The following is a 72,089-nucleotide window of genomic DNA, read 5'->3' on the forward strand; positions in this document are numbered from 1 at the left end:
GAAAACTTTCAAAAAAAACCTTTCTAGAAGGTGTAACTCTTTCACAACTCCTAACCAACACATCTATGGGCATATGGAAGAACTCAATCCATATTTTAGGTTAGCCTTACATACCTTGCTTGAAGACTTTGAAGGAACTTGATGTTAGGTCTTCAATGGAAGGCTTGAATTCTTGAAGCTCTTGAAGGCACCCTTTGTTGGAGATGGATTTGGGGAAGAAGAAGAAGAAGAGAGGGAAAATTTCTAGGGCTTTTTAGAGAGAGAGAGAAGCTGAAAATAATGGTCCTAAATGCTCAAGGATGGTGTATATATAATTTGGAAAAAGTCCAAGTTGCCGCTCTTCCAAAAATCTGAAAATTTGGGCAAAAGTCTTGCTGGCGCTATAGTGGCGCGTCGCGCCACTGCAGCGCCAAGCCAAAATAGGCTTAAAACCCTGCACATCTAATAGTGGTGCATCTCACCAAGCCCCAAACTATTGAGGCTATTTTATGGTGCTATAGTGGCGTGGGGCGCCACTGGAGCGCCAAGCCTAAATTTCGCCCAGGCCAGAATATTCCTGCAGTACTAGTCCATAGTAAAATGACCATAACTTCTGACTCCGAACTCCAAAAATTACAATCTTGGTGGCGTTGGAAAGAAGACTCAAAAACCTTTAATTTGGTAGGTTGTGGTCCATGCAGTTCTTTATATCCTAGGATACATGGTCGTTTGAAGTTGATCCTTATACTAACTCGTCCGAAAACTTTGTCGATTGGAGTTCTTTGGACTCGACTTGGTGTTAGAGATCCCTTATGACCCCTAAACACATCTAACACACTTAAAATATTTAGGAATTAATCCTAACTCATGTGTAGAATTACAAGTCCTCCGGTCTGAGTCTACCCACATGTGAAGAAATGTTCGAGTCTTTGCGAAAAAATTTCCGGGGTGTCACACTTATTCGTGTGTACTATTCAACAATGGGAGCAAGGAAAAAAGAATCATCCGTCTAGATAAATAAGATGGTTGTAATGTTGCCTACCTATATTGAGGACAATGGGTTTCTTGAAAAAAAAGATCACACTGATTGGTCTCTTCTTGATGACTACAAGGACAAGTCAACGGGCATGCCTCTAGGACCACAAATTCAATTTAATATTGAATATGTTGAAGACATCTCTCAACAAAGAAGTGACAGCTTGTAAGTACTTCATTACTTTCTTTTTATTTGTATGTATCATTCTCTTTATTTGATTGATCTGAACTGATTTTCAAATATTTATTTAACTGGTTAACTACAAAATAAGTTGTTTATCTGATGTTCATATGTTTTTAGGCTAGTTCATCAGAATGAACTCTTTTTTTCAGTTGACGCATGCCATCGTAATTTAAATATTTTTATGTTGTTTGTTTTTTTGTTTCGATAAAATTGTACTTTTTTATATATATGTATCAATGTGTATCATGTTTGTTTAGTAATGTTATATATGTTCCAACTATTGGAGGGATTGTGGTGTCTCTGTAACTGCGTTTATCGAGTATCTTAGTGATGAAATTCCAATCCCATCTCATGGAATTCCAGCTAATTATCTTCGAGCAAGATATGCTACACTATTATGGAATTATGGTTGCGAAAAAGTCAAAGGAGGATATGTCAGTGAAAATGATGACCCATCAAAGTCCAAGACTGATTATGTACCGCCTAGCAAGGAAAAGTTGGTTGATTTAGAGTAGTTCTTTATAAACTATCCAAATCTAGCTAGTATCTTTTGTGTTTATGACATTATTTTTTGCTAGAGTAGTCGTGTATCAACTACTGAAACTTTACTATTAGTTTTTTGATTCTAAGGCAATTGTATAGTTGTTTTCTTTACAATATTTTTGTTAGCATGTATATATTTCTAATGTATTTATTATCTTGTGTACCATATTTTACATTTTTTAAAAAGTTTGAAAATAAAATCTACTTAAGTAGATTGTACCAGATTCAACAGCTTAAGAATGATACATTACTTTAAAATATCTACATTAATATTAATCTGATACATTATATAGAGTTTGTTGAATCAGATTTAAATAAAGTAATACGATTTAGATGTACTAGTCATGATACATTATATATAAATAAAAAATATGAAAATACATAATAAAAATTAAAACTAATGCACTGGTTTGAATTTGATACATTTGATTAAGACTCATAATAACATAATAATTATATTCATATTGATATATTATATTTAAATCGCAAGCAACCTTTTAAATCTAGGCGGCAACACAGTTTCATCTAAAACATCTTCAGGAACTAATCAATCTTTCTTATCTGGCAATGGAACCATTGGAACTTCATATATGTTTGCCAACGCTGTTGGTTTGTAGTAATCAGCACAATAGAGATGCATGTATGTAACACTCTTGCTCTTTAAAATGGCAATCGCATGTGCACATGGTATCTCGTCAAATTGAAATCTCCTACAATTACATATTTTTCTCTCAAGACACACAATATATCTTCTTCCACATTCATAAACTAAAAAAATAAATTCAGACGATGGAACAACCTACATATATTCTAAAAGTTAGTGATTTGTTATACAAAATATATTGTTTTTAAAGATTTTGAATAACACTTATCAAACTTAACACTGATACATCATTTGAGATGGATATGATATTTATAATATGACACATACCTTCATCCTTGAAGATTTAGATGCGTTTACCATTAGAATCTCTTCAAATCTTATGCCTAATGTTTCTTTTGTATATGAGGCTATTTCTGTAACACCTCCTCAAAATTTTTCCCTAAGATTCGGACCATTCTTGTACACGTGTAAGGTCGAACTCGGTTATTGTAAAGCAATTTCATGAGTAAGGTGAGTCTTTGAGAAATTGAGCAGCGTTAGAGGTGATGTGGGGTCACGAAGGACCCCTAGGACCAAGCTGAGTCCAAAGAATCCGTCGTGGCTAAGCTTTAGGACGACTTCAAAAAAGGGACCGACTTCTAACGACCCTATCTTTTGAAAGACGGCAATTTGGGTGGCCCACGACCTATCAAATTAAAGGTCATCGAGTCTTCTTTCCAATGCCACCAAGAATGTAATTTTTGGGGTTCAGAGTCGAAAGATATGACGATCCGAAGATGAACTAGCGCAGCAGGAATTTCAGGCCTGGGGTTCAACTACTAGGAATCTGGGCTTGGCGCCGCAGTGACGCGACGCGCCACTATCGCGCTAGAAACATGCCTCAGTAGTTTGGTCTCTGGCGCAGCGCGCCACTACGAGGTGTGCAGGTTTTAGGCGTAATCGGCCTGGCGCTGCAATGGCGCGACGCGCCACTATCACGCCAGGTGTATTTTTAGCCTATTTTCAGAACTTTTGAGAAGGGGCAATTTGGGAATTGTCCCAAGTTATATATGTATCATCCTTGGCCAATTTGGGGACATATTTTCAGCCCCCACTCTCTCTCTAGAAAAGCCCTAGGAGTCCCTCTCTCTCTCTCTATCTCTCTCTCTCTCTTCTTCTTCGTCTCCATTTCCAACAAGAAGAGTTCCAAGACCTTCAAGGTTTGAGTTCTCCATTGAAGACCCAACCACAAGGTTTTCTTCAAGTCTTCACTAAGGTATGTAAGGCTATCTAAAACATGGGTTGAGTCCACTCATGTGCCCTACTCTTGCTTTGAGGTTAGATGTTCATGAAAATAGAGTTTCTTGGTATAGTTTATATTTGTATGAACTTTGTCCCCTATTTATTTGACCCTATATGTGTGGATGTTGTTGAGTCAAGGAGTTCCCAAAATGAGCCTATATGTGAATATGAGTTGATGAAGATGAGTTGTTAAATATGATTTATTGATCTTCTTAACTATGTGGATTATGATAAAAGAGGTTATTTTCCTAAGAAGTGTTGCCTATTTTTAGAGTGTGATTTAAAGTCTTGAGTTGTGAGGAGTCTCAAGGATTTCTCAAATAGATAGAGTAAATGATTGGTTATGTCTATATGTTGCTATAATTGTGCATTTAAATTTCTTTTGAAGAGATAATTGAGATTGATCGGATAGTACGATTGGAAGAGATTCGATTGTGATAGAGTTTATGAGTTGACAAAGTTGTAATTAGACTTGTCGATATGAGTTGATTAAGTTGATTAGATGGAATTTTATGAGCATTGAGTCTTGGGAGGAGTATCGAGCACCGAATTGGGCAAGAGTATAGTCCATACTCGAACTCAATACCTGTGTTGCCAAACGTAGGGGGGATTGAACCGTTAAAGTTGGATGCTTCCCCGAGAGTTTTGTCCTGATATTATAGGACTTGGTTGGATTGGATCCATGATTGATTGACTCGTTCATGCCCTAGAAAAGTATGAACGGACGCGGCAACAACGTCGGCTTGTTGTACTGTCACTGGCTCATAAGTGATGGTTGTCGGTTAAGAGAAACTCCAGATAGGTCTTGATAGTACTCTGAGTCAGACTGAGTTGAATGATATGTGATTGGTCCCGTCTAAATCATATTCTTGTTTAGACTTAGGACATTTAAGTGAGTTGTCATGTATATATATATATATATATATGTGTGAGTTGAGATTCTGAGTTGACTGATTCTTCCTTGATGTTCATTGCATTCGGCCATTTTACATACTCGTACATTCCATGTACTGATGCCATTTGGCCTGCATCATTTCATGATGCAGAGACAGGTACTAGAGATCATCGACAGGCGCTCCGTTGAAGATCCACATACACTCCCAGCTAGTTGATGAGTCCTCCTAGTTTCCGGAGGATGTTGAATCTTATTGTATAGTTTTGTTGTAGCTTCCTTTACTTTGATTTCTTGGTAGCCATGGGCTTGTCATTGGCACCTTTTAGACTTTGATAGAGGCTTCATATACTGGAGTGTGGGGAGGTTGAATAGTTATTGTGAGGAGTTTTATTATATTTATTTTGTCGAGTTAAACATGTATGGCCTTCGGCCCCCATATTGTGAATAGTATTTCATTAATTGAGTTCCGCTAGGAGAATGTGATAGAACGAATGTGTGACTGGACTAGGTGGTTCGCTCGGAGGTCAGAAATGGCCTTCGGGTGCCGGTTACGTCTAGGATACTCTCCCGGGGCGTGACAAATATGGTATCAGAGCACAGAGTTCAAGTGTCCTAGGGAGTCTATGAAGCCGTATCTAGTAGAGTTTTGCTTATGGGTGTGTTGTGCACCACACTTATAAGCAAGAGGCTATAGGATATTAGGAATTGTTTCCCCTCTTTCACTCTTGGAATTCGTGCGATGGAGTTAAACTCTATAAAACTTTCCTTCTAATTCGTGCCTTTATACGTTGCAGATAATGCCTCCAAAACGTACTGCTAGCCAGAGGAATGCCGATAATGCAGAGATGCCCCAGTCTGAGGTATGTCCGGTAAGGGCTAGAGGCCGACCTGCGAGGTATGTGAAGGTGCCCCAAGTGCCTGCTACTCCGCCTGTACCCACGTCAGAGGCAGAATTTAGAGGGGCGATTGCAATGCTCACTCAACTAATTACTCCCCGAAATGGTAACCAGAGTTCGCCGACTCTTAGCTCTAGTTCCCAAGAGCCGTCTGCTGCCGCCAGAATTCGAGACTTTCTGAGAATGAATCCGCCGGCATTCACGGGTTCTAAGGTTGATGAAGATCCCCAAAATTTTATTGAGGGGATGTGGAAAATTCTGAAAGCTATACATGCTACGGAAATTAAGGGGGTTGAGTTGGTGTCTTATCAACTCAAGGATGTGGAAAATATCTGGTATAACCAATGGGAGCAAGGTAGGGGTGAGGATGCTAAACCTGCTAGGTGGGATGAATTTGAGGGAGCCTTTCTTGACCACTTCTTTCCCCGAGAATTGAGGGAAGCAAATGTGGAGAAGTTTGTAAATTTGAAACAAGAAGGCATGACAGTTAAGGAGTATGGCCTGAAGTTCATCCAGCTGTCTAGGTATGCTCCAGAAATGATCCCAGATATGAGGTCAAAGATGAGGAAGTTCGTTTCTGGATTAGGGAGGCATGTGAAGAAGGAGTGCAAAGCAGCATTACTGATCTCGGATATGGATATTTCCAGATTAATGGTGTATGCTCAACATTTAGAGGAGGAGAAAAGAAAGGACAAAGAAGAGAACTTGAGCAAGAAGGCAAAATCAGCGGGCCATGAGAATGAACAGAGGCAAAACAAGGGCAACAAGTCCTTCTTCCAGAAGAGGTCTCCCAATTATGCCTCATCTACCGCAAGTACACCTATGCCACAGAATAGGTATGACCGACAAGGACAGAGTCGCCAGAATTTCAGCCCCCAGGGTTCTCAATCCCAGGCCAGTGTAAGTCAAGGTTCGAGGGGGAAGCCACCATGCGGCAAGTGTGGTAGGCTCCACTTGGGAGAATGCAGAGCAGGAAGGGTTGGTTGTTATAAATGCGGCCGAATAAACCATTTTCAGAAGGAGTGTCCGGCATGGGGAAACAGAGCCCAGTTCTCTACCACCGTACCGCCAGCTAAGGGTAATCAAAGGGGCACTATTTCAGGTACGAGTGGAGGTACAAACCGCCTGTATGCCATGGGTAGTCGCCAAGATCAAGAGAACTCTCCAAACGTAGTGACGGGTATGATTCGAGTCTCTTCTCTTGATTGTTATGTTTTGATGGATCCAGGTGCCACACTATCTTTTGTAACTCTTTACGTGGCTAGTAAGTTCAATAAAATCCCTGAATGTCTTAGTGATCCTTTCTATGTAGCTACCTCTATTGGTGATTCTGTCATAGCTGAGAAAGTCTATAGAGATTGCACTGTGTCAATTCATCACAGAGATACCTTGGCTGACTTGGTTGAGTTAGACATGGTTGATTTTGATGTGATCCTTGGCATGGACTGGCTTTATATCTATTATGCCTCCATTGATTGTAGAACTCAGGTTGTCAAATTTAAATTCTCAAACGAAGCTGTCATAGAGTGAAGGGGTAGTCCTGTTATGCCTAAGGGTAAGTTTATTTCATACCTTAGGGCCAGGAAGCTAATCTCAAAAGGGTGTGTTTATCACATTGTCCGAGTGAAAGATGACAGTATTGAGTCTCCATCCCTTGAGTCAGTTTCGATTGTCAATGAGTTTCCGGATGTCTTTCTTGAAGATCTGCCTGAAGTCTCTCCTGATAGGGAGATTGACTTTAGGATCGATATTCTTCCTGATACCCAGCCTATCTCAATTCCTCCATATAGAATGGCCCCAGCTGAGTTGAGAGAGTTTAAGGAGCAGTTGAAGAACTTATTAGATAAGAGATTTATTAGGCTGAGTGTCTCACCATGGGGAGCTCCGATCCTATTTGTTCGAAAGAAAGATGGGTCCCTTAGAATGTGTATTGACTACAGGCAGCTGAATAAGGTCACCTTAAAGAACAAATACCCTCTCCCCAAAATAGATGATTTATTTGATCAACTGCAGGGTGCCACGTGTTTCTCAAAGATAGACTTGAGATCCAGTTAGCACCAGTTGAAGGTGAGAGAATGTGATATTCCGAAGACTGCTTTCCGAACTCGTTATGGCCACTTTGAATTTTTGGTCATGTCCTTTGGATTGACAAATGCCCCCGCGGCTTTTATGGATCTCATGAATCGAGTGTTTAAACCATATCTTGATATATTTGTGATTGTATTCATAGATGATATTCTGGTCTACTCCGAGAATGAAAAGGAGTACGCCTATCATCTTAGAGTTATTTTACAAACTTTGAGGGACCAGGTATTGTATGCAAAGTTCTCTAAATGTGAATTTTGGCTTGCATCAGTGGCCTTCTTAGGCCACATTGTATCTGGAGATGGCATTCAGGTTGACGTTCAAAAGGTTGAAGGGGTGAAGAATTGGCCCAGACCCACATCCCCGACGGAGATAAGAAGCTTCTTGGGTTTGGCTGGCTATTATCGAAGGTTTGTAGAGGGATTCTCATCCATATCATCACCATTGACTAAGCTGACTCAAAAGAAGGCTAAGTTCCAATGGTCCAATGCTTTTGAGGAGAGTTTCCAGAAATTGAAGGCCAAGCTAACCACTGCTCCTGTTCTAGCATTGCTCGATGGAACAGAGGGCTTTGTGGTCTACTGTGATGCATCCAGAATTAGCTTGGGTTGTGTGTTGATGCAAAGGGGGAAGGTGATAGCCTATGCTTTGAGACAGCTTAAGGTTCATGAGCGAAATTACCCAACTCATGACCTTGAGTTGGCAGCTGTGGTGTTTGCTCTTAAAATCTAGCGCCACTACTTGTATGGAATGCATGTTGACGTATTCACCGATCACAAAAGCTTACAATATGTCTTCAGCCAGAAGGAACTCAACCTGAGGCAAAGGAGATGGCTTGAGCTACTCAAGGACTACGACATGAGCATCCTCTACCATCCAGGTAAAGCTAATATTGTTGCTGATGCTCTTAGCAGGTTGTCCATGGGTAGCACTGCCCATGTGGAAAAGGGAAGGAGGGAATTGGCGAAGGAGGTACATCGATTAGCCCGATTGGGAGTTTGACTCGAAGAGAACAATGAAGGTGGAGTAAACGTTCGAGATGGGGCTATGTCCTCACTTATAGCAGAGGTAAAGGAGAAACAAGATCAGGATCCCATCCTCCTCCGATTGAAGGAAGTTGTTCACAAACAAGGAGTGATGGTTTTCACCAAAGGGGGAGATGGTGTGTTGAGGTACCGAAGTAGATTGTGTGTACCTGATGTCAATGATGTTCGAGAGAGGATTATGGCCGAAACGCATAGTTCCAGATACTCTATTCATCCAGGCTCCACAAAAATGTACCATGACTTGAGAGAAATCTATTGGTGGAGTGGAATAAAGAGGGATATTGCGGAATTTGTTTCCAAGTGCCCGAATTGCCAATAGGTGAAGGTTGAGAATCAAAGGCCATGTGGTTTAGCCCAAAACATAGGAATTCCAGAATGGAAGTGGGAGATGATCAACATGGACTTTATTACAGGCTTGCCGAAGTCCCAAAAGCAACATGATTCCATTTGGGTGATTGTGGATAGAATGACAAAATCAGCTCACTTCTTGGCGGTTAAGACTACTGACACCGCAGAAGATTATGCAAAGTTGTATATATAGGAGATCGTCGGATTGTATGGGGTCCTTTTGTCTATCATCTCAGACAGAGGAGCTCAATTCACTTCCCAATTTTGGAAATCCTTTCAGAAGGGATTAGGTTCGAGGGTGAACTTGAGTACAGCCTTCCATCCCCAGACAGATGGTGCACAGAGCGCACCATCCAGACATTGGAAGATATGTTGAGGGCATGTGTGCTCGACTTCAATGGAAATTGGGATGATCACTTACCTCTCATAGAGTTTGCATACAACAATAGCTATCATGCAAGCATTCAAATGGCTCCTTATGAAGCTTTGTATGGAAGGAGGTATAGATCTCCCATTGGGTGGTTTGAAGTTGGTGAAGCCAAGTTGATTGGGCTTGACCTTGTTCACCAAGCCATGGAGAAGGTGAGAGTTATCCAAGATAGGCTAAAGACAGCCCAAAGCCGCAAAAAATCTTACACCGATGTGAGAGGGAGAGACTTGGAGTTTGAGGTGGGTGATTGGGTGTACTTGAAAGTATCACCCATGAAGGGTGTCATGATATTTGGAAGGAAAGGGAAGCTCAGTCCTCGATATATTGGTCCTTCATATTTTGAGGCGGATTGGGAGTGTTGCTTATGAGTTGGAGTTTCCCTCGGAGTTAGCTTTTATTTATCCGGTATTTCACGTTTCGATGTTGAAGAAGTGCTTGGGTGATCCCTCGTTGGTAGTCCCTTTTAATAGCGTTGGAATTAAGGATAGCTTGTCTTATGAAGAGGTCCCGGTCTAAATTTTTGATCACCAAATTCGCAAATTGAGGAACAAAGAAGTCGCCTCAGTCAAAGTCCTATGGAGGAACCAATTTGTTGAGGAAGCCACAAGGGAAGCGGGGGGAGCCATGAAATCTAAATATCCACATCTATTCGTGCCTACCGAGGAGAATGTTGAAGGTAATGACCATTTCCTTGACTTGAATTCATTTGTGCATTTTGAGTTTTGATTGATATTTGTTTGAGAATGTGATTGGTGGAATGACTGAAATTTTGACTGTGATTTGTACCCCGAATCCATTCTTGGTTGCTCGACATTCGAGGACGAATGATCCCAAGGGGGAGATAATGTAACACCCCCTCAAAAAATTTCCCTAAGATTCGGACCTTTCTTGTACACGTGTAAGGTCAAACTCGGTTATTGTGAAGCAATTTCATGAGTAAGGTGAGTCTTTGAGAAATTGAGCAGCGTTAGAGGTGATGTGGGTCACGAAGGACCCCTAGGACCAAGCTGAGTCCAAAGGATCCGTCGTGGCTAAGCTTTAGGACGAGTTCAAAAAAGGGATCGACTTCTAACGACCCTATCTTTTGAAAGACGACAATTTGGGTGGACCACAACCTATCAAATTAAAGGTCGTCGAGTCTTCTTTCCAACGCCACCAAGAATGTAATTTTTGGGGTTCAGAGTCAAAAGATATGACGATCCAAAGATGAACTAGCGCAACAGGAATTTCAGGCCTGGGGTTCAACTACTAGGAATCTGGGCTTGGTGCCGCAGTGGTGCGACGCGCCACTATCGCGCCAGAAACATGCCTCAATAGTTTGGTCTCTGGTGTGGTGCGCCACTACGAGGTGTGCAGGTTTTAGGCGTAATCGGCCTGGCGCTGCAATGGCGCGTCGCGCCACTATCGCGCCAGGTGCATTTTTAGCCTATTTTCAGAACTTTTGAGAAGGGGCAATTTGGGAATTGTCCCAAGTTATATATGTATCATCCTTGGCCAATTTGAGGACATATTTTCAGCCCCCACTCTCTCTCTAGAAAATCCCTAGGAGTCCCTCTCTCTCTCTCTCTCTCTCTCTCTCTCTCTCTCTTCTTCTTCTTCTTCTTCTTCTTCTCCATTTCCAACAAGAAGAGTTCCAAGAGCTTCAAGGTTTGAGTTCTCCATTGAAGACCCAACCACAAGGTTTTCTTCAAGTCTTCACTAAGGTATGTAAGGCTATCTAAAACATGGGTTGAGTCCACCCATGTGCCCTACTCTTGCTTTGAGGTTAGATGTTCATGAAAATAGAGTTTCTTGGTATAGTTTATATTTGTATGAACTTTGTCCCCTATTTATTTGACCCTATATATGTTGATGTTGTTGAGCCAAAGAGTTCCCAAAATGAGCCTATATGTGAATATGAGTTGATGAAGATGAGTTGTTAAATATGTTTTATTGATCTTCTTAACTATGTAGATTATGATAGAAGAGGTTATTTTCCTAAGAAGTGTTGCCTATTTTTAGAGTGTGATTTAAAGTCTTGAGTTGTGAGGAGTCTCAAGGATTTCTCAAATAGATAGAGTAAATGATTGGTTATGTCTATATGTTGCTATAATTATGCATTTAAATTTCTTTTGAAGAGATGATTGAGATTGATCAGATAGTACGATTGGAAGAGATTCGATTGTGATAGAGTTTATGAGTTGACAAGGTTGTAATTAGACTTGTCGATATGAGTTGATTGAGTTGATTGGATAGAGTTTTATGAGCATTGAGTCTTAGAAGGAGTATCGAGCACCGAATTAGGCAAGAGTATAGTCCATACTCGAACCCAATACCTGTGTTGCCAAACGTAGGGGGGATTGAACCGTTAAAGTCGGATGCTTCCCCGAGAGTTTTGTCCTGATATTATAGGACTTGGTTGGATTGGATCCATGATTGATTGACTCGTTCATGCCCTGGAAAAGTATGAACGGACGCGGCAACAACGTCGGCTTGTTGTACTGTCACTGGCTCATAAGTGATGGTTGTCGGTTAAGAGAAACTCCCAGATAGGTCTTGATAGTACTCTGAGTCAGACTGAGTTGAATGATATGTGATTGGTCCCGTCTAAATCATATTCTTGTTTAGACTTAGGACATTTAAGTGAGTTGTCATGTATATATATATATATATATATATATATATATATATATATGAGTTGAGATTCTGAGTTGACTGATTCTTCCTTGATGTTCATTGCATTCGGCCATTTTACATACTCGTACATTCCATGTACTGACGCCATTTGGCCTGCATCATTTCATGATGCAGAGACAGGTACTAGAGATCATCGATCGGCGCTCCGTTGAAGATCCACATACACTCCCAGCTAGTTGGTGAGTCCTCCTAGTTTCCAGAGGATGTTGAATCTTATTGTATAGTTTTGTTGTAGCTTCCTTTACTTTGATTTATTGGTAGCCATGGGCTTGTCATTGGCACCTTTTAGACTTTGATAGAGGCTTTATAGACTGGAGTGTGGGGAGGTTGAATAGTTATTGTGAGGAGTTTTATTATATTTATTTTATCGAGTCAAACATGTATGGCCTTCGGCCCCCATATTATGAATAGTATTTCATTAATTGAGTTCCGCTAGGAGAATGTGATAGAACGAATGTGTGACTGGACTAGGTGGTTCGCTCGGAGGTCAGAAATGGCCTTTGGGTGCCGAGTACGTCTAGGGTACCCTCCCGGAGCGTGACAATTTCTCTATTTTTAGAGTTTCAAGAACTAAATAGAATTCGAGCCTCTTCCAAAAAATTTAAAATAGGTAGTCGTCGCGCCTCAATAAGACAACCATTGATACATTCCACTATATTAGAAGTCATCATTTTACCTCTGTTGACTGTTGCATGAACTCTTGACCACTTTTCATACCCAAGCAGTAGTGCCAAGTTACTTTTTAATCCTGTGATCAACTTTGGCCATCAATTTGTCAAAATCTTCCTTTCTATAAGCCTTTGCCATTGAGTAGAATAAATCACTTAGTGTGGCTTTGCTCCTCTTGAAATTTGTACAAACATTTTTTCAAAGATGCCATATACATGCATAATGAGGAATCTTTGGAAACACAATGCTTACGCTCTTCATTATACTTTCATTTCTATCCGATACAACAAATATTTTTTCACGCTCACCAAATGCACTTTTAAATTGTTGAAAGAACCATGTCCATAAACAATCATTTTCAGTGTCCACTATCCTATAAGCTAATGGCAATATACATCCTAATCACAAAACAGTACATAACAAGGTAACACATTATTATTCCATCATAAACTGTTATTTTTAGATTCGTATTAAATAAAACAAAAACCACATAGCTGCACCATCGAGTTTGCTTGCCGATACAAATGTACCTTTGTAAGCTACACTAAGATGTGCTCCATGAACAACAACCATCGGTCTGCAGAACTCAAATCCCCTCAACAATGGTCTTAAGGCTATGAACAGATACATAAATTTATTTTTTTCTGACTTGTGCATTTTTATATATGAGTTCGGATACACAGAATTTAGCATATATATGTATCGGGGCAGAATTCTATACCCATCGACAGGTTTGCCCCTTATCATCTTCAATGCGCATTCCTTAGCACACCACGCTTGATGGTAAGAAATATCAATTCCGTAGACTTCTCTAACATCATCAATTATATCATTTGGGGTGTGAAATCTTTTATGATTGACCAATTTGGGAGCTGTCACACAATTGAGAAATTCAACCGCAGGCTGGACCTTGGTTAGTATCATATCTCCCAATGGACAAGTATGTTCACCATTAAAGTACTTCACCTTGAATATATCTAACTTTTTCCTACAAGATGCCTTCATACACCACCCACATTCTTCAGTAAAGCAAACCAATACATAGTTGTACTACGTGTACCAGATACATTATCAATTAACAAAGTATCACATATATATATATTAAGTAAATTTGTCAAAATAAGCATACAACAACTATAACCTATTTTACTAATAATACGTTTAAATTTCGTAGTAATATAGTTTGTATCCAATAACAACTAATACACAATTAAACCAAATGTATCACAAACGCCACATTAAACCAAATGTATCACAAACCTGTGACTACTAATTCGCACAAATGCCACATTAAACCAAATGTATCACAAACAAAATAACATGAACCTTATATAACATGAATTTAATATCAATTATTTTCATACCAATAAAACACTAAACTTTGACCTTGATAAATTTCAATGTCAGTTTACTAAATAGAGTAAAATAACAATGTTTCAATGATTATGTATCTAAAGAAATCAAAATCTCAAATATCCAATAAATTACAAATATTTTTCAGACCTTTTTTTGTCAGACCTTTTGACCCTGAAATTGAAATTATGCTGAACTTCGTATTTTGTCATTACGGAGACAAATGTTGCTTTATCCTTATGCAATTGTTTCTCTTTCACCTCAACATTGTTTGTATTTGTAAAGTAATTTGTTATTTCTAATTCAGGTGTATAGTTGGAATCACCAATTCTTGATTCAACCACAGCAAGAGCACGAGTATCCCTATCCGAACCTTCAACACAAACACTTTCACCTGACGAAGTATCAAAGCTTCGTATCTCTCCAGACAATTTATCGGTTATATCAATGCAAAGTGGATACATTGAAAATTTAACAATGCCTTTTTTCAGTTCAAAGTACCATCTTACTCCCATACCATTCCTGATTGTTAATGGAGATGAATTACCTTCTACTAAGTATCTGATTTTCATATTTCTCCTCCCCTCGTCGATATCCAATTCAGCTGCAATGGCGAATTTGAGATTCATAAAAGAAATATTCTAACCAACAACTATTTCATCACTCTTATATTATTCATATTTCATCTTGTTTTTCCACATTCCTGAATGTCTTAACAATATCGATATATTCATCACGTAGATTAAACTCAATTTCAGAATTTTTTTGATTTGAAGTGTATAGCAGAGAAATGAGAGAACAACAATTTGAATTTTGAAAATTTTCTGCAATACATACGGTTTACATCTTAAAACAAAACAGATTAGCGTGATTAATGGGTAATTAAAATCCTAAATACGTTTCTTTCCTTAAAAAACGTAACTGAAAAGTAAGACTTAATATATTATACATATGTATCCGGAAGCTTAAAAAAAGAATTTTTGTAATTATTAAAAAGGTAGGGATAAGATGCAACTCTATTATCACACATTCACGCTATGTGATTCCTTTAATTTTTACTTTAAAAAATGCATTCATGAATAAACTAAGATGGACATCCACTTTATTGAATACATTATATCCGACATACTTGGATATATGCAATTAATCTACCAACATCTTTATTTTAATTGTTTAAAATTTTGCCATTGATCTCTCCATTTTGATTGAATAATTTAGCTACATAAGAAAGGACAAATTCTTTCAACTATTATTTTGTGGTCTCTTATTTAGTTTGTATCTAAATAAAAAAATTCATCGAGTAAACAACATCGGTTTCAGTCAAGATTTTGATGATCACTCAATAATGACGAGTGATTTCACTCCTCGAAATAGCAATATAATTAAATTATTTATTTTTTAAAATTAGTTATATGCGTTAAATATTAACAGAATTAAACAAGAAAACAATCAAATCATAATGAAATTAGAGAAAAAGATACAAGATTTTAAGAAATTTGTGTATATTTATTTTTCGGGTACACTTCATGTTAACAATTAAATGAATTAAAATATGACATGGAGGACTGTTAGTTTTTTAACGATAGAAATGATCCATTTTGTTAATGAAAAGGGCATATTTGAAACTACTTGCAGATAGAGGATGGAGCTATTCACTTTCCATTGTTGAAGGGGAACTATGATCCTTTTTTCTTTTTTAAATCTATAAGAGTTAATATAAGTTATTAAAATATTTCATGTGTTTGCAATTTATCATGTTAGATCTTGTTGTAGAAAACAGTATTTACTGCAATCACTCTTCTCTATAACAATGATCATCTATAACAATATTTTATTATCACACTTAAGTTTTTGTTCTAATTGATTTTCATATTATATTATACTCTCTATAATAATATTTTGTTATAACAATCAAAAATGTTTTGGACAACAACATTGTCATAAAGAAATTCAACTGTATTATAAAAAGTTATTTAGTTTAATCTCAAAATATTTCTACGGTTAAATAGTAAGCACACTCTTCCTAATTTTTTTTTAAAAAAATAAATAGTTTGTTGTTTTTTTCCATAAGTTTCAATAAAAAAAAGCAAAAATAAAATCACAAGGTTCACTTGTGAAATATTTTTCAGCACCTAAATTTCAAAAATACTAATATAATAGAAAAGAACTGTCTTTTCTATATACTTTTTCCGATTCTGTTGCTACCTTTTTTTAATAACCTCGTTCTCGAATCGCCCTGAAATGAGAGGAAGAAAAAACACAACACAAGAAAAGAAAGATAAAGAAATTTTAGGAGATTTTTTAGACCTTGCACATCATCTCTTTCATTAAAGAGTTGCAATTAAATGAGTGTTATTTTGAAAAAAATATTTATCATATTTAAAAATGCTAATTATAGTAAAGTAAATGTATTGAAAATAAATAGGGTAATTATTGGACCTCTTAAAATACACATAAATAAATTCAAATAAAAAGGGACAAAAAGCAAAAAAGTTGAGGTAAAAGATAAATAAAAATTATGAATGTCACTACATCGATATCAATGTCCATATATTTATCTATATTTGTATTAGCTTTAAAGTATGAATTTCTATAGAAATATTGATTGAATTTTTATCTTCTATTAAAAAAATTCTATAATAAATAAAATCTTATTTACTATTTTTTTTAAATTATTATTTAATTATCTTTAATTGAATGACTGAAGAACTCATTGTTAAGAATTTATATCGCAATATAAGTGTCATGCTTCGAGAGGGTACCCTAGACGTGATCGGCACTCCAGAACCATTTCTCGCTCCAAAGCGAACCACATAGCCTGATCACACATCCGTTCATTCATTCAATCAGTGGAAGACTTAAAATAAAGAGAATGTTTGGTGGACAAATCCCAAATCAACAATCTAACTCAAGAAAGAAAGGTCATGGGCCAACAAGTAAAACTTCAATCTTTATCATTAAAATAGTTTTGACAAGAATAATTCGAGAAGATAAAATATTCAATCGACCCACCACTATCTAGTCTATGAAGCCTCTATCACTACTATCTAATTAGTGCCAATGACATGCTCATGGCTACCTCAAATAAAAAAATGAAAAGGGCTCACTCGACGCGAGAATAACATAAGTTGTGTCCTCCGAATGTAGGGGAGGACTCACCAATACGCTGAGTATGAATAGATCCTCAATGGTGCTCCTATTGACAATCTCTTAAACCTGTCGCTGCATTATGAAACGATGCAGGTCCAAATAGACGTCAGTACATGGAATGTACGAGTATTTAATATGGCAGAATGAAACATACCTCAAGAAAGAATGTCTGTTCGAATATCTCAATTCAGAAAGATAAAAGAGACTCGATCAAAGTGTCATAAATATAAAGTAAGGATACAGTTTTAGACGAAGACCAATCATATACCATACAACCCATTCCAATCATGTATAATACAGTTCAATCAAATCATTTACAATTCGATCTCATCCAATCATATACCGCTCTATTCAACCCAATCCAATCGTACATTATCCGATCACATATCATTTAATCCCAATCCATCACATATCACCTACTCCAATCCAATCATACACAATCCAATCATATATCATCCAATCCAATTCAATTATATACTATCAACTCAAGAAACAACTCAACAATCAAGTCAAAGGACTCAACTCAATAAATATGCAACTTAGAACTTAGTAATGTTATACAATCCAACTCATTCATCAAACAATCTCAATCGAACCAATCATATCATGCACAAACCACTCAATTTGGGAGTTTCTCTAACCAACAATAATCCCACCACCTATATATAGGTGATGCACAACGAGTCACGTCGTTGCTACATCCGTTCATATTTTCCAGGGTATGAACGACTCAAACCAATCATGGATCCGTCAATCAATCAAGTCCTATCATTTCAGGACAATGAAATAGGGAAACATCCAACACGGTACAATCCCTTCCTACGTTGGCGGCGTAGTTTATGAGATTCGAGTATGGACTATACTCTTACCCAATTCGGTGCTCAATACTCCTCCCAAGACTCAATACGCACTTATCTATCAAGTGAGTAAAATATTAAAAATACGCATTTAGTCTCTTAGGACTTAATTTCAAATCAACTCATTTAGTCTGTGACACCCCGGAATTTTTTTCGCAAAGACTCGAATATTTCTTCACGTGAGTGTAGACTCGGACCGGAGGACTTGAAATTGTTCACATGAGTTAGGATGAGTTCCTAAGTAATTGAAGAGCGTTAGAGGTGATGTGGGGTCATGAAGGACCCCTAGGACAAAGTCAAGCCAAAGGATTCGTCGTGGCTAAGTTTGAGGAGGAGTTCGCATGAGGGCTTGGCTTCTAACGAACCTATCTTTTGAAATATGACGATCTGGGTGGCCCACGACCTACCAAATTAAAGGACATCGAGTCTTCTTTCCAACGCCACTAAGAATGTATTTTTTGGAGTTCAGAGTCAAAAGATATGACGATCCTAAGATGAACTAGCACAGTAGAGATTTTCAGGCCTGGGTTGCAATTGCTGGAAAACTGGGCTTGGCGCCGCAGTGGCGCGATGCGCCACTATCGCGCCAGAAACATGCCTTAGTAGTTTGGACTTTGGCGCGGTGCGCCACTAAAAGGTGTGCAGGGTTTTTCAAGCCAATTTCCAGAACCCAGAAAATATTGCCTTGGCGCTGTAAGGGCGCGACGCGCCACTATCGCGCCAAGAATGTGCCTCAGTAGTTTGGTCCTTGGCGTGGGACGCCACTACGAGGTGTGTAGGTTTTTAGGCATAATCAGCCTGGCGTTGCAAGGGCGTGATGCGCCACTATCGCGCCAGGTGCATTTTTAGCCTATTTTCAAAACTTTTGAGGAGGGGTAATTTGGGAACTTACCCAAATTATATATGTATCACCCTAGACTATTTTTAGATCATATTTTCAGCCCCCACTCTCTCTCTAAAAGCCCTAGGAGCTTCTCCCTCTCTCTCTTCTTTTTCTTCTCCATTTCCAACAAGAAGGGTTCAAGAGCTTCAAGAATTCAAGCCTTCCATTGAAGACTTAACATCAAGGTTTCTTCAAAGTCTTCAAACAAGGTATGTAAAGCTAACCTAAAATATGGATTTAGTTCTTCCATATGCCCATATATGTGTTGAATAGGAGTTGTGAAAGAGTTGAACCTTCTAAGAAGGTTTTCTTGAAAGTTTTCCTAAACTATAGAATGTTTTTAGATACTATTGGTTGATTGATGTTTTTAATAATTTGAGTTACTAAATAGTTATCTTTCATATTATTGATTATAAATGTATCTTTGTACATAGATGTTGACGATATTATTGAGTTGAGTTTTGTTGAGAGTATGGATTCATATTTCATTCATATGAACCCAAGATGAGATTTCTTTAGTCATAATTTGTCTTGAGTTGAGGTGGATGGTTTTGTGTATATATGTATTGATCGGAAGGAAAAGGATGAATTGGATAGTTAAGAATGTCCCTTTTTTTTTATAATTTGAACATAGGACTAAAATAAAGATTTGCGGAGTAGATGTTTGATAATGATGTGATGATAATAGTTGACAATGATGTGATGATAATATTTGATGGTGATGTGAATGACGATGTTTTGATGATGGTGTGAGTGATGATGTGAATAACGATTATTTAATATGTGTAGAATGATTGATGAAGAGGTATGTTGATGAGGATGTTGTGTGATGAAGTGGATTGGAGTCTAATGTGATTTTGTGGTATATGCTGTGCATAATTTGAGTTGGTCGGATGTCTTAGGAAGATTTTGAAAATAAATAATCTTTTGAGAATGAGCTTTAAATAAATTATTTATGAACTTTTTTTGCATAAACTATTTATACACTAATTTGAGTCTAAAGAATTATTAGTTTCATCTTTGATTTAGAAAGGAGTTCAAGTATGAGTTGAGTATGAGGAGCCTTTAAATGAGTTGAGTATTTTTACATTAAAGTATCTATTTTGAGTTTGAGTTGAGGAGTTGAAATTATATTTTAATGTACATAATATTTTCCGCATTCATTGAGTTGAGATTGTATAAATTTTTAAAGAGAAAAGTTTGATGATTTGAGATGAGTCGATTTGAAAGAAGGTCTAATGAGACTCATCATTATGAGTTAATTAAGTTGAAATAAGAACATAGTTGATGAGGTGGCAATGTTCCACATGAAACTAGTCGTGAGGGCTTGTTTGAGATGATTGGAGGAGTTTTATGAGCATGGAGTCATGGGAGGAGTATCGAACACCGAGGCGGGTGAGAGTACAGTCTGTCACGACCTAGCCCCGTAGGCCGAGACTAGTGTCCGAATTGGAAACTCGTATACACACCTATTACCTATAGTCAATCGGCAGTTAAATATGATATAGGATTTATATGGACAGCACGTCGTCTCAAACTGTCACTTATATATATACCAAAATCACCTGTTTCTTGAAGCGACTTAATTGTCAAAAATAAGATAACATAATACGTAAGCCGACAAGGCTTTCACTCCGAATGTAAACGTTCAAAAACATAAGCCATACTAGTACACCAGACAACATCTACATACAACCCACTCATGTGTCTACAGACCTCTAAGAGGATTAACAATAGCATATGACGGGACAGGGCCCTGTCGTACCCCTAAATACACAAATATATATATTATAAGGATTAGTACCAAAAGTTTAGGCTCTGAGACAATGGAGCACTTCAAACCCGTTGAGTAGAATCCTAAGCTAGCGGCTCTCCAAAATGAGTATCTGTACCTACGGGCACGAAACGTAGCCCCCTGAAGAAGGGGGTCAGTATGAAATATGTACCGAGTATATAAAGCATAAATATCGTAAAGGAGATCACATCTGAAATAAAGATTCAGGAGTCAAGTATCATAATCAATAAATCACTGTACCTGTGTCTTATAAAATGAAGACATGCATATCATCATCATATATCGTACCTGGCCCGTTATGGGACTCGGTGTCACAATTATATTAATATATCGTCATATGTATATATATACCATACCCGGCCCTCTAGAAAGGGACTCGGTGAATAGAGTAGTGTACACTGATACCGTACCCGGCCCATTATGGGACTCGGTGCCATAATCATATCGTCATATCATCATAATATCATATTATCATATCACGTACCCGACCCTCTAGTAAGGGACTCAGTGAATAATGTAGTGGAATCCATACATGATAACATACTTGGCCTATCGTAGGACTCGGTGAATAATGCCATAACAATATGCACGAATAAGGTATCATTAGCAACCTTATGAAATTTGATCATTATCGGAGACTTAATAGAATAAGCAAAACAGTCCATCATTTGAAAACCAAGACAATAGTCATTATGAATCACACAAATTATGGATTATACTAAAATATAAATCATACCACAACATGAGTTATACCAACTAGGATGGCTGGAATCATACACATGAGTCAAGACATAACAATATAAATTTTGAAAATCAAGAACGGTAGCCATCTGAGTATATCTACGAATAAGAGTTTCTTTGGAATTTAAGCATACGTCATTCGTTCGTTTCATATGGATCATGCCAAAAGAAGAAAATGTTAACTTTACATACCTTTAACGTTTATACGTATATGTTGTCCAATATTGTCTCAACCTATATTAAAACGTTAAGCACTATGGTTAAGCTATGGACAAGAATAAAACGTAGTCTATCGTTAGTAGGTTATTTCTAAAAACAATTGGACAGCACCTCCCCTATACCGCTCACTTTTTCCACTTTCAAACCAGCCATATAATCATCAAGAAACATCAACAATCCAAAATATTGACACAAAATAAGATTTATTATTGACAATAAGCCTAGAATATTTCCACCTGACTCATGTTACTAAAGCAGTAAATTCGGAAAGTCGAGTACCTCAAGTTGTATCTAAATTTTGAAAATGAAAACGGTAAAACTGGACTTTAGGACCTTCATGAAACATTTAGATCTCTGTCTTAAGTTTCCAATGCAAAAGAAATCCACTCAAAACTCATTTTCTACAAAGAGATATCATCAAAACACTAACAGGTATAAATGAGGGATTTTTGCAATCCAGAATCTGGACATAATTTGTCTTATGATTAATCCTCATTTTTCGATATAATAACAGTAGATATAGACTACAATATAAATATAAGAGTTGTAGGTAAGTGTATTATCTTTACAAAACATATTTAATATCTAAAATTGAAGGTTTACACAATGAGATATTCCATAATTACTATCAGCTACTCAATTCCAAAAACGGGTTTGAACATTCACAATCTTCATACACTTTTTTCCTCCAAATTCAAGAACAACAACTCATCAACAACATCAAAACAATATCAACCATTATTATATATCATCACTAAGCTAATTCCATCCATTTAAGCTACCTAAAATAACCCTTTAACCCATAAATCTCAACGAATCACCAAACTAGTTTATAACACTATTTTCTCCGTTCTAATCCGTTAAAATTCTAACTAAACTTGTTAACAATGAAAAGGAGATTTTAATATTACCTTAAATTTGCAGCACCACATAAAATCTTATCCTTATTGGATGATATCTAGCTCAAATTGAAGCCAATGCGACGTACAACAATTTTCTCTTCAAGAGCTTTGAGATTTGGGGCTTTAATTGTGGTAGATGTTGGTGTTTCTCTCTAGCTTTCCCTTATCTTACTCTCTCTGGAAATTTCCAGATATTTCTTGGTCTAAAGTATGAAGGAATATATAAAAATTAAATTAATTTCGTGGGTATTAGGCCTGACCCGAATTAGAATTGGGTTGGGCCGAATTCACTATTTAGTTTGGCCTATCATACTTAAAACGTCTATATCTTATTACTCCGATATCACATTTCGTCCCACGACCTATGGTTGAAAATATATTTCAATTACCTACAACTTTCATTTTGAGAGCTTTTCCAAATTCCCAAATTCTAAAGAGGTTATGGCCTCCCAAAGTTGGCTTACCCGGAACGTGACTTTAAGAAAAAAAACATTTGATGGCTTCTACTTTGATTTGGCTCAAGGGTCCTTCTTGAGATGTATTTTACTTCACATAAATTATTCAAATAACTTGGCATCTATAACAAATCATGTCCTTTTAAAATTCAAAATTAAAAGTCCTTGAATTTATAACCGTTAGCTTACGAATAATCCAGATGCAAAAATACAGAATGTAACACAGTCCATACTCGAACCCTAGAAAACTACGCCGCCAACGTAGGTAGGGATGGAACCGTTAAAGTCAGATGCTTCCTGTGGGATCGAACCGTTAAAGTCGGACGTTTCCCATTTTTATTGTCCTGAAATGATAGGACTTGACTAATCGATGGTATCCATGATTAGGGAGGCGTTCATGCCCTGGCAAGGTATGGACGGACGTGGCAATGACGTCTAATTGTTGTACTATCACTGGCTCATAAGTGATGGTTGTCGGATAAGAGAAACTCCCATTTAGGTCTTGATAGTGCTCCGAGTCAGTTGAGTTGAGTGGGTTATGAGTTGGTCCTGTCTAAACTATTTCTTGTTAGACTTAGGACACTTGAGTGAGTTGTTACATATTTATTGAGTTGGGTCCTTTGAGTTGAATTGTAAAATATTGCATAATTTAATTTGCATATTTACTGAGTTGAGTTCTTTGAGCTGATTATTGAGTTGAATGTTGAGTAGATTGTATATGGTCGGATTAGAATAGATGAATTGTGATTGGATTGAATAGAATGGTATGTGACTAGATTGGATTTGATTATTGAGTTGATTGTTGAGTTGAGTGTATATAATCGGATTGTACATGATTGAAAGGGATGGAATTGCAAATGATTTGGTTGAACTGTATTATACATAATTGGATTGGATTGTATGGTATATGATTGGTCTCTGTCTAAACTGTATCCTTACTTTAGATTTACGACGTTTTATTTGAGTTTCTCTTATCTTCCTGAGTTGAGATATTTGAACCAGCGTTACTCTTCCTTGAGGTATGTTTCATTCTGTCATTTTACATACTAGTACATTTCACGTACTGACGTCCATTTGGACCTGCATCCTTTCATGATGCAGAGACAGGTTTAAGAGATCGTCAATAGGAGCATCATTGGGGATCTATTCGCACTCAGCATATTGGTGAGTCCTCCCTTACATTCGGATATGACACCGTCTGTGTATTCTTGCATCGAGTTAGCCCTTTTTATTTTGATTTGAGGTAGCCATGAACATGTCATCGGCACCAATTAGATAGTAGTGATAGAGGCTTCATAGACTAGATAGTGATGAGTCGATTGAGTATTTCTATCCTTGAGTTATTCTTGTCAAACTATTTTTAAATGACAAATATTTTAGTTGATCTGTCGGCCCATGGACTTTATTCTTTGAGTTGGATGGGTGATTTGAGTTGCCCGCTAAATTATTCTTTATTTTTAAACTTTTCGCTGAATGAATAAATGAACGGATGTATGATCAGGCTATGTGGTTCGCTTGGGAGCCAGAAATGGTTTCTGAGTGCCGATTACGTCTAGGGTACCCTCCCGGAGCGTGACATAGTCTCATTGGACTCTTTTCAAAACTCAATCAATCTGGTCTCATTAGACCTTCTTTCAAATCAACTCATCTCAATCATCAAACTCTTCTCTTCAAATTTGATACCATTTCAACTCAATGGATGTAGAAAATATTAGATGCATTTAGAACATAATTTCAACTCCTCAACTCAAACTAAAAATAAACATTTTTGTAAAAAAAAATACTTAACTCGTTTATACTCAAAATACTCATGTTCAAAAATAATTAAAAGACTTCTCAAACTCAACTCATGCTTAAACTATTTTTAAATCATAGATAGTGTATAAATAGTTAATCATTTATTTAAAACTCCTTCTCAAAAGATCATTTATTTTCAAAATGTTCATAAGACTCCAATCAAATCAATTATGCAAATCACATATCACATAATCACATTAGACTCCAATCTACTTTATCACACAACATCATCATCAACATAACCTCTTCATTCACGTCATCGTCAAACATCATCATCGCATCATCATCAAATATCATCATCACATCATAACAATTCCATTTAATTCTTTTCATTCTAATCAATACACATACACAAACCATCCATCTCAAACTCAAGACAAATTATGACCAAAAGAAATCTCACCTTGGGTTCATGTGAATGAATACATGAATCCATACTCTCAACAAAACTCAACTCAAGAACACCATCAATACATATGAATTTATATACCAAAAATTCATTAGTAGTCAACAATATGAAATATAACTATTTACTCATTCAAGTCATGAAAATCATCATTCAATTAATAATATAAAAAAAATATTTTATAGTTTAGGAAATTCAAGAAAATCTTCATAGAAGTTTCAAACCTTTCACAATCTTCATCCAACACATCTTTGGGGCATATGGAAGAACTCAATCCATATTTTAGGTTAGCCTTACATACCTTAGAGTAGATTTTAAAGAAACCTTATTATTGGGTCTTCAATGGGAAGCTTAAATCTTTGAATTTTTTGGGGGGGCAAATCTTGTTGGAGATGTTTGGAAGAGAAGAGGATGGAGATTAGGGTTTTTAGAGGGAGGCACAAGGCTGAAAATATGGTCCAAATCGTCCAAGGCTAGAGTATATATAATTAGAGAAAAAGTCCAGTTTGCCCTTCCTCAAAATCTGGAAAATTGGGCAAAATTTCCCGCTGGCGCTATAGTGGTGTGTTGCGCCACTGCAGCACCAAGCCAAAATAGGCTTAAAACCTGCACATCTGATAGTGACGCATCGCGCCACAGACCAAACAACTGAGGCTATTTTATGGCGCTATAGTGGTGCGTCGCGCCCTTACAGCGCCAAGACTAAGTTTTCTGGGTTCTGGAAAATAGGCTTAAAAACCCTGCAAGCCTAATAGTGGAGCGCCGCGCCAGGGACCAAACTACTGAGGCTTGTTTCTCTATCTCGGTTTCAAATCTCACCACAATCACTCCATTCTTCAACATTGATATCTTATCTATCCCACGTTTCCCCCATATTCTCTGAATGTACCCTTCTATCACCTGGAAATGAGGGTGAGCTCCTAGAACATAACATACTACAACATTCCCCAAAAAATCAATCTCAGATCTGATGTCCTCTAATTCGATCTCAATCATCTGTTGTTCTCTTATTTTTTATGGAGCTATATACTCCAATTTATATCCTGTATTTGACAGTTTTCCTATATCAAATTCATCCTATATCGACTTTTCTTTGCTTGTGAATTGGCTTCCTTCTTCATTTCATCCGCCCACAATTGCTTGCTTCTAGATACCCCAAGGCTCCCTGCCTTTGATGTATGCACAATCTCATTCCAGATTGTTGTTGCTTGAACTTGTTGTTGCTAACTTTGTTCCTTGTTGCATGGTACTGTTCCATTAGATTGCACTATTACCTCTTAGATCAGGACTTCATTGACTTCTTTATCTTTGTTTTTCAGTTGTGTTGAAGCTCGATCTACTTTACTAGTGCTCGATTCATCTCTTCTGCTGGATTTCACTAACTGTTCAACAGATTCAGCTACTTTCGTACTAGATTGTACGATTTTACTCCCTGTGTGCCTTAGTTTGCGACCTCGTTGCGTGTTCCCTCTTATGGATAGTGCTTCCATTGCCATTAACGTCTTCTGAGTAGGTATACGAGCTCTCTTACCCATGGTGGGCGCAGATTAAGCTAACTTGCATCGAGAGAGAAACATACCTAAAAAAAAAAAAACTTGAGTAACAATGTCTTTGATATGACACTACCTATCTTTAAATTAATGTTATCAGATTTTAATTTTTTATATATATATTTATAAATTACATGGCAAGTTAAAACTTGTTAACATGATAAATAAATTGAAATTGGTTGACTAATCAAACTCTTTCCCCCAAATATATATACCCGTTGTGAGCGCCAATGCCCGTTTTATTCAAATTCAAAATTCACCGTCAGCATCTTCATTCCTCTCTTACAAGATCAAGAAAAGGCCACTGGTAAAATTCCGAGCTTTTTTGCATCTCTTCAATGGAGAAACGGCTCCGTTCTTCGCTCAAATCTTCAGCGGAAGAATTCCTTTCTTCAACATCAAAGCTAGGGTTTAAATCCATTAAACCCTCTCTCAAAACCCTAATTCACACCCTCAGTCCTTCTTCAGATCTCACCACTACACTTCCTCTCGCCCTCCACCACTCCATTTCACAATCCATAAGGAAATACAAAACCCTAACTGATTCCGACTCAACCGACGTCGTTTTGTCTCCTCAGACCCCGCCGACGAAGAGGGTCCGTAGATCTGCGCGGAACAAGAAGAGTGAGGAAGGTAACGATGATGCGAAGCAATTAATCGTTGAGGGTATTCGTATATATGTTTATATTTCGTTTCTGTGTGTTTCTCATCCGAGAAAGGCGTTTAGGGATTCTGATTTATTGCCGGCGGTTAGGGCGTTACATGATAGTTTGATTTTATTTGAGTCTGATTCTGTTTTGTTATCTGAAATTGCTAATTTATGTGAGGAGTGGTGGAAGGAGGGTTTGTATGGGAAAGAAACCCTAATTTCTCAGGCATTGCCATTTCTGTTGTCGAGAGCTTTGACATTGAAGAAGAAAGTGGATGTACGTAGGGTTTATATGTTAAGAGAGGCGTTTATGTTGTTGGATTTTGAGGATGAGAGTATTGAGGATTTGAAGCATTTGATTATGCGTTGTGTGATTTCGCCTCTGTTTTTGAAGACTGAGGATGGGAGGAAATTTATTGCATTTACATTTGGTTTGAGTGTGCAGCTTTTGAAAGAGGCATTGGCTATGCTTAAATCGCAGATTCCATTCGGGCGTAAGTCAATCTTGGAAGCATTTGGGGAGATTGTTTTTCGGGCATGGAAGGTAGCCGAAGGGCTGGCTAAGGATGAGATTGAGAATAGCTTTTTGCAGGGGATGATAGATAGCTGCATACATGCAAGTTCAGCTGTACTTGCTGTGTCCACTAGAAGGGTTTTAGGGGGTTTTATAAATCAAAGAACCACAGAAGGGGTTGAGAAGCTCATTTTTCGTCTTGCTGAGCCTGTCATTTTCCGGTCCTTGCAGGTATTGGGTATAGTTTTACTCCTTATTTCAAGTTTCAGGAGTTTTTGTAACTTTCTAACATTTGGTCTCACTTTCTATGGCACCCTTCCACTTCTTGTATATCTTACTCAACTATGAACTTATCTTTATTTTCCTAGATTTCTACTAGGAAAGTTTTTATTATTCACATATAAAGTGCCGTGCATCATTCATTCACAAGTTTCCTTGAGGTTGAGTTCAATAAGTAGAAAACTTTGCTGAAAGCACGGAACTTTCTGCATTTCTAATTCTAAAAGTGAGATTTATGAGCTCAATCTGCAGTTTCCGTCTTGTTTTTCCAAAGAATTGTCATTTCAAAGATTTCAAACTGTACTCTTTTTTTCTTTGTTTGACCTCTAGGATTGTGGAAGTCACTTGAAATTTAGTTGTGTAATCTCAAATGAAACTATTGGCGATGCTGCTCTTTAAAGTTCTTCTCCAAATATGTTAATTATTTGATGCTTACTATATTACCAAATGGGGTTGGTTAGAGAATGCGTAGCATATCTTGAGCATTTTTCCTTTTGACATCCCTACTTCTTTATCAAGTACTATGCCTACTAATAATTGTGACTTATAACACCACTGCTTTTCTGCTAGGTTGCAAACTCAAATGTCCGACAAAATTCACTGCACTTATTTCTAGATCTATTCCCTCTTGAAGATCCTGATGCGACAAAGGAGGTGAAAGACACACTCCTTGATAAGCAGTTCTTTCTTCTGGATAAATTACTTGTGGATGAGTGCCCTGATGTGCGGGTTGTAGCAGTTGAAGGTTGTTGCCGCATTCTTCGTTTGTTTTGGGAAATTATCCCTTCACCAACAATCACAAAAACTCTAACCAAAATATTTGAACATATGATACATGACTCATGCCCTGAGGTCAGGTTGTCAACAATAAATGCTGTGATATACCTACTTGGAAACCCCCATTCTCACGAGATCCTCAAAGTGCTATTACCAAGAATGGGCCATTTGATTAATGATATTTCTCCTCCAGTTCGTGCTGCAGTTGTAGATCTCCTTCTCACTTTAACGGATTTAAGAAAATTTCAGTTTCACAAGGTATGGTCAACTGTATAACCTAAAACATACACAAGCCTGGATACTTGAGGTTTCTGCTTAAGTCAATTTAACATTTTCTTATGCAGGTTGTGCATATAGACCTGTTGTTGTCTACACTTGCAAAGGACCAACCAATGATTGGTCAGAAAATCACTAAGCTTCTCCTTCCTTCATACTTCCCCTCAAAAGTAAACCTGAAAGAAGCATGCAATCGCTGTGTCGCACTTATAAAAAGGTCTCCTTTGGCTGGTGCAAGGTTCTGTGAATTTGCTGTATCAGAAGGAACCTCGCTGCAGTCATGGATAGAACTCATGAAAATCCTCATCAGTTTGATTGTATCACCTGGCAAGTTGGAGGCGGAGCAGATTGATGGTTCAATTATTGCAGCCTCCCACATCTGTATCTATCTTGTACGTGATGGGTCTTATCAGACTAATCTTAAAGAGGAATTGTCTGGTGAAAGACTGAAGAACTTGTTTGCTGCTGCAACCTCAGCATGTGCCCAGGCCTCTGTCTGTAACATTATTTCAAGTGTCTGCCCAGATGCAGTGGATGACCTTTTCGATGAATGCATGACCTTGGTAACAAATTGTGGAGATTTATCCAATTCTTTAGAAAAGCAAGCTGAGGTGAGCTCTGTCCACAAGATGATGCTATCTTGCAATTGGTTGGACGAAATGTTTGAAAATCTAGCTAGGTTTCTGCAAAGAACTGCCTCTCAGTGCCACAAGATATTTGGGACGGAACTGGTAAATTTTAGTGTTCCATCAACTAAGCGAGGAAATACTAAGTCCTCCATCAAGCTCTCCTCTAAATCAAAGCATGTGAGGGAGAAAAAGATGGCCAATAAGGTTAAATGTAGCTTCAAGGAAGAGTACAAAATCACTGTAGGAGTGGCTTGGCAGATTAAGGACCTCCTTTTATCTGAAAATACAAGGAATGCTATTCTACGGAGCGAAAGCTTAGAAACTATATTCCTTTCTTTGAAGGCCATCTCTGAAGTTAGCATTTTACAATGTACACAATGTGATTATATGAGTGTGTCCCCACTTTTGGCATACACAGCTCTTTCTCTTCACAGATCTATGCAGGACAACAACTTAGGTGGAGACAAAAATGTCAATAAGAAGAAGCGTAGAATGGAATCTGCAAATGAAACATCGGAGGTGAGTGGTGTTTTTCTATTGCTCTCTGCTTCAATGAAACTTCCAATACATATAGTTCAAGTGATTAAAACCAGTTTTGCGCTTTTTTTGTAGTTAGCCTTTTATTTAGCACAGAGTTCTGTCTTCTGTGTATCCTTGGTATCGAAGGGGTTCATATAATTGTACTGGGCTTGATGGATAAGGAGGCACCAAACTTTTGCAGCAAAAATAATTGAGATATTATTTGTTAGTGTTCAGATGGATGCAACAGATCTCATATTTATGTTTCCGTTAGGATTTCAATGATCTGTTTCCCAATGCAGAAATATTCCTATTTCTGTTACAGTCTGGTGCTATAGTTGAAAAAATAATTGTCTTTAATTGATTGGTTTCAACATTTCAAGGCTTCCAGTTAAGCTATCTATGCAGCATATTATTCTTAGAGATATTATTGCTTTAAATAATTGAACCAAAATATCATATCAATGCGTAACTTCATTTATGGAATGCAGTTCATGTTTATGGAGATTATTTTTTGGTAGCAGTGTTGGGAATTTTCTTCTTGGTGAAAGTCTTCCTGCTATAGGTTAAATTTTCTTGTTGGTTGATTAGTTGTGCGGACTCTTCACTTCCAGTGCCACACCCGTGTCGACAGTGTGAGATCCGTACTGAATATGGCCAAGTAGTTTTGGGTGCTTTGACCAAAATTAATAGAGAAATTTGAGATAGATACAATGATTTCCGATTCAAACTTAATAATAAACAACAAAGAGATGCCACCAGGGCCTAGCTCAAGTGGCAAAGGGTGGAGGATTTGTGGCTTGGGTCACAGGTTCAAGCCCCACACCATGCAAAGCGAAGCCTGGTATTTAAGTGGAGAAGGGTAGAGGGGCGGACCCATTATCCACCGAGTTTAGAAGGCTATGGTTGGTCCAAAGTGCGGTCCATAGACGGATTTCTCTGTTATCAAAAAAAAAAAGGAAAACAACAAAGAGATGCATTTGTACTTAAGAGTTAATATCTCAGATGGTCACTCAACTTTGAATGGTTCACTTAGGAAGTTACTCAACTTTGTTTTATAACCCAAAAGTCACTCAACTTGGAGTAGTTCATTTAGAAAGTCACTCAATTTTATTTTATAACTCAAAAGTCACTTAACTATTGGTATTCCACTTAGAAGGTAGTGTTATCAAAGGCGCAAAGCGCAAAAAAACTCTAAGGTCCATTGGGGCTTTAAGAGCAGCTTTAATGGAAAAAGGCGCAAAGGGAGAAAAAGATACAAATATATATGTTTACTACAAGACCAATAATTATAAACATGAATGACAAATATATGATCAAAGAAATTGAAAAAAAGGTGTGATAAAGTGAAATATCAATTGTTTAGTGTCACTTCTTCAAAAGAGGGTCGTTGGCAAGGAAAAGTTTGCCTTAGAATCTTGATGACCGCACTGAAACGCACATAAAGCGAGACAAAGTGCTAAACACGTTTTGAGCCTCGCTTTAGGGCTTAAGCGCTCTTAAAGCGCACCTTTGACAATACTGTTAGAAAGTCACCGACAAGGGTTGTGGTGGAGTGGTAAGTACTTCTTCGTCCTTAACCAAAGGTCTCGAACTACGGAGTCGCCTTTGTTAGGGAGTGCTTTACCCCCAATGTGGAACTTTCCGATGCGAATCTGGATTTAGTCGGGCTCCAATGTGGGTACCGTACACCGGGTGGAAAATCAAAAAAAAAAAAAAGAAAGTTACCCAACCAAATTAAATGATTTTTTCATTAAATTTTGTTGAAATGTAATTTTTATATTAAACTAAAACTTTTAAAAAATAATAAGATACCCATTTAAATTATTTTATTGTCCCGTTTCACTTCACCAATCAAATCTGTAACACACTAAGAAAATGTGTGGTATGAAAATTTAAATTCCAATAAAGGAAAAGAATTGTTTCGATTTAAAGAACCAAAAAAGATACAGACACTAGAAAAGAAAAGGTGAAAGGAATTTTGTCAATATAAAAGGAAAATAAGAAAGAAGAAAATACTAGAATGGAAAAGGAAAGAATTTTCGCCAATTGTTGTTGTGCACTTTTCAAGGAATTTGTAATAAATAATTGGAGCGGATACGGTAAAATAATTAAAATGGATATCTTATTATTTCTTAAAAAATTGGTTTGAAACAAAAATTCAAAGAAAAAATTGTTTAAATTGGTTTGGGTGACTTTCTAAGTGAAATACCAAGTGCCTTTTGGGGTTATAAAACAAAGTTGAGTGACTTTCCAAGTGAACTATTCAAAGTTGAGTGACCATCTGAAATATTATCTCTTGTACTTAATAATAATAGATTTGAACTTGCTCTCAAATATTCGTGTATTCCTTTACTTCCAAATAGTCCATCATAATTTAGGCGTATTTTACAACTCTGATATTTGAATTATATTTAGCTGAATCCCTGCATCCATATCCGTACCTATATTTGTGCCCCCGAATCTTAAAAGTTAGATCATGAAGGATTCGATCTCTAGATCTGCTCCCACATCGGACACCAGTCCGAGCAACTTAGGTTTCATTACACAACATTATAAAGTTTATCTTTCTTGTTCTAAGTATTCTGTTCATGAGAAACTATGTAGTTCACACACACAAATGACTAGTTGTACCTTTACGTATTGGTGATTTGATTTTTGCACTTCTCTACTGGAAGCAATTTTTTGGTCATATGCTTCATTTTATCTTCCAGGAAACTGTATTGGAAATGACAATTCATCATCTTCTTGGCTGCACAAATAAGCTATTCAGAGCACCATGTAGTGAAATATCTGACCTCACCAGTAATGGTTAGCTTTTCCTTTCCCTCTGGTTTTCCTTTTGAGGTGCACTTTAAAATACAGTTTTCTTTTCATATGCTGGGCTTAGAATGTGATGAACAATCATTGGTTTTGATTATTTTATTCTTGATCTATCAATAATATGGTGCTTCTTAGTTGTCAATGCTGTATTGCCTTGATTATTATGATATATCTGGTGGACTTATTGAAGAATATACTAGGCTCAGTTTGTGATAAGGAGTTTTGAGTTGTCCTGTTTGCTTTAAATAACCTGTATGGTAAGAAAGTTTCAAAAGTGCAAAATGTTCATAGTGTTTCTTCTTTCCACCATGATGTTCTTAGTGGGCCAACATTTGAACTCTTAGGTTAAAATTCGTAGCTGCTCCACTAGATCAGATCATCAGAATGTGGCCCTGCTTGAACTTTTTAGTTGTTGAGCCAGCTTGTCGGCGGAATTGCTGTATAACATCAAGATTTATGTCTTAACTTACAACCCTTTTGGCAGTTTAGTTCTTTCTCCTCTTTTTGGCCAATGCATGAACTGAATTGATCTATGTATACAACATTTATCCAGGATCTGATTTTACTAAACAACAGAGAATATTAAATGTGGTCAAGATGCTAACCGCAGTTCTGAAGTTCATTGCTGATGCTCATACGATGGATCTTGTCCATAAAAGCCAGGAGGAATGCCTATCCTTTACTCTGCAAAACATAAAATTTTTTATCTCAAATTTGAGAAGTTATGATGAGGAGCTGCAATTTACAGAAGACATGTTGAAAGAGATATATCTCTGTCTGAAGAGTTCTTTCACATATGTAGCCAAGTTGATGAATGTAGTGCTCAAGAGTTTCTCTGAGGCGTCACTACCTTTATGGGGAGCTTTTGACATTGCCAATGAATTGTTAAACCTTTATGTTTCCATTGAGGAGCACTTGGGCTATGGATATGCAGTTCGTCTTTTTCCTGCAGTCAAACCATGGGTTCCTGATTTAATTCTGGCATTGGGATCTGTAAACCTGATGAAGCAGATTCCAGGAGGCAGAACTAGTTCCTTTAATCCAAAAGATGATCTTCCGTTGTGGTTATCCACATTAGCGAGGACTGAGCTGGCTGAACAACAAGATACAAGTTCCGAGGAGGAGCCTGATAGAATTTCTAAGACGGGAGACTTCAGAACATTCAAGAAACTTGTGAACTTAATGGTTCAGCTGTTGAGAGCTAACTTTAATGTGCTGGATGCAGTTGGGGCGACTATATTGAATAATTTGCTAGTTGGGCTGAAAAGAAAGAATTTTGATCTCATGTTTGGGCTCCTGCACTTTGTGTGTGTTAAGCTAGTCAGACATGACGAAAGAGAGTGGAAGGAACTTACATCAATGTTGACATCCCTCCAGCAGATCTACCCTCAACTGGAGTTAGAAGAAGAATCAGGTAATGGTGAGGATGCAAGACAGGAGTTACAGAGTGCAAGAGCATTGGTTGAACCTGTTTGGAAATGTTATTTATGTGACAATGCGAGGAATTCCTTTGAAGAAGAGTAGGTTGTTGCTTTCTCATCTTAAACATGATTTGAGCAAATGTCTAGCAACCCTGTAACATGAGAGCAATGGATAAATGGGCATTGACGGAATGGACAGTATCCAAGGTGATAAAGGGAGAACTTGATAACTTTTGAACAGTAGTGCTGGATTTTGGTGTAGATCAACCAAATATATGTATATGTATCTTATATGGATGTATTTATTCGGAATGTGACAATGCTAAAGATATCAGACTCCTTGTCTCTGTCAAGACGAACATGCTATAACGTTGCACCTCTTAAAGATTGCAGATGCAGGATTCATGTTGTACAGAAAGGAAAAGAAAAATGTGCAGAGCAATTATCATGTTGCGAATGGGGCAGTCATAAACCAGATGGGTTTATTTTCTTTGAAGATCCAGTGGTGCCAATAAGCCATTTAATATTAGCTGATGATGTAGAATTTGCTCATAATAGTAGGAACTATTAAATTTTACTTTTCCAGAGTATGGAAGGCAAAAAGAGTATTGAATGTATTTATTTGGGCAGAAGTCCAACTTTGCCTATCAACTATGTGAAATTGTTAAACTATGTCAATTGTCATCCTTAGAAGTTTGCAACAAAAGGTTATCATCACATTTCCCTTATTTTTCACCACCAATCACGGTGTTCAGCTAACTTGCATTGATACAACAAACCAAGGTAACAGGATCCACGTCAAGTGTGTTAGGTGGGAAAAACAACTAAGATCTTAATCTTCATTGCCATTACTCTAGTTGATACTATTCTTATCTCGAGATTTAGGTTGTTAGGCACCTCATTCAGGAGGATAAGCAACCCAAATACCCTGATCAGACTAGTAACAACTAACAACAAAACAATGTTGTTGATGATCTTGGTTGTTTTTCTCACATAACAAGCCTTACATGGATTCCATTTGTTGAGTTGAAAAATAAGAACAAAAGTAAGATATTTGCATAATGGAAAGACCTCTTCTGTTTTGAACTTCTAATGTTGGTCATACTAGAACAATTTTATGTTGAGATTGTTTATTATGCAGTGTTTGGTTTGGTGTTTTAATAATAACATGTATTGCATAGTTTCTCAAAAAAATAAATTATTCGCTTAAATATTTTTCCCAAATACGGTGGAAAGGATGTGGAAAAGGTTCTGAAAGTCAATTTTTTGGGTAACTGAAGCTAGATCATGTCAATTTGGAGGTGACAACATTAGCTCATGAAATCATAATCTTCTCAACTAGTTTAAGTTTGGGCTAATTATTGAGTTATTAACTCAAATCATTTTAACTTGACTAAATTCAACCCAACTCACCTGTTTGACACCTATATGTCAACCTAATGCCATAGGCTAAAACATTTTGGCTCGTTGATCCCCAACTATCTTGTCCAAGGTCAGAAAAGAAATGAATAGCAAATCAAAGAGCAATATCTCTCTTCATACCACTCCACTAGTAATGCTGCCTTAAATCATGATACATCTTCATCGTGCCCAGATGAATAAAGTATCTTGAATCATGGGTCTAGCAAAGAATCAACGGTATCAGTCCCCAACTCTAGGAACACAAATACGACCATCAAATCGCAGAATGCCATATGCATCCAAGGTAGCTTGCCCACCGTCACCTCGCAAAACCTAATCTCGAATAGCTACCAAAGCATCATCCTCTAACTAACGACCACAAATTAGCTCCAATAATGACGACTGAACTCCAATATAGGCTGGAACCCGCTTAGAATCTAAAATACCAAGGTGAATCATCATGTTAGCTAAGGAGTAGATGTCTAAGGCTAAAGGTCGCTCCGAAGCTAAAAGAAAGGCTAGACTATCCATACTCACCGCCTTCCATTACCACATTCACCTTGCCCGTCACCACATTCACCTTGCCCGAGTGATAAATAATAGAGAGGTCATAGTTCTTCAGGAGTTTAGTTCACCTATGCTGCCTCGAATTGAGGACCTTTTGACTCATGATATACTCCAAACTCCTGTGATCAGTGTAGATCTCGCATCTGACCCCATATAGGTAATGCCTCCAAATCTTAAGTGGAAAAACGAAACTCCTTGAGCTTCAGAAATTTCAGCTCACACTTATCTGACTACTCAAAAGGAATATCAAGACGAGTCAACCGAGTCAAAGGCGTTGCAATCATAGGAAGCCCTCAAAAAACCGCCTGTAGTAACTAGCTAATCCAACAAAGTTCCAAATCATAGTAAACGAAGTGGGCCTAGACCAATCAAGAATAGCCTCAATCTTCGTCGGGTAAACCACAATGCCATCCTTGGACACCAGTGCCCCAAGAATGCTACAAAATCAAGCCAAAACTCGCACTTTGAGAACTTGGCGTAAAGTCGCTGATCTCTCAAAGTCTCGAGCACAATCCTCAAATGTTTTTCATGTTCCTCACTACTCTGCGAGTATACCATAATATCATCTATGAACACAATGACGAAAGATCCTATGTAAGGCCCGAACACACGCATTATCAAGTACATAAACGTTGTTGGGGCATTGGTCAAGTAAAAAGACATCACTGGAAACTCATAATGGCTGTAATGAGTCCTAAAAGTTTTCTTAGAGATGTCCGCCACCCTAATCCTCAGCCGATGGTAACTGGATCTCAAGTCAATCTTAGAAATCATCACGATACTTTGAGGTTGATTAAATAGGTCATTAATACGAGGCATAGGGTACCTATTTTTCCCCATCACCTTGTTCAACTGCCTGTAATCGATACACATATGCATATACCCATACTTCGTCATAAACAGAACAAGAGCACCCAAGGTGAAATACTGGATCTAATAAATCCTTCCGCAAGAGATCCTAAAGCTGAACACTGAGCTCCTTGAACTCTGTAGGAACCATACGATAAGGCGAAATAGATATAGGACGAGTGCTTAGCTCAAGGTCAATAACAAAATCAATATCCTTCTCAGGAGAAAGTCTAGGTAAGTCAGTAGGAAAGACATCTGCGAACTCTCGCACAATAAGAACTGAATCAACTATAGGGATCTCTATACTCACATCCCACACATAAGCCAAATAAGATAAACAACCGCTTGAAACAAGTGTCTGAGCCCGAACATAAGAGATAACCCAGTTGAGCATTTGACTGAAGGAGTCCTGCCACACAATTGGAGGGATATCATGCATGGCGAAGGTAACGGTCTTAGCATAGCAATTCAAGCATGCATGGTAGGGGGATAACCAGTCCATATCCAAAATAAAATCAAAATCAAGCATATTTAACAAAATAAGGTCAGCCCGGGTGTCACACCCATGAATAACTACTAAGCATGATATGTACACCTCATCCACTACCAAAGACTCACCCATCGGGATCGGAACACGTAACATCACTAATAGGGCCTCAAGAGACTAACTTAACTAAGAAGCATAATAAGCAGAAACATCGGAATAAGTAGAACCTAGATCAAATAGAGTTGAGGATGGTTGATGGCATATACGAATAGTCTATGTGATGACAGCATCTGATGCCTTAGCCTCTGCCCTTGTTGGAACTGCATAAAAGTGGCCCTGTCTACCCCTGAACTGAGCATCCGAACTACCTCCTAACCTACTTCCTCGCTACCCTCCTCAAGCCCTTGGTGACCACCCCTGAAATCTTGAACCTGAGCTCCATCTCTTGTAGGACGTGCTACTGCTGAAACTAGCTGAGCTACCTGTCGAGTAGGCATAATCATCCCATGTCGGGGACACTCTTTGGACCGGTGACCAAGCTCACCACAATCAAAACAACCCTGAGGAGCATGAATCAGTGAAGATCGGCCACCATGGCTTGAAGAACTCAAATGTGAACCCCTCGAACTCTGACTCGTACCAAAACCACCCCAACTGTACTGCCCACCTTCTGAGGTCTGGAGCGCCTCCTGAACACAGGCTAGACTGATCCTAATGTTGGTAGGGCTGGCGAGGTCTATCCTAGGAGTCTGTGCCCCTAGACTGAGAGTCATTGCACCTGTCCTGGTGACGAGCCCTCTTATCACTGTCCCCATGGGCCCTGCGATGGGTCAAATATATTATGATCATGGCAATCTAGTCATTATCTATCACTAGTGTACATGCTTGCGCTTTTTGTGATCATTAAAAAAAATCTCTTACAAATACAAAAACTACAAATTTAATGAAATAATTAAAAAATAAAAGATTGATGATACGTAAAAAAATGTTAAATTAATTCAAACGTTTGGTTTAACATAGTTATTTCTGCTAAAGAAATAAAAGTTTACACAATATAAATGCAAATAAAACTAACGTGCTAATAAGCATAGAAATTATAAAAAGAAAAAAAATATGGAGCACAAGTTAAAATAATAGGCTTACCACGTGTTTATAGTAAAATTTTAAATTTTAAATTAGATAAATTAAAAAACATTACATATTTACTAATACTATTCAAATGTAAAAATTTATGATGTAATATTTTATAAATGAATTGTGAGCAATATAATCTAACACCTCATCTGTTTGAACTTAATGGTTCAGACATAAAAGCATTAAGTGCATTTATTTTCATTAAGACCTACGACACTTATGAGGAGACTGGTGGAGCAGTATAGGGAGAGGAAGAGGGACTTGCATATGGTATTCATTGACCTAGAAAAGGCTTACGATAAAGTTCCACGAGAGATACTGTGGAGATGTCTGGAGGCTAAAGATGTATCGGTGGCGTACATTAGGGTGATCAAGGACATGTATGAGGGTGCCAAAACCAGGGTAAGAACAGTAGGAGGGGCTTAGAACACTTTCCAGTTGTGATAGGATTGCATCAAGGATCAGCTCTCAGTTCGTTTTTATTTGCCTTGGTGATGGATGAATTAACACGAAAAATTCAAGGTGAGGTGCCATGGTGTATGCTTTTCGCAGACGACATAGTCCTGATCGATGAGACTCGTAGTGAAGTTAATGCTAAGTTGGAGGATTGGAGACATACCCTGGAGTCTAAAGGGCTTAAGCTGAGTAGGACCAAGACAGAGTACTTAGAGTGCAAGTTTAGTGAGACACCTGAGGAGGCTAGCGCGGAAGTTAGGCTTGGAGACCAGGTCATCCAAAAGAAAAGTAGTTTCAAGTACCTTGGATCTATCATACAAGGAAGCGGGGAGATTGACGAGGATGTCACACACTGTATTGGGGTAGGGTGGATGAAATAGAGGCTCGCTTCCGATGTGCTATGTGACAAGAGGGTGCCACCACAACTTAAGGGCAAGTTCTACAAAGTGGTGATTAAATCGGTCATGTTATATGGGGCGGAGTGTTGGCCAATTAAGGTCTCCCACATTCAAAAGATGAAAGTTGTCAAGATGAGAATGTTGAGATAGATGTGTGGGCATACCAGGAGCGACAGAATTAGAAACGAGGCTATTCGGAATAAGGTAGGAGTGGCATCGGTGGAAGATAAAATGCAAAAAATGCGACTGAGATATTTTGGGCATGTGAAGAGGAGAGACTCAGATGCCCAGTGCGGAGGTGTGAGAAGTTGGCCGTGGATGGTTTCAGAAGAGTTAGGGGCAGGACAAAGAAATATTGGGGAGAGGTGATTAGACAGGACATGGCGCAGCTGCAGCTGATTGAGGACATGACCTTAGATAGGAGGGTGTGGAGGACCCTCATTAGGGTAGAAGGCTAGTACATAGTCACGGTAGTCTATCGTATTAGTAGACGCTTTAACACACTATAATTTCTTGTTCTCTGATATCTGCTATTATCTATTACTTTCCGTACTTCCCGTACTTTCTGAACTTTGATTACTCCATTTTATTTGTAGCGTCCCCGTTATGTGCCTTATCATATAGCTTTGAACTTATTGATCTCTTCACTTTTTAGTCTTATCTAATGTCTTTTTATGCTTTATTGAGCCGAGGGTCTCCCGGAAACAGCCGTCTTACCTTGGTAGGAGTAAGGTCTGTGTACAATTTACCCTCCCCAGACCCCACGTTGTGGGATTACACTGGGTTGTTGTTGTTATTGTAACACCTACTACACTTCATGAGTCTGAATATGTCTTAATTATTAAGATGTAGAACAGATTCTTAATATCATTAAGAGGTATTTTTGTATGGATAATATTCATCAATACTCTATGTACGATCACCAGTCACTACCACTAACCACTTTTATCATCACAACCACCACCACCATTGTCAACCACCATTACCATTGTCTATCACCAACTACCTCTGTCATCACAATCACCACCTCTACTAATCATTACTGTCAATTGCTACCACACCTCCTTCATCATTATAATAATATTCATTGTCGCCGCCACCCCATCTTTATAGCCTTCGCCACCTCCTTCACCACTATCAACCATTTCCACCACTGCAATCAATTCCTACTACCAACAAACTCCGTGATTACAACTAGCACCCCAACTACCATCATACATTCTTCAATCACCACCACCACTGCCGCCACCTCCACCATTACTATCAGTCATTACCACTATTGTGGTTAATTTCTACTATCAACCACCACCGTCATTATAATTAGCACCACTATCAACGCCACTAACTACAAACATCAATCAACTTCACCATTACAATCACTAACACCACTACCAATCACCATCATTATGATATTCATCATAACACCAACCACCTTCATCATCACAACTATCATCATTATCATTACTAGCAATTAACAACTGTTATTATCATCACCACCACCACTATAAACTATCTCCACCATCACTAGCAAGCATAAGCGTTTTATTTTTTAAAATCAAATAATGATTTTAATTTATTTAAAGAAATTAAAATTTATTTATTAATTTTTTATTTGAATTGTATATTTATTATATACATATAAATAAATTATGTATATTCCAATGTTGAAAAATAAATAATCTTAGTGCCCATTTAAATTGGCTTATAAGTTACTTATAAATTGTTTTCAGCTTTTTTTGAGTGTTGACTGACTAACTTAAAGTCATTTTATGCTTAAAATAAGCCGCAATAAATAATTGAGTTTGTTTGGATGGACTTATTTTAAGCAGCTTATAAGTTGAAAACAATAAGTCAAAAAATAGGTTGGGTTGCACCTACTTTTTTTAAAACTTATAAGCAGTTTTCAACTTATAAGTTACTTAAAATAAGTCTATCCAAACAGGCTCTTAATCATTTAGTGTTCAGATTTAGAGACATCATCTTAATCATTCAGATGTGCATTCAGACTCAAACATCTAAATCTTAATGAAAACAAATAGTTTGGATTCAATGAAAGTCTGAAATTGAATGATTCAGACATTAGATTATTAAGTGCATTTGATTTCATTAAGATTTAAGCACTTAATTGATTTAAATAGGTCTTAATTATTAAGATCCAGAACAAAGTCTTAATATTATTAAGAGATATTCTTGTGTGGATAATATTCACTATCACTCTATCCACAAACATCAGCCACCACCACTAACCACCTCAGTCATCACAACCACTACCACCACTATCACCCCATTATCGTCGTCTACCACCAACTACCTCTGTTATCATAACCACCACCGTTGCTAACCACTATTGTCAACTATTACCACACCAACTTCCTCAATCATTATAATTATATCCATTGTCACCATCACCCCGTCTTGGTAGTTGTTGCCACCTCTACCACCACTATTAACCACTACCACCAGTACAATCATTTCTTACTTCAAACAACGCTGCCATCACAACTAGCACCGCGCCAATTACTATCATTCATTCTTGGGTCATCACCACCACCTCCACCACTACTATTAGCCATCGCCACCATTGTGGTCAATCTCTACTATCAACCACCTCCATCATCATAATTAGCACCACTGCCAACTACCACAAACACATCATCAACCATCACCATCAACACCACCAACTACCACAAACACATCATCAATCATCACCATCAACACCACCAACTACTAACATCAACCAACTTCACCATTACAATCACCAACACCACTACCAATCGTCACCATTATGACAGTCACCACAACATCAATCACCTCTACTGTCACAACTATAACCATCATCATTACTAGCAATTAATAACAATTATTATCATCACCACCACTACTATAAACTATCTCCGTCATCACTAGCAAGAATAAGCATTTCATTTTTTGATCAAATAATAATTTTATTTTATTAATTTTTTAACACTTGATTAATTTTTATTTGAATTGTATATTTATTATGTACATATAAATAAATAAATAAATTGTGTACATTCATATGTTGAAAAACAAAAAATCTTAATAATTTAGTGTTCAAATCTAGAGACAACATCTTAAATATTCAAATGTGCATTCAAATTCAGACGTCTAAATTTGAATGAAAACAAATAAGGCCTTAGTATAATCCACTTTCGGGTAGGGCTCTCAGATTGAGCCCCAATTTTGAGATCAAGAGTAGGGGTTGGAGCTGGATCCAGGGTTGAGGTTGAAAGTGGGTACCCGTGTCGAGTCAAGATTGACAGTCAGATTTTGGGTCGTGACCTTTTTTGAAGTGGTGAGGTTGTAAGAGAGTTTTGGAAAATATTTTCCTTGCTTATGTAGGGAAGTCATTGTCTTTAAATTAGAGGAAAATAAGTTCATTTGAAAAATATTTTCCAAAATATTTAAGCTAACTAAACATGAGAAAAGCATAAAACATTTTCTGAAAAATAGTTTATTTTATGCCAAACACGCCTCTAATAAATGTCTTTTTAGATGTTCCAATCATTAATATGGTTTGATTCATATTTGACCCACTTTTAAAATAATCGGGTAGGATGAATAACGATAAGTATTAGGAGAAATTTCACAAATAGCCACTATCATAAACTTAATTAGGCTCTTTAGCAATAATTTGTATATTTACGAACTGTAGCTATAGTTTAAGTTGCCTCATTTGTATAACTTGCAGGTTTGTATAATTCACGGATAATTGAGCTATTTTGTATAAAATCAAAATAATGAATTTATATAAACACAAGCATCTAAAATTTAAACAGTTGTGCAAATTATATTATATAAAATTATATTATATAAAAGTTATACAAATTTCAAAATTATACAAACGTGAGAATTATAAATTAGTTAAACTATAACTCTGTTAACTAATTAACTCACATGTTTGTTATTGACGTAATTTTCCGTAAGTTTTAACACCCCCTAATTATTTTTGGATCAATACCCAATTTAATCACCTTGATTAGTGTCAAAAACAAAAGATATGGTATTAAAATTGAAAAATCCCAAAGTAATGACATGGATGGTGAGTAGATGACGTTGGCGAGCATAACGGGTCACGGTTATTTGTCTTAGCCACCACGAAAACCCTATAGCCTTCAATATCTCTCCTTCTCTTCGCATTTCCACAACGCTAACACAAATTCTCTCGATCGATAGAATTGGATTTTCCGAGCATGGGACCTGGATTGTTCTCTGATATCGGCAAGAAGGCCAAAGGTAATTTTTCCGATTTTTAATTGGTGTTCATCAGCTACGATTGTTTTTTTGAATAATCAGAGATAAATGTTGTGTTGTGTTGTTTCAATTGATAGATCTGCTGACGAAGGACTATATCTCCGATCAGAAATTGACCATCTCCACCTACAGTGACACCGGAGTGGTATGAATTTGTTCAATTTTATCGCTATTTGTTCTTTTTTATGCATACTAGTTTTCATATCCTTATACGCTCTTTGAGTTGCTATTGGAGGGCCTATCTTTCCAGATTTCGAGATTCGAAGTTTTTTTGCTCCTTTTTTAAGTTTTACCTCTAGTTTTTTTTTTTTTTTTGCATACTATTTTTCTTATACTTAAGAGTTTTTATGCGCATTTTAATGGTTTGAGTTGCTTGGAGCTTATCTGTTCCAGATTTCCGAGATTCAAAGTCGTTTTTGCTCCTTTTTACAATTTTGTGAAGGGATTTGTCTATTTTTGATTGAATGGCCTTTTCTTTGTCTAATTTATGTGTGGGTTCTTCTGAGCTTGTTGAGAAAACAGCTCTAGATGTTAGTTGATGTCAAGAGCTTTGGTTTATAATCATATTTGTTGTTCTTTCATTGTGTTACTCCCTCCGTACCTTTTTTAGTTGTCATATTGCGCTTTTCAAGAGTAAATTTGACTAATGATATTGCCAAATGAAATATAATACATAAAATGTTGTATTCAGCTGTTAAACTCAAAAAGAAAACAGGATATTAGGAAATATCATTTAGTGATAGTGTAATACTACATAATCAATCTCAATAACTAGGAAACTGATTTTATCAAAATGAATCGAATTCTAGTTTCCTGTTTGGAGGAGACTACTGATTCTTTTTTAAAGTGGAGTAATTCTCAATTTGACTATGGACAGATTAATTAGATACATTACCTTTGAATCTGAATCATATCTAAGTTTTAGCTGTTTCTTCGACTTACCTTGAAAAATGATCATACTTCTCCTCAAAAGTCAGGTCCCAATCATTTTATGTTAAGAATTTATAACCAACTTAATTAATATCCAAGACATTTCAAGAAAAATCTAGAATATTCTGGAGTTACAGAGAATTGAAGGAAAATCTCTAGAATGAGTGTTTTAGAGAGAAAAGTCTAGAAATATTCCAGAAAGCGTAGTTCTAGAATTAAGTAGTTGGAGGAACATTCTAGAATAGATTATACCCTTAGCTAGATTCTTCCATCACCTCCTGTAAATAGAGGTGGACCATTTGAGTTGTGAGCAACCAAGTGAAAATAAAGTAAGAAAGAAAACAAGTAAACAAGTAAGAAAACAAGAGTAAGTGCTCAAGTAAAGAGTGTTTCTGAAGCAAACAACAAGTGTGTAAGAATTGTAAGACCGAAGCAGGTCCTTATTTTGCAATAATAAAATTCAGGTTGTGAGCAAATCCAACATTGTATTCCTGTGTTTTTGTTGTTAAATACTTGTTAAACTATGATGTCATGCCGAGGATATTTCTTCCTAACTTCTGGTGGATCAATCAGTTTGTTTGTTCTTTTTTGAGGAAAAAACAGCTAATATTTACTGTATACTTAAAACCTGTTAGAGCAGAGAGTTAGACCATTATTTGTGCCTCATTTGTTTGATTAGTAAACTTGGCAATAATTTTCAACTTTTCATTCACTAAATTTCATGTGGAAGAAGCATTGATAAAAATTATCACCTTCTAAAGTCTCAAGACTCGAAACAGAGACATAGAACTCTTAAACTTTGATGTGTTTTGCGAGATGTTTGAGTAGTCCTTGTTTGATGAGACATAGAATATTTTCCATCTTCTCATCATTATTTATCTGCCATGTCTTTTGCTGGGCATATCTGTGTTAAAGGTTGCCTGTCTTATCTTGAAAGCTCAACTCATTCCATTTTGCTGTTCAATGAAACTGGCATTATGTTAGAGTTCCTTAAAGTCGTCCAATTTGAACTAGAGACATACATATAAGAAAATGTGCATTTATATAAGATCTTTTTTTGATAAGTAATGAAGTTTGCATTTGTATTAATCTCTTTGTGATAACCGAGAAATACCCTGTGAGTTCGTCCAATATGTTTGAAACTCTGGGAATATTCGGTCTTCCTCTCTACCATGCTTTCACTTAAATACCATACTTCACTCAACGGAAAGGTTGTCATGATGTGTCCCTTACGTTGGAAATTAGATCTTATAATCCCCTTCACGTAGTTTCTTGCAAGACATGATCTTGATGGGAAAATTCCTACTAAAAAGTTAACAAGTAAAATTACCGCTAGAAACCAAGAAGAAACTTCTCAATTCAAATCTTTTTAACACAACACATGTTGTTTGTTGTTGTATTCATTTGTGGAGTCTCTTGAGTGATGTCAAAAGATATAAGGGGTCTATTAGAAAGCTGGCAAGTTCGAAGGGTGCCTAGTAGGCTGAAACAGATATGGAGGACTATCCCACTCTGCATCTTCTGGACAATCTGGCATTTGAAGGGAATAGAACGCATTCCTAGAGTTAAAAACAAGTGTCTACGGAACCTGTACTTCTGGAGTTCTGGTCTAATAGCAATATGTTAGTTAATATAGATCAGTACATGGATTTTCTGGAGTTGTTAAGTAGAGAACAATCGCAGATTGTCTGGCCGGGTCTTGTTTTGTGTCTTGTATCCTTCTGTAACTTGTACCTATTTCAATAAAACTATACGTTGTATTTTTCTTTTTTTAAAAATGGTATAGAGTTTCAGATCTTTTCCCTTAATCATCTCATTTCTTATGTGCATTAGTTATCCTCTTTCTAAATTCTTATAGCAATAGATCTATGGAGACCGAATTTCATGTTCTCTAATCACGATTTCTGAGTGCAGGCCCTTACATCAACTGCAGTGAAGAAAGGAGGGCTTTCAACTGGAGATGTAGGAGCGCTGTACAAATATAAGAACACTTTGATTGATGTCAAAGTTGATACAGGATCAAATGTGGGTTGCTCACACCTTGGTCTTCTTAATGATGTTTGTTTTTGCTGGATATCCTTCACATTTCTATCTTCCTGCAGATTTCAACAACTCTTACTTTGACTGACATCATTCCATCCACAAAAACCATTGCCTCTCTGAAATTCCCTGACTACAGTTCCTGCAAGGTAAGACCTTTTCATCTGTTTGGGCTCATTGCTTTGGTCCATTGCCGGAAATGATAAGAGTTCTCCCTTCTCAAAACTTGCCTTTTTCTTTCTTTTGCAGCTAGAGACTCAGTACTTTCACCACCACGCAACCTTCACCACTGCTGTTGCCCTGAAACAATCCCCTATAGTAGATCTTTCAATCACACTTGGTACTCCAACTTTTGCTCTTGGTGCAGAGGCAAGTTATGAGACTGCAACAAGTAAATTAACAAAGTACACTGCTGGCATTAGCGTGACAAAACCAGATTCTTGTGCTGCTATAATCTTGTAAGCTTTAGCATTAAATTATTGTCCGTAATTTGTGCCATTAGAAACTCAAGTGATAAAAAGATTAGAGTTTGTGATATTTCTCTCTTTTTTGGACTCAGAGGAGACAAAGGGGACACCATAAAGGCATCGTACATACATCATCTAGATTCACTGAAGACGACTGCTGCTACGGGTGAAATCACTAGACGATTCTCCACAAATGAGAACACATTTACAGTTGGAGGGTCCTATGTTGTCGATAGCCTGACAATTGTGAAACTCAAGCTCAACAATCATGGAAATTTGGGGGCTGTGTTGCAGCATGAAGTGATTCCAAAGTCATTGTTGACCATTTCTAGTGAGTTCGACACCAAGGCCTTGGATAAGACTCCCAGGTTTGGTGTGGCACTAGCTCTTAAGCCTTGATCGGATTTTGTAGCTGGCAATTTGTGAACTCACACAAAGGAAATTTTTTGGGGTAGCACGTGAATGGTGGCACTCAATAAGTAGTTCATAGACACTTTTTTTTTCTATTTCAGAATGGATCAATTCCTATAGGTGGTTCCCAAAGTAGACCAGCTTGTGGCATTTCACAATTTTCTATTTGTCTTTCTCGTATTTCCCCTGTTTTGAGAAAGTTTACATGAGCAGTTTTTTTACGCAAGAAGTCCAGAATTGACAGTTTTTACCTGTGTAAATTTTTTCCTTTTCCTGGGTGATGTGATAGTCAGCTAATTACAGTGATTGGTTAAATGAAATATTTCCGTTTTGCAGAGTGGACCTTCAGGCAATTGCTTTATTTTTCCAATGATGAAGAGTAGGTCCAATTTGATTTTTTCTGAAATTGGGAATGGCATCATCTGGATGGTTTAATGCAAATAAACGGCACTGGTCTCACCACCATCGTGAATCTTTTCATCAGAAATCTAGTGGAGGAATGTGTAGTAGTAGTATCCAAGGGTGTGTTTGGTACAAAGGAAAATATTTTCTAGGAAAAATAAGTGGATTTGTTATTTATTTTGTCATGTTTAGAAAGTAAGAAAAAAGGTATTATCCCTAGAATATTTGTATGTAATCTAGCAAAACTTCGGAGCTGCAACCGAGTTGGATAGTAAACTAACAAAATGTTTTTGCTAGGAATTGCCGAAATTGAGCCACAAAAAACCATAATATATCAAATCATCCGATGTTAGCATTGAATTTCGACTATATCAGCCCATTTGGTGGAAGACAATTCTGTTACTTTTTCATATATACTACTCGTAATTACCAACAACAAAGGAGGAGGAGAAATTGACTAGCTTTAACTAACATCTATAAGTTTATTCCTGTTAATTTGTTACATTATGTTTCGTAGGAGATAATAGAAAATTATTTTAAATCTAAAACAGTTTGTATTTGGCCCATGAATTTAAAAAACACTTTTGAGTAATAATGAATTTTAATCAAGCTTTTAGAAAGTGTTTTTCCAAGTGAAGTTACTCAAAAGTATTTCTTCTAAAAAAATCAAGTAAAAACTACCTTTTAACTTATAAAAAAAACTTATTTTCTCCTAAAGTTTCGCCAAATACATCTTTTAAAATTAAGCACTTTCTGAGAGAAGAAAAAATAAACTGACCTCCCAAAAACTTAAGCCAAATAGAGGCGGCTCGGTTATGTCATGAAATATATATTGTTATCTTATCAAATAGTGTCCTACATTTCAATCATGAATTGAATTTTAAAAAAATATTGAAAATTTGACCACCGCTTCTCATTCTTAATAATTATATAATAGTTAAATTCCTTATTATCATCAAAATATGACTAACGATTACAATAGTATCACACCAACGACCACTTGTGGGTCCAAATTCAGACCCTGGAAATTTCTCGACTTTAAAGCAAGCAGCCTTAAGCTCACTTATTCAATTAACAAGATCATTACAACAATGATCAAGTTGTCATTGACTTTTAAAGCTAATTATTACAAACTCAAGGTAAGCTCCATTTTCTATTGAAAAACAACTTTAGCATGAACAAAAAAAACAAACTTCCAAAGCAACCTAAGCCACAATGTTATTCCAAATACAGGATGTATCCTTATTTACACATCTTTTTTATCTGTTTTCCCTTCTTCCCTTCCCAAACTATTGTTTCACTTCCTTCTTCTCTTCCTAAACTATTGTTTCACTTCCTGCCCTGCCATTTCTTAAGAAGAAGAATCCTATGAGGCCGAGAAACTACTCTATTTGGGTGACCCTATTAACAGAACAAATGCAAAACTTGGATCTATTCACTTCCTGCCATTTCTTCAGAGGAAGAATCCCATGAGCCCAAGATATAAACCTACAAATCCCATTTTTATTTTATGATACACAATCGAGAAATACCAAACCAAAAACAGAAAAAAATAATCAAAATGAGAAAAACTGAACCAAACCAACCTATTTTGGTTTCAAATTAGATGGCATTTTATCAAAATCAAAAACCAAAACCAAATAATGCAAAACCAAACAGACCAAAGTATGTAAACCTCCACAAATTAAGGACTATTTTCATCATTTTCTCAACACACAATGCGTATAAAAGGCTAGGACTAAGATATTGATACCACTCTGGAATGATTAAAAAGGTAAACTAAATTGTTAAGTGCAAGCTTCTTTTCTATGGTAAGAAAATCTTAACTTAAAAAGGCCTGTTTGAGCCAAAAGAAATGTACTCATTAAAACATTCCCTGGCGCGACTGATTCAGAATGCAAATCTTTACATTAGATCAGGGACCTGGTGCCCCAAGGCTCCAGCAAATAAGGAGAGGGATCACTTAATAGCAACAAGCCTAAACTCACATTTCCAATTAACCAGATAATTCGAACAATGATCAAGTTGTCATCCACTTAACGCTCCAATTTCTATCGAAAAACAAATCAAACATGAACCAAAAAACTAACGTCCAAAGCATCCTAAACCAACTTTTCCACTTAATCCATTGGAACAAAATGTTCAGGTGCAGGCAGAAAAGATCGCATAGAACATGGAACAATGTTATTCCAAATATAGGATGTGTCCTCTCATTTACACATCTATTCATCTGTTTTCCCTTATTCTCTTCTCAACTATTGTTTCACAGCCATTTCTTAAGAAGAAAAATCCTATGAGTCCGAGATATAAACCTCCTAATAGATTCAAGACACTAGGACTCAATCCTGAACTAGTTAGGGCCAACACTATGAATCATAATTATCTGTCAACTCTATTTGGGTGACCCTATAATAGAACAAATGCAAAACTTGCTCTATTCACTTCCTGCCATTTCTTTAGACGAAGAATCCCACAAGCCCAAGATATAAACCTACAAATAGATTCAAGACACTAGAACTCGATCCCGAACTAGTTAGTGTTACAACACTATGAATCCTATTAATCCCTCCAATCTATTTGGGTGATCCTATTAATTAAACAAATACAAACCTTAGATCACAATATAGTGAACAAGAAAGGATTTACAATGCTTGCAACCACCCACATGGACTAGAGTTAAATCTAAATATCCCTGAACCAAACACACCGGCTGAACATAACTTCCATCTACTGCAAGTCAAGAATACACTACGAGCAATGCTAAGTTTAGAAGCTATGCAGTTTCTTAATTACCTCTGAACTACATAGAACCCCAAAATAAACAATAAGCATATCATTATTAGCAACCTTAATCGATAAACATTCCACATATATTCAAACCACAAACTGGTTAAAGCAATCATTCTAGCAGAAGGAAACAGAAATAAATTGGAACAGGCACACAAGTTGAAATCATTAACTTGAGTTATATTGATCAACCCAAAATTAACAACTTTTAGCTGCATTCAATTAACAGAAAAAAAAACCAAAAATTCAAAGATCTCAAGAACCCTAATAAACCAAAAACGTACTGATATAACCTCTCTTCAGCTGCATCAACAAAACACCAAATTTAATCAACAGTCTGCATGATATCCTCAGCAGTGAACTTTGTACCCTTATCCTTATCAGCATTAGCACGTCCCTTAGCCTTACGATCCAACAAAGATTTACGATCCTTATCAAGTCTGAGTTTGGTAACAACAACCTTAGATGGATGAATACCAACATTAACAGTAGATCCATTAACCTTCTCTCTAGTTATACGTTCAATGTGAATCACCCATTTCTTACGGTACACTTGCATAACTTTTCCTTCACGGCCTTTGTAGGTTCCTCTTACTACCTGAACTTCATCATCTTTTCTCACCGGCATAGATCTCACGTTGTACTTTGTACGTAACTCAGATGAAAGAGGTGCGCTCATCAACACCCTGCGAAGGCTTGATGGAGCAGTGAAATGGGCCTTTCTGCTCTTACGGCGAGATGACGAAACTCTTGGATTGTACTTCATTGTTGCAGAATCGGATTCTCACACACTTTTTCTCTGTAAATGCGGCTGATGAAATTAGGGTTTTTTTTTGTTCTTATAGGGAGAAGATTGGGGTTAGTGAAATTAGGGTTTTGTTTTGATTTACTCATTATTGGACTCAGCCCAACATCCAATATAAATTGACATAAAATAGCCCAAAAGTGTTTAGACAGAAAAAACTGCCGCGACTTTAAGAAGGCTATAATTACTTTTAAGGCTTAAATAAATATTTTCAATACTCAATTAATATAAATAATTATCAAATGTATGTAAATGTGCATTATATGTTATACTAAATGTAGACTATAATATACACTTGCTTAGTGTATATATAACTATAAATTTGTTCGTTAAATATATGTGATCATTATATGTTTGCACTATAATAAATACACAATTCATTTTCATATTTTGTTTGTATACGTTATTAGTATACATAAATATATTTTTCAGCTTGATGTGTAAAGATATATTATTTTTCGATAAAATATTTAAATACATAATTGTATACATACTTTTAACTGCGTATACATTCAATTTGAAGATGTATACATTAGATTGTTATAGACGAATTCATGTTTCATATTAAATAAGAATCAAATGTTTCTTCGATTTGAATATCGACGTGAATTTGCATGTGATGAAATCGATGTTGTAGGTAAAAAATCTTCAAAATCAAAATTATTAGCCACTAATAATTATAATTGACGATTTTCAAACTCATCGTCGTTTTTCAATTTACTCATTTCCTCCAAGGGTATCACATCGTCGTTGCAATCTTCGTCATTTTCTATATATTTTCTTTGTTAAGATGAACTACTCTTACCCAGTGAAATACAACAGAAAATATGCTAATTTTAAAAAATCATGCATCCAACCCAACTACAAGATAAGTAATGATGGAAATCCTCAATTTTTTATGAAGAAATATGCAGACAATCAATATAAAAAAAGATTTGGTGTGATTAGAATTACTTATTGTGAAGAGTTAATGTTGTAATTGATTTCTAATAGAGATATTTTACGGAAGAAGATAGAAATCCTAAAACTTAAAAGACGAAGAAAAAAAAAGGAAAGAAAGAGAAGAAAGATCGGGAGTTGAAAATTAGTGCAGTTTTTTATTATAAAATACCGTTCAATTATGCCCTATTTTCATGCAACTTCTTTAGATTTGATAATGCCAAGTGCCAACAACGGTTGACAAATAATAAGTAGAGAGAAAAAAAATAAAGTAATAATTTTTTTCTTTTCAAGAAATAAAAGGAAATTGAATTTGGATTTGATAATGCCACAAACGGTTGACAAATAATAAGTAGAGAAAAAAAATGTAATAAATTTTTTCTTTTCAAGAAATAAAAGGAAATTGAGAATAAATTAGAGAATTAATTTACTTTCTAAAAAAAAAAAGAAACGTGGCTATTTAATGCCAAATAAATATTTAAAAAATCTTTTTTTGCTAAGAAATTAAAAATAGGCTACTTATTACCAATCAAGTCTAAAGGTTGTCATGATGTTTCAATTTTTCAATTAAGTAGGATGATCGATTTAGAGTCGACAATCAAAGTTTAAATACTATATCAAATATAATAAGAAGATAGACATTTTTAATGCAAAATAAATACATGTGCAAAATGTTCCTAGCTAAAACGTGGTATAATTCCAAAATATATGTTTCTAGTTTGAAAAGTTTTTGGAGTTTGGAACTCTAGAAATAAATGGCCAAAGATATAATTATTATAAATGTATAAGGAGTGAAATAAATATGTGAAATAATGTGAAAAATATTATTTTAGGGATAAGGCATAAGTAACTATCTAAATATATTCGAAATTTCCATAATTCTTTTGGAAATTTACTTCCTCTACTCTCTTTCATTTTCTACCTAAAAAATCCCACTATTCACCCAGGTAATGTATAACTAAAATTTGTTTTTCCTGAGAAAAAATAGATTCGAATCTATTGGTTTATCTGCTGATAGACTTTCATTTTTCCAGTAGGTTAGTTGTGTTTCTACTGACATCAGGGTTAAAAGGTGAAGTAGAGGAAAGAGTTGAACTTGCAGATCAAGTGTTGGGCTAAAGTCTTGATTGAATAAATAAACTATGCACTTCTCATATAAATAATAAATTGTTAGGGGAAACAGGCCCAACAGTGCGCTAAGGAGGGTAGAACACTTGTAGGGACAAAAATATTTTTATCCATGAATGTTAGACAAACAAGCAAACGCCCTAACTCTGATAAGAAAGATGATGATAGAAATGTTAGGCGCTATGAACTCTACAAACTTATGATGGCTAATGAAAAGCCTACTCTTAATATGAAAAAACTCTTGTTTTACTTCCAAAATAGGTTAACATATCAGATTTATTGTGAAGCTTTGATTTTTCACTTTATTTATGTTCAAAAAGATCAATTTTTGATTTCTCCCATCTGTCTCTCTGGCTGTTATTGCACTGGTTCAACTTTTTGGAAGACCTGATATGATAAAATTGCATTCCAGATTCACACTAATGATACAAATATAGAAGTCGAGGAGATAAAAAAAAATACAATAATTTGTTTCATTCAAAAGTAATGATAATAGTAGTAAAATTATAAAAAAAATCCAATGATTCGAAAAACAATGTTAACTGAATTTTTTGTAATGAATGCAGTAAGCGATACCACTAATAGTTTGAACTTACTATATCGAGAATTTCCCAAATATTTTGACGGATAAAATATGGATACCCCGTAAACGTGGACGTGTCGTGACTTTCCATCCTACTGAAGGAGAAAGATATTACCTTAGATTACTTTTAATGAACATAAGAAGCCCAAAATCATATCAAGATTTGCTGACTGTAAATAACAAACCTTGCAAAACTTTTAGAGAATCAGCTGAAAAAAGAGTGTTACTACTTTCTGATAATAATTTGATGGAATGTATGTGGGAAGTAGTAGAGTATCAAAGGCCATCAAGTTTCAGACATTTGTTTTCTATGTTGTTCATCTACTGTAGCCCAAGTAATCCAAAAGAATTATGGAAAAATTTGAAACATCTTTATCAGAGGATTTTGCGAAATTTCAAACGAAATTCATCATAAGGTGTTAACGCATAATAATTATATTGTTCATTCAGTTGGTCTTGATATTAATGAATTTAAACTAATTAAAAATAATTAAACCATCGATGCTAGCAAAGGAAGCTAAAGACGTTTACTTTGAAAGAAATATTACTGTCAGTGAAAATGATCTACTATTACAAAACAAATTAAACATTGCACAAAAAAAGCTTACAATGTAATTCTAGATTGAATATTTTCAAATAAATCTGGTGCATTCTTTATAGATGGCCCTGGAGGAACTGATAAAAGTTTTTTATATCGCACTTTATTAGCAACTGTGAGACACAAAGGATATATAGCTTTAGCAACAGCAAGTTCAGGTGTCGCAGCTTCACTCCTTCCAAGTGGTCGAACTGCTCGTTCCCATTTTAAATTTCCAACCAATATTGATGGAAAGTTCAGTTGTAACATAAGTAAACAAAGTTCTCTAGCATCCTTAATTCGTGATGCAAAACTTATAGTATGGGGTAAAATTTCAATGACAAAAAAAGAAGTAGTCGAAGCTTTTGACTCACTTTTGAAAGATTTAATGGGAACAAAAATGCTATTTGGTGGAAAGGTGGTTGTTTTTAGTGGTGATTTCAGACAAACTCTTTTCGTTGTTCGTAGTGAAAAAAAAAGAAGACTTTGTTCGTGAAAGCTTACTATGCTCTCACATTTGAAGCCAACTTGAAAAATTACAATTACGAGAAAACATATGTTCCAAGATAGATCCAGCCTTTTATGAACATTTAATGAGAATTGACAATGACACTAAAAGAAAAATCAATAAAGGTAAAATTGAAATTCCTCGTTCTTTGATCATTCCATTTGTCAATGAAAAAGATTCATTAAGTCTTTTATTCAAAATTACTTATCTGAGTTTACACACCTCTTTGTCACGGACTTAGACTTTCACTAAGACTTCCGTGCGGCACTTGACAACTTACTCACGAATCTTTCACGATCTTGTAAGCTCAAGTAAGCCTTTAAGACTAGATCGCCAAGGGAATGCTAAATAGTAAGAAAGACAAGAGAGCTTTTATGAAGAAGGCTTTTGTATTGCTTTTGGAAGAATGCTTGATTGCTTGATGGTTTGCTATAAATGAATGCCCCCTCTATTTATACTACTCCTAAGGGGCTCAAGTATAAATAAAAATTGCTATACAAGTCCCTCCATATTTATAAAGAAGTCCCTCTCTAGAATTCTCTACATACTCTAGAGAATTCTAAGTCTTTCAAGACTTCTCTACAAGCTTCTATAAGGATCTAGAGTCTTCCACTAACCTCTCCAAGACTCTAGATTCTTCTACCTTCTTCAAGATCAAGTGGCGGGCCATAACACTCTCCCCCACCTGATGTGGCGACGACCGCGGCGCACTGCTGCTGCAAGAACTCCCGGATCTTGTCTTTGAACTGCCACAGGTCTTCATATCTCTCCCAGGTGGCCTCCTCCGGAGATTGTCCCTTCCAATGGACTAAGAACATAGCAGTGGCCTGTTGTCCCTGTTTTCGCTTGGCTTGGTAGTCCACAATGGCCTCGATGTCTCGATCATGGAAGGCGGTGATTGTGAGTGGCGCCCGACTTGATTCTCCTCGGCTAGGATCATCCTTGTCCTCATGGTACGGCTTGAGGACACTGGCATGGAAGACTGGATGAACCTTAAGATGCGGTGGTAGCTCCAACCTGTAAGAGATCTTGCCAACCTTGGCAACGATCCTGAACGGGCCCTCGTACTTTCGCATCAAGTTTTGATGCATGCCTCGCAACGCCTTGAATTGCCTGGGGTTGAACTTGACCAAGACCATGTCTCCAACTTGGTAATCCGTGGGACGACGCTTGCGGTCGGCAAACTTCTTCATCTTCTTCGCTGCCTTGTCCAAATAAGACTTAGCAGTGTCGAGCTGCTCCTCAAAGCCCTTGGCCATGTGATAGGCCCCCAAACTCTTACCCTCGAACGCGGCCGGTAGTGAATGTGGAGTTTGTGGCTGCTGGCCTGTGGCTAGCTCGAATGGTGTCCGCCCTGTGGCCTCACTCCGCTGTAGGTTGTATGAGAATTGGGCTACGTCCAGTAGTCTCGCCCAATCCTTCTGATGGGAGCTCACAAAATGCCTCAAGTAGCACTCCAACAAGGCATTGACTCGCTCCGTTTGGCCGTCTGTCTGCGGGTGGAAACTAGTGGAGAAATGTAATTTCGTGCCAAGAATTTCGAACAATTCTCTCCAAAAGTTCCCGGTGAAGCGTGGGTCTCTGTCACTAATGATGTGTCTCGGCAATCCCCAATACTTCACCACATTTTTGAAAAATAGTCTGGCAGCTTCCTTAGCAGTGCAACCTGCCGTGGCGGGCATGAAGCTGGCATACTTGGAAAACCTGTCCACCACGACCATAATCGTCCCATACCCATCGGACTTCGGTAAGCATATGATGAAGTCCATGGTCACGCTCTCCCATGGACGCTCCGCTATAAGCAGGGGCTCCAAGAGTCCTCCTAGTTGACGCTGCTCTACTTTGTCTTGCTGGCATACAAGACAAGTCTGCACATAGCATTCAATATCGTCCTGCATGTGTGGCCAGTAGTAAATCGCCTCAATCAATGCCCTCGTGCGACGCTGCCCCGGATGTCCGGCCCACAAAGTGTCATGGCTTTCCTTCATGATCCGTCGCCTGATAGTTCTGAATTTCGGCACATAGACCCTTTGTCCGGCGGTAAGCAGAAGTTCATCTTCTACCCAGAAGCGCCTTGTTTTGCCTTGAGCGGCTAACTCCATAAGTCGCTTTGCCTCTAGATCATGCTGCAGACCATCCTTGATTGCATCTTGGATGTCACAATGTGCTGTGGTGATGGCTGCTAGTTCGAACTTCCTGCTAAGAGCATCGGCCACAACATTGCCTTTGCCCGGCTTGTACTCCAGCTCGTAGTCAAATTCGGCCAAGAAATCTTGCCACCTAGCTTGCTTCGGGGTGAGTTTCTTTTGTGATTGGAAGTAGCTAGTGGCCACGTTGTCGGTCTTGACTAAGAACTTGGAGCCAAGTAAGTAGTATCTCCACGTGCGTAGGCAATGGACGATGGCTGCCATCTCCTTCTCCTGCACGGTGTACCGCCGTTCTGTCTCGTTCAGCTTGTGGCTCTCGAAGGCGATAGGGTGCCTCTCTTGCATCAATACTCCTCCAATGGCATAGTCAGAGGCGTCCGTATGCACTTCGAATGTCTTGGAGAAGTCAGGCAATGCTAGGACCGGCTCCTCTGTCACGGCAGCCTTGAGGTCTTCAAAGGCTTCCTTGCACTCCTCGCTCCAAACCCACAGCTTATTCTTCTTCAATAGCTCAGTAAGTGGAGCAGCTTTGGCGGAGTAAGCGCTTATGAACCTGCAGTAATAGTTAGCAAGTCCAAGAAAAGATCTAAGTTCGGTTACCTTTGTGGGCGCCTCCTACTCTTTGATGGCCCGAACTTTTGCTTCGTCCATCCGTAGCTTTCCCTGGCTGATAACATGTCCCAAGAAGTGCACTTCATGTTGGGCAAACTCGCACTTCTCCCGCTTGATGAAGAGCTCATTCTCGCACAGGACTTGGAACACTTTCTTTAGATGCTCCACGTGCTCATCCAAGGTGTTGCTATAGATGACTATGTCATCCAAGTAGACTATCACGAACTGATCTAAGTAGGGGTGGAAGATCTTGTTCATTAATGTGCAAAAGGTGGCGGGTGCATTGGTTAAGCCGAAGGGCATCACCAACCACTCGTAAGCTCTGTACCTCGTCACACATGTTGTCTTTGGTTCATCTCCCTCTGCTATGCGTACCTGGTAGTAGCCTTTCCTTAAATCCACCTTGGTGAAGTACTTGGCCTGTCCAAGTCTATCAAACAAGTCGGCAATGAGCGGGATGGGATACTTGTTCTTCACGGTCACCTTATTGAGCGCCCGATAGTCTATGCATAGGCGCAACGAGCCATCCTTCTTCTTTTGAAACAACACCAGTGCGCCATAAGGTGCCTTGGATGGACGGATATGACCGTCCTCGAGGAGCTCCTTCAACTGCTTCCTTAGCTCCTCTAACTCGGGTGGAGCCATGCGGTATGGTGGGTATGCGGGCGGCCTTGCTCCTGGCTCCAGCTCGATCCTGTGGTCTACCTCGCGCCTTGGAGGTAGGTGTCTTGGCAACTCTTCGGGCATCACGTCTTTGTTTTCTTCAAGCACCTTCTCTATGCAAGGTGGTAATGTCTCCTTAGCACCATTGCCTTCATCCAAGCTCGCAATGGTGGCTACGAATGTCGGCTCCCCCTTCTTTAGGCCCTTCACAAGCTGCATGGCCGACAGGTGGGCTTGTCCTTCCTTCTTCGGCATCTTGACTAGAGGTACCATGCAGGGTCCCTCTCGCTCCATCACCAAGAGTTGTTGGAGGTAGGGATCGATCATCGTGTGGTACCGTTGGAAGAATTCCTGCCCAAGTATAATATCAAAGATATCTAAGGGGGCGACAGTGAAGCTTGTCTTACCTTGCCACTTGCCCAACGTGATGTCCACTCCATGAGCGACTCCGCACACGGGAGTCAATGGTGCATTGACCGTCTTCAGGCGGGTGTTGCTTGGCCCATAACTTAGCCCCAACCTTGCTGTCGCCGTCTTGGTCATGATGTTGGCTTCTGCTCCAGAATCCACCATGGCACGAGCTGGTCGTCCGTTGATGGATATGTCAACATATTGGGCAGAGTAGTCCCCCGCCTTCTCAGCTTGCTTTGCAATGGCTCCACATAGCCCGATCATGCCTAGCTGAGTTGTGTCCGAGCCCTGCCCTTGGTCTACTTACTTGTCCTTTCGCTCCCGCAGTATGGCACCAAGGTTCTTCATCTCTGGACACCTAGCATAGCCGTGAGGACCTCCGCATATGTAGCAGCCGCTGCCCTTCGTGGTCTGCTTTTTTCTCTCGGCGTAGCCCTGTCGCCCGAACCTCCTACCGTCGGACTTATTGGAATCATGGCTCTTGGGTGGAGGATGTTGCTCTTTGCCTTTGCCACGATCTCCCCCACCTTTGGCATGACTACTCCTTATTTCTTTGCCCTTGCCTCTGTCATGCCTGTCATCCTTAAAGTCCGTCAAGGCTTCGGCTTGGGTGATGGCCTCATCGATGGTGCTGACTTGACGGCGCTCCAACTCCGTCTTGGCCCAACTCTGCAGCCCATCCATGAAGTGGAAGAGTATATCTTCATCTGTAAGGTTAGGGATTTGAAGCGTAAGGGTAGTGAACTCCTTCACATAGGCACGTATGCTACCCGTATGCTTCAGCTCCCGAAACTTGCGTTTGGCCTCATAGATGACATTGTTGGGGAAGAAGGCCTTCTTGAACTCGTCCCGGAACTGCTCCCAGGTGTTGATGGTGCATAGACCCTTCCCGATCTCGGACTCCTTGCGCTTCCACCATAACATGGCCATCTCCGAGAGGTATAGCACGGCCGTGTTAATCCTCTTCTCGTCACTCTTCACTTTGTTACACTTGAAGTAATTCTCCAAGTGCCAAAGGAAGTTCTCCACCTCTTGTGCATCACGGGCACCTTTGAACATTGGTGGCTTGGGAGCCTCAATCTTGGCCTCTCGGTCCGCGCTGGACGTCATGCATCTCCCGGTATCTATGTCTCCTTTGAGTGCTGCCATCTCGGCCTTCATGGTCTCCATCGTGCTTAGTGCGTCCATGAGCCGACACTCCAAGGAAGTGATCACCTCCTTCATCTCGTACTCGGCAGCCTTGCGCACCTCCAACTCCTTTCGGATGTTGTCATTCTCCTCAAGGGTGAACTCCTCCAGAGACTTGAACTTGCCGTCGACCTTGTTCAAGCGCTTGCCTAATATCTCCACAGCTTGCCGGGCAGCATCCACCCTTGCAATCCACTCCATGCCGGGCGTGACGTCCACGGGCTCCTCGCCTCGCTCGTCGTCACTCACCTCAGTGGCCGAGGGTGAGTAGGATGTTAGGGCCTCGCTTGGTGTAGGCTCAGGCAGCACCTCCTCATTTCTCTTAGAGTTTTTCCTTCCCTTGCGGTGCTTCCTTCCAACATCTTGCTTGATTGCTTGATGGTTTGCTATAAATGAATGCCCCCTCTATTTATACTACTCCTAAGGGGCTCAAGTATAAATAAAAATTGTTATACAAGTCCCTCCATATTTACAAAGAAGTCCCTCTCTAGAATTCTCTACATACTATAGAGAATTCTAAGTCTTTCAAGACTTCTCTACAAGCTTCTATAAGGATCTAGAGTCTTCCACTAACCTCTCCAAGACTCTAGATTCTTCTACCTTCTTCAAGATCAAGTGGCGGGCCATAACATCTTACTCAAATATTTATTTTATCACTTCTCATGATATTCTAACAACAAAAAATGATTTTGTTGACAAAATAAATGAAATGTTAATCAGTCAATTTCCAATTATGAAAAAAACATATCTGGCTACTGATGAAACCATAGATCCAAAAGATCAAAGTCAATATGAACACTTTCTGCATACTTTGAATCTCACTGGTCTACCTCCTTACAAACTTACCTTAAAAAAAAATTGTCCAATTATGTTGCTACAAAATCTAAATCCTTGTGAAGATTTATGCAACTATACACGCCTAATATGTATATAATGATTTTAGATCACACATTATCAGCGCCACAATATCTAATGGTGATTTTAAAAATACAAATGTATTCATTTCAAGAATACCGTTACTAACATCAGAAGACGAAAAATTACTCCTCCCATTTAAAAGGATACAATTTTCAGTACGATTATGCTTTGCAATGACAATTAATAAAGCACAGAGTCAAACCTTAGATTTTGTTTGTATTTATTTACACGAGCCTGTCTTCTCCCATGGTGAATTATACGTTGTTTTGTCAAGAGTAAAAAGTTTCAACTGTGCCAAAATATTGATAAGACCACCCACAACTGATGACGATGATGATAAATCTACATATAATATTGTTTATGATGAAATTATTGGAAAAGCTTTTTTCTTAAAATTATGTTGCACTTTCCATAGGCAGATGAGATATTGTACCAGATTTAATGTTACATCGTTACACTTCACGCCATTCTTTTCTTTTTAATGATATTGGATTGTATTTCTACATTTATATATTACAATCTCAGTTTCTAGACATGACAGAAAGATTTAATATCAACAAAATCACCATCAGTACAGAAGAATGGACTTGTAAAGTCCATGTGGTAGATAAAGACCATCTGCGAAGCAACAAAGAAGGAAACAAGAAATATCAACTCATGATATTACAAGATGAAGTGGTATTTTCTATTAAACATATCATTTTTAGTTTGCTTTTACCACCTCACTTTGCAAGTTTTCATACATGCTCCAATTTTTTTTCCACTTGATTCATAAATTAGCTATTAATGTATATATCGCTAAGAAATTGCATTTCAAAATGAATCAAAAATTTAATTTTTTTTAGAGTGTGGAATCAAACAACTAGCTTTGCTCTAACTGGACTAATACAATATTTATGTGAAGTAAATTGTTTTTATCCCTGTTGGTCGTGTCATCCTTCTTTCATTTTATCAACCGAATATTTAGTTTTTGAAAAATAAATAAGTACTTTCATCATTATTTAGTGTAACCAAATCATGCTCTCTGTGTTTTTACGAATTGTTGGTCATGGCTTTCTTTGGACTCTTAAATTTTTCACATCTACCCTTGTAAATTCCTTATTTCTTGATAACATGTTAGATTAGTATATTGTGATTCATTCTCTGTTAGAACTTGACTTGAATAATTTATCGGACCTATCTTAACATATGGAGCCATGAACAAGTGAGTTTTGCTGATCATTCATGTTTGCTTCTATAATTATCTGCATAGAGTTGTATTTTTTTCCACCTCAGTTATGGAGCTGCATCTGTGAGCTTATTAGAAATACCTCTGCCTACAGTTAAAGTAATTTTGTCTTTCTTATTGACATGTCAAATTTAGAACTTTTTATGAAATTGTCTGACTTAAATTTCCCATATTAAAACCGTGTGGATGGCAAATAAGCGTTTAATCGAAGAAAGAAAAATGTTGACATTCCTTTTATCCATATGTCACGACCCAACCCCGAAGGCACTGGTGCTCGAACTCAACACTCATGTACATACCTGTTAACTATAATCAAACCACAACTAAACATAATGTGGAACTTAAGAAAGAAGAATGTCATCTCAAAACTGTCACGTATTTATATATCAACGCAACCTGTCTCCTGAGGAGTTACAACATCAACCGATAACATGGAACACAAGCCGAAAAAGTTGCCACCACACACAACATCCTAAAATATACATGTACGCAAGCTGACAAGGCTGCCACTACAAAAGGGAACGTCCCCAAAACATAAGTCATGCTAACATAGCTGGACAGCGTCTATATACAACCCACATATATGTCTATAGACCTCTAAGAATATCAATAACAAAATATGACGGGACAGGGCCCCGCCGTACCCCTGGATACACACACACATATATATATATATATATATATCAAAAGGATCTGTACCAAAAATCTAGGCACCGAGATAATGGAGCACTCCAAGACAGCTGAATAGGGGTCCTAAGCTGGTGGATCACCAAAGCGAGTATCTGCACCTGCGGGCATGAAACGCAGCCTCCCTCCCCCCCAAAGAAAGCGGGTCAGTATGAGATACATACTGAGTATATAAAACATGAAATACAATAAGAAGGATCATAACTAAAGTAGAGATTCCAGAAGGCAAGTATACTAATCAAGAAATCATTGTACTTGTGCTTTACGAAACAAAGTCATGCATATCATTATCATATACCGTACCCGGCCCATTATGGAACTTGGTGTCATAATCATATTATCATATACCTATACCGTACCCGGCTCTCTAGTAAGGAACTCGGTGAATAAAATTATGTACACGTATACCGTACCCGACCCATCATGGGACTCGGTGAATGATGTAGTAAAACTGTGCACGATAACATAACCCAGTCCAGGACTCGGTGAAAGATGTAATGACAGTATGCACGAGCAGAATAGTGGGTAACCATATGCATTTAGATCATCATTTAAGACTCAATAGATAAGTAGGCTAATTAATACTTGAGTATCAAGGCGATAGTCATGTTCAGTACTCTTTGAATGTCATTATGAACTATATTAAATAAAGCCTCAGGGATCATAGACACGCATCAAGATAATGTGAACAACTTACGAAAGTTAAGGACATTAATCATTATAGAGTCTTTAAGAATAGGGACTTTCACATACCAACTACTGTCCAACGTATAGAAGACTCAATGACAGTAGCTCAACTACTTCAAGAGTTTTAATATCTCGAAGTGAATAAGAATCATGAATCATAATCGGAACCTATGAATGGATTTACCCCAAAGCTCATATCAAAAATCACTTATATCTAAGATATGCCAAAATAAAGAAGGGATAGCTTTACATACCTTTAGCGCTTATTCGCCACACAGCACGTATGCTGCCCAATAGTATCTCAACCTATATTAAGACATCAAGAACTACGATTAAGCTATGGGGATATTCAAAACGTATTCTAACATTAGCAGCTCCTTTCTAGATAACTAGACGACGTTCCTTACATTCAAACCGATCATACAATAGTCAAGCCAATACAATAACTATAGGTTCAAGTATTATACTATACTGAAGCTATTCAAGGCAAATTCGAGAACACTCTAAACAGTCCACACAACATTCCAAACAGCCCACGTTCCCAACATTCGATAACAATCCACATACGACTACTATGTCTTCAAGTTATCCCTAATAATCCGTAGACTTAACGTTTTTATCTAAACAGCCCTATAACAACCCAACCAACATAAAACACAACACATAATCTAATTATCATTAATCTTCCAAGCTCAATAACAACAACAACGGCATATCAAAATAGCCTCTAACTAACAACATAAAAGATGCTCGAAAACCTTGGAAACACCTACAAACACGCCAAGCAAACTACCTACAATTCTTATACGTTATTTCATACAATCTTTTCATCTAATTTAATGACATATAACAACAGCCACACGAAAGCAACATCACTCATTTAAATACAAAAAAACTATGTTAATGTCACACCAAGTTCTACAACAACCCACAGACAATTACAACTTCAACTTAATCATTTAATTTATTTATCCTCATCACTTAATGTTGCCAATTCCCAGAATACTAATGTACCCTCGTGTATACAGTTGTCCAACTATTTTTTTCTCCATGAAAACAACAACCAAAATACTAGATAAAATCAGTTCACCATTGTCACACCAAATAGCCCCTTAAGGCTTCAACCATGTTTCAACATCAACACACATAATTTCATGGATTCAATTTATATACACATTTACAACACGTCTAAATCCTTACACATATAAAAAGATGATCAAACCTTACCTTAAAAAATTATCCTCTCAACTTGAATGGAATTGATGACTTCAATTAATAAACACTTTTGCTGCCCTCAAGGACCAATTCACGTTACCATAGACCCTTTAAATGGTTGAACTACCTTGGAAAAAATATAAATTTTGTATCACAACTTTTGAGCTCAAGTTGGCTGCCATGGCCAAACCATTCTCTCTCTCTAGGTTTCATAAAATGTTGAAGATAAAATGAAATAGCGCTGATCCTATTAGTCATCAAATTTATAAACAATTCATGTACTAATTAAAATTGGGGATTAAAAAGTCTCTATCTCATATCTCAATATGATCTTGTCCTTAAACTTATCTCGATTAGCTTAAAATATTCCAATGTATAAAAATACAGGATATAACATCCTCCCCCCTTTTGAACATTCGTCCTCGAATGTTAAAATAGCCTCATAAGGTCTTATAAAGATTTTGGGGGAATCCCTTTTATTGCTACAACATATAGTTTCACCTATCAATCAATGTAATCAATTTAGGGGGTTTAGATTACTTGTAGGCATAGGGAACAAGTACGGATACTTATTCTCCATCTCCTCTTCGGATTCCCAAGTCATCTCCTCCCTGTTATTGTTCATCCATAATACTTTAACAGAAGCCACGTCTTTGGTACACAACTTCCTCACTTGGAAATCCAGTATAGCCACAGGATTTTTCTCGTACGATAGCTCCTCTGTTACCTGGACATCATCCACGGGGCATACTTTAGAAGGATCACCAATACATTTATGAAGCATCAATACGTGAAAGACTGGGTGCACTACTTCCAGATCAGATGGTAGGTCCAACTCATAGGCAACCTTTCCCACCCTACGAATAATCTGATAAGGCCCAATGTACCTCGGGCTAAGTTTCTCTTTCTTGTCAAATCTCATTACACCCTTCATTGGTGACTCTTTCAAGAACACCCAATCCTCAACTTCAAACTCTAAGTGTCGACGTCGATTATCTATGTATGACTTCTGTCGACTCTGAGCTACTAACAATCTTTTCTGAATAAGCTTCACCTTATCAATAGTTTGCTGAATCATATCATGGCCGATTAATTTAGCCTCACCAATATCAAATTAGCCGATAGTGACTTGCACTTCCTGCCATACAAAGCCTCATACGGTGCCATTTGGATGTTAGAATGATAGCTATTATTATAGGCAAACTCGATAAGTGGCAAATGATCATCACAGCTACCCCTGAAGTCAATAACACAGGCCCGCAGCATATCTTCTAGCGTCTGAATAGTTGTAACATCCCCTAAAAACATTGTATACGATATTTCAATTCTTGCCTAAACATGATACAACCTCTGTATTTTGGGCATAAATTTTCATAAGATTATCCAAATTGCCTACAACTTTTTTAAAGACCATATTTTTAAGTTTTGGAGGTTAATTAGGTCAAATAAATTAATTGTTGTAAGCCAAGATGCTGTGACGGAATGGAGTGTTTATAGAAGAAAAATCATATCTCACTTTAGGATTATCCAAATTGGTTGATTCTTAAACGATATGAAACTAGACTTCCATATCTACAATTCTTATGAAGACACTAAATCCTAATAAGGAATTTATTTTATTCAAATGCAGCTCCAAAAAAGAGTATTCTGTTAAAAAGAACTCATCTCACCTACCATGGAAAGATCTAGATACATTTGACATCACTCATGATATAAATTATCCTCCATTTAACATCATCCATGACATCATAATTTTTCATTAAATTTTTAGAGTTTTTCTTTATAATTATTTTATTTATTGTTAGGTCCCTCATCTACACCTATAAATACCACCTTATTTCCTCATTTTATTTATCAAGCTTTCTCAAGCAACTCTTCTCTCTATACACTTCTTTACTCATTCTCAAATATAGTTTTAGTTCTTAGTAGTGAAGAAATACTATTCCAATAATTCATATACTCCGGGTAGTACACAAAATGTTCCGGCGAGGAGAAAAGTTAGGACTCAAGAGTGTTCATTAAGTCCTTCAGTTCCGACAAAAGCTTCGAATTCCAGGTATGTAAGGTTTCAATGAGAGTATTCCTTCCACTCTCATGCCTAAATTATTTTGATTATATGATAAATTATGTTTATTTTCTTTAAGTTTTACACTAAGTTATGTGGGTGTTAATCCATGGGTTCGTCCACCCATGTAGTACAAAAATCTTTCAACTAAATCTCTTGATTTCAAGTAATATTTTCTTATGTTAATTCTTATTTTTACTTAATAGTATGAATCATGGTTAAACTAATGATTATTGCTCTATTTTGATGCAACATAATTTTATATGTATGAATTGATGGTTTACAAGTAATTCCTCTAATTATCTATTTAAATGTTCTTGAAATTCATTGTGGGTTGTTTAAAACATGATTTTTAATTAATGAATTTCAAAGTATTTATGTATATATATATTTTCAAGTTGAAGTGATTTGAACCCACATAGTTTTACTATGTTTTTAATAAAGTTTGACTTGAAAGCTTTAACTCCAAATAAGTGTTTATGAAAGCAATATCTATGATCAAAAGAGAGTCTTATAAAATGAAAAAATGATGAAATGATATGATTGATGGATTTTTTATGCAATAAGGACAATTCTTGCATATTTGAATTATCAAATGTTTTAATGAGCTATTCTACCGAATATGATGTTTGAATTCTCAAGTTATATGCTATGAATATTTTAAAGTATTAAACTATTCTGTGGGATTGACTTAGCACCGAATGAGACATTGAGGTGAGATTCGGTAAGGGAATCCTAGTAGCAACTCCTTGTCTCATTAACTATGTGCCAACATAGGAGCCCTTGTAGGCTTAAACTAATGGATCCATAAATAGCTCTTAAAGTTAAAGTTAAAGAAATGAATGAAGTTAACGGAGTTCTACCTGGCAAGTAGTCTCCCCAGCTAACGTAGGGGGTTATGTTGGATTCCATGTAATAGCTCGCATGGTCTTAAATGTCGGTTATGGTTATTTTCCACAAAATGAATGTTTTAAAGGATATCTATATGATTTATTATGCATGCATTACATTATGTTCCATATTACATAAATGTTATAATATTTTCTCAATGTTCATGCATCCTTACATACTTAGTACATTCAAAGTACTAACGCATACTCTTTTGCCTACATGATATCACCATGTAGGGACCAGTGCTCCTCCTCATTCTCCTTCACGTGGCTAGTTGAGATTTCATTGAAGACTACTTTTGGTGAGTTCCCATGTTCCGAGAATAATACTCCTTTATCTTTCTAGCTTATGATATGTTAAGATATTTTATTATGGTATTTCTTCTATTATGATTGAGGGTGATCTAGGGACTTGTCTTAGCCCTGTTAAATCTAATAGTTAGAGGTATTATTGGACATATGTAAGTTGAAGATTTACTATTATGATTTCCGCTTGTTTATTTATCATCATTACCTATGAAAGGCTAAAAGAATGCTAAGAGGCTTGTTTGAGGTACTTTCGAGTTTCTTATTCGCCATGTCATGTCTAGGCCTTAGACTTGGATCGTGATAATAGTATGCTCAACTTATCCGTCAGTCTGAGGGTGAAATGTTATGTTAAGACTCACCTGTGTCCCCAATCCTTTCTGGAATGATCTCCAGAAGTTAGCCGTAAATTAAGCTCCTCTAGCCGATATAATAGATGGGGGACCCCGTGAAGTCTTACAATCTCCTTGATATATAACTTTGCATAGTCCTCGGCTAAATAAGTAGTCCTGACTGGAAGAAAATGGGCTGAGTTTGTCAGCCTATCTACAATAACCCATATAGAATCATAATTCTGTGGGGTGCGAGGTAAGCCTATAATAAAATTCATATTAATTGCTTTCCATTTCCAAGTCGGAATCTCCATCTCTTGTAATAATCCACTAGGCTTTTGATGCTCGATCTTAACTTATTGGCAATTCAAGCACTGGGCTGCGAACTCTGCTATGTCCTTCTTCATGCCATCCCACCAATATAATCATCTGAGGTAATGATACATCTCTATTAACCCTAAATAAATGGAATAATGGGCATAGTGTGCCTCTCCCATAACCTATTGTTGTAGCCCTACAATCTCAGGTACACATAATTTTCCTCTATATCTTAGCACTCCGTCAAGTGTGATCTCGAATAGGGTCTTTTTCTTTTGAAGGGTTGCATCCCTATACTATGCCAAAACAGGGTCCTTGTATTGGCGTCGCTTTACCTCTTTCATGATAGATGATTCAGCAACTCCCCAAATAGAAACTTCACCATCATCGGAATCAGCCAAACGAACTCCAAGGTTAGCTAATTGGCAAATCTCACAGACTATCTTCTTCCGTTCTGGTTGTACATTTGCCAAGCTACCCATAGATTTATGGCTCAGTGCATCTGCTATAATATTTTCTTTCCCTAGGTGATATAGAATGTCAACATCATAATCTTTCAACAACTCTAGCCACCTTCTCTACTACAAATTCAGCTTCTTCTACTTAAAGATGTATTGGAGACTTTTATAATCCGTGTAGATATCAACATGTACACCATATGGATAATGCCTTCATATTTTCAAAGCATGAATTACTGCTGCTAACTCTAGATCATGAGTTGGATAATTTCTTTCATGCTTTTTGAGCTGTCGAGAGGCATAGGCTATGACTCTACCATGTTGCATCAATACACAACCTAGCCCAACATCGGAGCATCACAATAAATGACATAGCCATCTGGTTCTTTAGGAAGAGTTAGAACTGGGGCCATAGTCAACTTATCTTTCAGCAACTGAAAGCTTCGTTCACAAGCATCGGTCAACTAGAACTTTGCTTCCTTTTGAGTTAGCCTTGTTAAAGGTGCTGAAGTCGAAGTAAAGTTCTCTACGAATCTCTTGTAATATCCTGTTAGCCCCCCAAAACTATGTACCTAAGTAGGTGTTGTACGTCTAGGCCAAGTCTTTACGGCCTCAATTTTCTGTATATCTACTCAAATACCATCAGTTCCAATAATATGCCCCAAGAATGCTATTGAAGTCAACCAGAATTCACACTTAGAGAAATTGACATATAACTTCTGGTGTTGGAGCACCCCAAGTACCGTCCTCAAATGATCTGCATGCTCATCTTCCGATTATGAATAGATCAGAATATCATTAATAAATACAATCACGAACGGGTCTAGGAATGGCTTGAACACTCAGTTCATTAGATCTATAAACACTACTGGAGCATTGGTCAGCCCAAAAGACATCACCCTAAACTCATAAAGCCCGTATCGGGTCCTGAACGCAGTCTTTGGAATATCTGCCTCCTTTACCTGTATCTGGTGATAGCCTGACAGTATGTCTATCTTCGAAAAACACTTAGCACCCTGTAACTGGTCAAATAAATACAATCACGTCCTCAAATGATCTACATGCTCATCTTCCGATTATGAATAGATTAGAATATCATTAATAAATACAATCACAAACAGGTCTAGGAATGGCTTGAACACTCAGTTTATTAGATCTATAAACACTGTTGGAGCATTGATTAGCCAAAAAGACATCACCCTAAACTCATAAAGCCCGTATCGGGTCCTGAATGCAGTTTTTGGAATATCTGCCTCCTTTACCTGTATTTTGTGATAGCCTGACAACCTGTCTATCTTTGAAAAACACTTAGCACCCTACAACTGGTCAAATAAATCATCAATCCTAGGAAGGAGGTATCTATTCTTTATTGTCACCTTGTTCAGCTGCCTATAATCAATACATATTTACAACAACCCATCTTTCTTTCTCACGAATAGTACCGGTGCTCCCTAAGGTGATGTGCTGGGCCTAATAAAGTGTTTTTCTAACAAGTTTTTTAATTGCCCTTTCAACTCTTTTAGCTTTGCGGGTGCCATTCTATAAGGAGGAATAGATATGCTCTGAGTAGCTGACAATACATCTATGGTGAATTGTATCTCCCGCTCAGGAGGAAGGCCTAGAAGTTCATCTAGAAATACATTTGAAAATTTATTAACTACCGAAACTGACTGAAGAGTCGGTACTTCTGCTTCCAAGTTATGCACACGAACCAGATGATAAATATAGCCCTTTCTAACTATCTTCCTTACCTTGAGGTATGAAATGAATTTACCTCTCGGTGACGCCGTATTCCCCAGCCACTCTATGATTGGTTCTCCTGGGATCTAAAATCAAACCATCTTGTTTCTACAATCAACATTAGCATAATAAGAAGCTAACCAGTCCATACCCATAATAACATCAAACTCAGTCATATCTAACTCTATCAAATCTGCCAAGGTATGATGACTATATATATCCACCAAACAATTTTTATATACTTGTTTTACTATAACAGAGTCTCCTACCAATGTAGCTACCTCAAACTGTTCTATCAATTCAGGTTTTATTTTGATTCTACTAGCAACAAAGGGATATATATATATGATAAGGTGGAGCCTGGATCTATCAATGCATATACATCCTGAGAGAAAATCGATAATATACCTGTAA

General features: G+C 37.4%; 3 protein-coding genes and 1 pseudogene across 3 annotated transcripts; 2 read left to right on the forward strand and 2 right to left on the reverse strand.

The window, feature by feature from the left end:
• Positions 1-13,130: 13,130 nt before the first annotated feature.
• LOC129894853 (uncharacterized) lies at positions 13,131-14,758 on the reverse strand (annotated as a pseudogene).
• Positions 14,759-27,002: 12,244 nt separating this feature from the next.
• On the forward strand, positions 27,003-35,408 carry LOC129896066 (uncharacterized). The gene is made up of 5 exons (XM_055971883.1): positions 27,003-28,173; positions 28,792-29,256; positions 29,343-30,422; positions 33,137-33,233; positions 33,799-35,408. The coding sequence occupies exons 1-5, from the start codon at positions 27,118-27,120 to the stop codon at positions 34,767-34,769; spliced, it is 3,669 nt and encodes a 1,222-aa protein (XP_055827858.1). The 5' UTR covers positions 27,003-27,117; the 3' UTR covers positions 34,770-35,408.
• An 8,590-nt stretch (positions 35,409-43,998) lies between these two features.
• Positions 43,999-48,418, forward strand: LOC129896221 (mitochondrial outer membrane protein porin 2-like). The gene is made up of 6 exons (XM_055972078.1): positions 43,999-44,215; positions 44,311-44,378; positions 47,078-47,188; positions 47,266-47,352; positions 47,453-47,661; positions 47,763-48,418. Exons 1-6 carry the CDS (start codon positions 44,173-44,175, stop codon positions 48,067-48,069), a joined length of 825 nt encoding a protein of 274 aa, XP_055828053.1. The 5' UTR covers positions 43,999-44,172; the 3' UTR covers positions 48,070-48,418.
• Positions 48,419-51,429: 3,011 nt separating this feature from the next.
• LOC129896589 (60S ribosomal protein L26-1-like) lies at positions 51,430-52,110 on the reverse strand. Its single transcript, XM_055972527.1, has one exon. The coding sequence runs from the start codon at positions 52,034-52,036 to the stop codon at positions 51,596-51,598; it is 441 nt and encodes a 146-aa protein (XP_055828502.1). The 5' UTR covers positions 52,037-52,110; the 3' UTR covers positions 51,430-51,595.
• Positions 52,111-72,089: the final 19,979 nt, after the last annotated feature.

This window comes from Solanum dulcamara, chromosome 7, assembly GCF_947179165.1.
Source record: "Solanum dulcamara chromosome 7, daSolDulc1.2, whole genome shotgun sequence".
NCBI classification, from domain to species: domain Eukaryota; kingdom Viridiplantae; phylum Streptophyta; class Magnoliopsida; order Solanales; family Solanaceae; genus Solanum; species Solanum dulcamara.

Coding starts and splice junctions, on each gene's coding strand:
- LOC129896589 (XM_055972527.1), bottom strand. CDS start 52,036: ATGAAGTACAATCCAAGAGTTTCGTCATCTCGCCGTAAGAGCAGAAAG.
- LOC129896066 (XM_055971883.1), top strand. CDS start 27,118: ATGGAGAAACGGCTCCGTTCTTCGCTCAAATCTTCAGCGGAAGAATTC. Junction 30,423..33,136: donor CTGCAAATGAAACATCGGAG/GTGAGTGGTGTT, acceptor TTTATCTTCCAG/GAAACTGTATTGGAAATGAC. Junction 33,234..33,798: donor ATCTGACCTCACCAGTAATG/GTTAGCTTTTCC, acceptor ACATTTATCCAG/GATCTGATTTTACTAAACAA.
- LOC129896221 (XM_055972078.1), top strand. CDS start 44,173: ATGGGACCTGGATTGTTCTCTGATATCGGCAAGAAGGCCAAAG. Junction 44,379..47,077: donor CCTACAGTGACACCGGAGTG/GTATGAATTTGT, acceptor TTCTGAGTGCAG/GCCCTTACATCAACTGCAGT. Junction 47,189..47,265: donor AAGTTGATACAGGATCAAAT/GTGGGTTGCTCA, acceptor ATCTTCCTGCAG/ATTTCAACAACTCTTACTTT.